Below are 71,790 nucleotides of genomic sequence, written 5' to 3'. Positions count from 1 at the left end.
CATAATTAACACAAATCTTATGTTTCCATAAGTATGCAACTATACAGCTTACCATTTAAAGGAATAATTTATAACAAAACATAAAACAGAATGTGTAACACAACATAAGGCATACAATGGAATTTTTAGAAACTGTCAGCTCGTGAACCATTAAACCAAGCTATCTTCATATTATTTTTAAATAATATGACGACAAGGCTTAGAATGAAAAAGATCCATATCCGAAGAGCCATGTGTAAATCAAGTAAATATCTTTGTTGATCTAATGAAAAAATAATTCAGTCTATAGAATGAGATACTATGTGGAACAGCCAAAGTTGCAAGCGATCTGGATATTTTAAGCGATATTTTTTAAAGATTTTTGAGATAAGATACGGGGTATTAATTTGTGGCAAATATCATGTGGTTTATTTGAAATAAATTACTAACCATCCCTAGTACGACCGAAACCAGAAGCGATGGCTCTCTCTCCAACGAAGTCCAGATTCAGCTGTGATCCAGACGGCAGAGCGATGACGTTGATGTTGTCTGTAAGTTGACATCGCACGGATTAGGGCGACTTCGGTTATTTTTAAGCTGCAACTACTCACTTTATATATTCATTTTTACTTAGCTGGAACATTTTATTACAGCTTAAAATTATTAGACTTAGCCCTCGTTCGGATGACAAGCGCTTTACGCCCATGACGCATGTATTTTGTCAGTATTTTGTTTGACGCGGCGATCTACGCTTGTTATCAGAAGATGCTCTTACGGCCTATTTTACAATGCTCAGGTAAATGTTACCGCCAATTTACGTAGGACTGTTAATGCCGAATGCAGTCTTATGTATCATTCAAGAACTTGACTTACGTAATTAGTCGTCTTATATTCAACAATAAGCCTTTACTCAGACATTGTGAAACAACTTATAAGTTATATAATTAAGTAAATATTTACTTGTGAAGCTAACGTCGCTGGGCAGTCTGATCATGGCAATGTCATTCCTCACAATAAAGGGATTCCAGCTTCCGTGCATTACGATGTCCCTAGTTTCGAGTCTGACACCACCGCTGAACAAACGGTTAGATCCAAGAACAACCAAAAATCCCGATGCCTGGTTAATACCGTCCCACCAGCAGTGAGCGGCAGTTAAGACTTTGCGGCTTGAGAGCAGGGAGCCACCGCAAGCGCCTATGCCTTGAGGCAGAGTGATGAGAAGCCCAGCCTAAAAATAAAATAATTTATTTTGCATGGGGTATTAGAAATTTTACTTCAATTAATGTCTATCAACGTCGGTTACTTAATAATGAAGTGTTAAATTAAATATGTACAATAAAATGGAATAAGTTTGATAATATGGAAGTTTTGTGTTGCACACATACAATATTCGAAGTAGCAAAGGACCTGTTTTATTATTTATGCAATGTGCACAATACACACAATGTAACGGTGATAGCCTATTTAGGATGGAACGGACTATTGGGACGTATCTAGAAATCATAACGAAAAATCTACTTAACGAACCATTTTTATGGTATGTGTACCAAGCCGCAGCAGGCGAGCGTGTTGGGCTAAGGCCATATTATACCCTCTCAGTAGTAAAGTAGGCATAATATAGGGATTATAAGAAAGGATTATATGATTATTCTAGAAATATATATACTATACGAACCTGGTACGGGAACTGGCCAACGGAAGAAGGTGAACCACCGACAATTCTGGATTGAGCAATTTCTTTCTCTTCGATCCGGCGAATTTCTTCTGCGCGAGGAATTCCATATTTTGTCAGGTATCCATAAGCAGTGATATCCTCCAGTTGCTCTTCGAAGTTGAAACTCCTGCCGTAGGCAAGAGATGCGCAAGCCAGGAGGGTCACTACTGCCAGTTTCATTTTGCCGGTTACGAACACTGTTTGATGAAGTAATTGGGCGATTTCGAAATTTATACTATGGTAAGGAGATAAATGTTGCAGATTATACTGATAATAGAAATTAATCCGCGTTTTAGGGTAGGCTACGTAATAACTCTGTTTTTTATTTTTTATTATTTAACAAAAGGCATGGCACAAAACACAATCGTTATAAAGAATACTTAAGCACTAAATTAAGACTAGATTGTAAGATTGCCTTAAACTTATGTCCTTATTGAAATTATACTATGGAAACGACTCTACAAAAAACAATTAACAATATAAACAGCTGCTTATACTTAAGTGAGTTATATATAATATCAGCCCTGTATTATATACTTGCCCACTGCTGAGCACGGGCCTCCTCTACTACTTAGAGGGTTTAGGCCTTGGTCCACCACGCTGGCCTAGTGCGGATTGGTAGACTTCACACACCTTCGAAATTCCTATAGAGGAACTTCTCAGATGTGCAGGTTTCCTCACGATGTTTTCCTTCACCGTTAAAGCGAACGATAAATTCACAAAGAATACACACATGATTTTTTAGAAAAGTCAGAGGTGTGTGCCCTAGGGGTTTGAACCTGCGGACATTCGTCTCGGCAGACCGTTCCATACCCAACTAGGCTATCGTCGCTTTTTTTAAGTGAGTTATATAAACAAAAATTGTACGGAAACTAAATTGTACTACCTATAAACTGCTTAATTTTCGAATACTATTTAAAAACATGCTCGGCCTGCTGTTCATAATGTCAATGTTACCATGTTTAACATAGAGTTCATTATATAATCTACTCGTCCTGATAATGGGGTTATAATAGGACGTATTGTTTAAGATCACGCGTAATCTAAATTGGTTAATTCATAACAAAAATTGGAAGTTTTATGTACATTTTGTCCAGTTTGCAACATGAACACTACACTTAATTATTAGTAAATTGATTTCCATATTTACTATTAGTACGTGGTGATTCTCTGATTTTTATGCAATTTGGGGATATTAGAAAAAAATAATAGATTTTGAAATTTTTGATGGGAAATGAAAATATGAATAATTACAATCAGACCTAATTCTGTGATGTGACTGTGATCTTGCATGCCTAGACCTGGATATTGTTTATAGGCGCTCGCATCTGTGACAAGTATTCATCCGGTTGGTAATTCTTTATAAAGAGTTAAAATGGCAGTTGAGAGCTGCTTCGGTATTGGCGAAGAGCGCACTGTGACATTAGTAACAGCTGAACCTCGGTATGAAGACATTTTCTTTAGCGATTTATGAATATTCGTTTCAAGTTTGGGTATTTTAAGATACAATAATACTCCTTAGTAGATCTAGATAGGTATTAATATCCGTATAATTTCATTTGCACCATGTTTTGCAACGCAAGCTAGATCTTAATGAAGTACGGTGAAGACTAGATTAATTGGACTAATTGTTGTCCTAAACAATTCGGATATTTCATTATTATTATCTTAGAAGTAAGAATCATAAAAATTAATTTGATGTAACTCGGTCACAAATCAACAGCACGTTAATATATTTTTTACAAATAAGAACCTCGGAATTATAATTTTGACTAATATAATATTATAGTACAGTCATAAAAGTGACTTTAAATCGCTTAAGTTCAATCAAAATATTCTTGTTTTTATCTAAAATAAAGTAGAGCCTTATAAAGTTTATTTTAGTGAAGAAAATACGATTGCTGACGTCGAGTTAAAAGTTTGAAGGTGATTTGAAATTTGAAATTTGTTTCGTTTTATTTATTTGTTCCGTACGTAGGGATTTAAATATCTCTTTTAAGGCCTTTATTTGGAAAATATTTATTGTTATAAAACTTTAGTCTTGATATTTTAAAAGATTTATAGACGTCACGGGTCACCATGAAGGTCTACGACGGTCAAAACACCTTCGAAATTTCTAGCACGTTTTATGAAAATTCTCGACAAAATCCGTGAAAGTTTGTACTCTGGTAAAAAGTTTTATTTATATTAATAATATTCGATTAGGTATTTCTTAATTTAAGAAATTAATTCATAGATAATGAATTAAGCTACGTATTTTCCCAAAACGTGATTTGGAATTAATCTGGTTTATATCAATGACGTGTGTCTGTATAATATTGTGTATTATGAAAAGACATTGAACAGTATAATTGTTAATTAGTTATAGACCGGATGTCGCTATCAAATTAGTGGTCCAAAAATTATTACCAATTGGTAATAAGTCATTATTTTATTTGAAACTAAATGACCCGGTGAATATTCCATTTATTTGTTCATTATTATATTTGACTGTGGAGCGCAATTCTGCCATATCAATATGAATGTTATCATTATTTGTCTCTTGCTAGTCGACAGTACAGTTTGCACGTGTGGTAGCTCGTCGCACAATTGATTGACTTCGACGACCTTAGTGTGGTCGTCTTCTCCGTGGCATTTTAAAACAATATCAGTAAATAAAATTCTCGCGCACTGACAAATAGATAATAGATTTTAATTATAGTCTTAATATTTCTTTATTTTTTTCCCTTTTTTCGACAGCCAACTGACACTTTTATACTTTTTTTATTTCTGAAATATTTTGTGTTTCAACAATATAAACCAAAGAGATCAGATCTCATACTACAGCTATGCAACCGATAAATTTCTGAACGCACCTACAAATATTTGACAACCAGGTGATATTTTTTAATTTTTAAAAATAAAAGTCATCATATGTTTCACAGCTAGGATCGTTTTGTATTTGTAAATTAAATTGTTGATTTTAGTATTTTCCATTATATATTATTTATGTTTCTCACTGTTTAAACCTTCCCTGGACTCTCACAAATTATTCCAAACCAAAATTAGCCAAATCGGTCCAGCCGTTCTCGAGTTTTATCGAGACTAGCGAACAGAAATTGATTTTTATATAGGGTAAAACAACTGCCAAGACGAATGTCCGCAGGTTCAAATCCTAAGGGCACACACCTGTGACTATTCTAAAAATTATGTGTGTATTCTTTGTGAATTTATCGTTCCTTTAACGGCGAAGGAAAACATTGTGAGGAAACCTGCACATCTGAGAAGTTCTTTATAGGAATTTCGAAGGTGTGTGAAGTCTACCAATCCGCACTAGGCCAGCGTGGTGGACTAAGGCCTAATCCCTCTCAGTAGTAGAGGAGGCCCGTGCTCAGCAGTGGGGAAGTATATAATATAGGGCTGATATTATTATTATAGGGTAAAAGCCGAATAGTTGCCTTGAACGGATACATGCCTCACTTTCGCATTCACTATGAAACGCTTGTTGATAGTGTTACAGATTCATCATAATGTCCTTTTTCAGAATTTCATTTTTCGGACTAGATAAATTGACTAATTATTAGACTAGTTCATAGGTGTCTTCACCCATTACAGCAATTAAAGTTGGTAATCTCATGTCTTCTTTTACATTATTGACTTTGAAATACAGGGTCATTTTGACATTGTGTTCCTAAACGAAACCACGTACTCGTCTCCACCATTGCTGACATTGTACCAAAAATTATCCATAAATAACTAATATTTTCACGAAAAATCCTGGTTTTAGTTTTCTGATTTTTTAATCATTTTGAAGCTTTATGCAAATATGGCGTGTGCGGGAGTATATTTCTGACTGTAAGTATCATCTTGCCACTGCAACGAATTCTCTTAGAGTAGTAGTAGTGGCTTTAGGGCACGTAAAATTAAAATTAATTTTTATTAATATTTATTGTGTTCGAAACTTACACTTTTTTATTTTACGTCTATGACCCAAGTAACTTATTGTAAAGTGTTATTTCCAAGTAGATAAGTTGGTTGACATCGCGTTACTAAATGAAACCGCGCATTTTTAAATGACCCTATATATTTCCAGCTGGTCTATATACGTTGACCACGTAAGATTTGGTACGTCGAATTTGGATACCTATCCATTCAACATTTTAACACGTTATACTCTTCTTACGAGATAACTTGCATACAATGTGTTCTCAATTTTCTTCGTCGCCACTGTAGAATTCGAAAGAAACGTAAGAAACGTAGAAATAATATTCAAAATTTGTTTCCTTGAATCCGTTTATCTACAAAGTGACATTAACCTTAAAAAAAAACATTATCTAAAGAAAAACTTACCAGCTAGTACACTACAGTGTAGGTAGTCTTTCTGTTAACTTGTAATATTAGGTCTCTTGTATGCGTGGGTCCGTCTGGGTAGGTGACACCGTATTATCGGCAGTGTCTATTTTTACTCCCAAGCAACAACATGCAGGTACTGTTCTGTGGCTTGTCGTAGCTCAATGAGACCGGCGTAATTACTGAGCATTATGAGAACATTTTATGTCTCAGGTATAATGAGCGCAATGGAGTGCTACACTAGTATTGTTATTTTACGTTCTGGATGCTGTTGCGAGCTACTGTTTATGGACGGTCATATCGGGTGAATATACTACAAGGCGAATGGGATTCTCGTTACGCCATTCAAATATAATAAAAAAAGTTTGATAAACCAATATGGTAACTATTATTAAGTACCTACTAAAACAGCTACGGAAGAACCCTATGTTGGATGGCTAGATTCCACCAGCGAGCCAAATTTTCAGGCTATAATATAATTCGTATATTCGAACTAGCCAAGTCAGATTCTGGGCTTCAATATATTATCTTAAGTTATAAGAAAAAATGATATTTTAAGTTGTTATAAAATATTTTGTGTTGTTACAAATAAATTCCAGGACTGACTTATGAACTTGGCACGCGCTTAGATCTTATTTCTTTTGTCGTTGAAGTCACTACCAACTGATATAATATCGGAATATTGAACTTGGTTCTAATTTCACATTTACATATCTTTTTAATGAGATAAATGATACCATTTATTTGATTATTATGTAATTCATTTTATTTGGTTACATCAATTCAGATTTAAAGGTTTCTCCTAATCCACGCGTCGTAGTATGTGACTCTGGTAAAGGCGGCAGGGTGGCCTCTTTGGCAACCATCACGATAACCGAAAGATGTCACACCAATCTAAAGGAAGAATATGCATTGAATTATGTGTAATAATTGATTGTTTATAAATAAAGTAAAGAAAACAGAATATATAGAGTGAGATTATTACATCTCATGACCACATTATAACTACCGTCTAAACTGTTTTTTTATTTTAAATTATTATTGTTTTATTTTAAAGACTTATTAAAAATCTTAATACTCAGGACATATTAAGTATGTAAATATAAAATTGCTTTTTCTGTATGTTACCCCATTCGACACTGTACCACTAATTGACACCAACTTTGAGATAATTTTGTGACGCGTTACATAAAGTATAATTTATTTCATTTAAAGCAAATTCGGATGTAAAGAAGTCCCACGTAAATGTTCCTGCATTACCTTACAAGTGAATTAAAACATCAAACTTGCCAGATGCCAGTGCATAACTTTGTTTTAAATTTCGCTCGTATAAAGTGGGTTAGGTTGTTTGACCAAAAAAAAATATATCATATACACTAGCAATGAAAAATAATATTATAAGTATAATAACATGCTCTTCTTTAACAAATTTAGCACGTGAAATTCATAATCTTGTACTCCAAAACAGCAGATTTTTTTTTCCAGAGAAAACAAAGTTAAGGCTTTACAGATTTCAGTGAAAACTTTCAAAAAACACCGAAATAAAAAAACCTGAGTATCTTATTATAAGCATAAATAATGGGTGCGGTCGCATTTTAAACAAATATAAAAAAAAATAAGATTACCGTCTGAAAAGTGGGTGTTCAATAAAGTTTGCTCTAAGGCATAAAGAAGTAGTACGTAGCCCAAGTCTACGGTAAGGCGTAATCTAGTGAAAATGTTTGATAGAATTGAAAGTCAAATGGCAGAATATAAGTTGTAATTTGGCATGTTAATCCAGATCCACCTTATCTCAGATTAACATAATAATTATGAAATTACTTTTTATCTTCGTAAGTTAAACAATGGGGCTTTCATTCATGCATAAGTTTTAAATGTGGGCGGAGTTGCGAAGCACTAATCGTAATAACTGATTAAAAACTTTCTTAGAAACCTACGGCAGATAATTACAAAAAAAAAAATTGAATATCTACAATATATTTTAATGAAATGAGCAGTTATGATAAAATATTTCAGTATTTGTGATATATTCCCTAAAGCACTTAACTCAATAAAATTTGACTTACCAAGAGTGGCCTGTTGTTCCTGGTGGCAGCAAGAGGACCGCCAGAGGCGCCATGGCGTGTGCTGCGGCCATTGGCGTCGCTGGTGCAGATATTGGATGATTGGATAAGACGGAACGTTCTTGAGCACACGTTGTTAGTGATCACATCTAGAGTGACGTGGTTGAGGCTTCCGTCGATGTTAACATCTGTAAAAAGTACTTACGACATTATACTTCAATGTTGAAATGAAATAAAATAAAATTGAATGAAATATTTTATTAGAACCTGTAAAATGTCAAACATTTAGTTTTAGATTCCGTCAATATTAACTCTACTGCCAGTTCGGAAAACTATTCTCATCAGAGAAGAACGGGCTGGAAACTCTAGATGTCTGTTGGTCGTATAATTTAAATTGTTTCTTGATGCTACATTTTCAATTACAATCTTCATTCAAGGTAAACATGAATATTAACTTCTTTTTCTTTGTAGTGTATAATATTATGTGTTTTATTTGAAATAAATTACTAACCATCCCTAGTACGACCGGAACCAGAAGCGATGGATCTCTCTCCAGCGAAGTTCAGATTCAGCTGTGATCCAGACGGCAGAGCGATGACGTTGATGTTGTCTGTAAGTTCACATCGCACGGATTAGGGCGACTTCGGTTATTTTTAAGCTGCAACTACTCACTTTATATATTCATTTTTACTTAGCTGGAACATTTTATTACAGCTTAAAATTATTAGACTTAGACCTCGTTCGGATGACAATCGCTTTACGCCCATGACGCATGTATTTTGTAAGTATTTTGTTTGACGCGGCGTTCTACGCTTGTTATCAGAACATGCTCTTACGGCCTATTTTACAATACTCAGGTAAATGTTACCGCCAATTTACGTAGGACTGTTAATGCCGAATGCATTCTTATGTTTACTATCATTCAAGAACTTGACTTTCGTAATTAGTCGTCTTATATTATATTCAACAATAAGCCTTTACTCAGATATTGTGAAACAACTTATAAGTTATATAATTAAGTATAAGTATTTACTATTGAAGCCAACGTTGCTGGGCAGTCTGATCATGGCAATGTCATTCCTAACAAGATTGGGATTCCAGCTTCCGTGCATTACGATGTCCCTGGTTTCGAGTCTGACTCCACCGCTGAACAAACGGTTAGATCCAAGAACAACCAAAAATCTCGATGCCTGGTTAATACCGTCCCACCAGCAGTGAGTGGCAGTTAAGAGTCGCCGGTTATTGAGTAGAGAGTCACCGCAAACAGCTTTATGTGCAGGTAAATGAATGACGAGACAGACCCGTTTGAAAATGATATCAAAGCAAATAAGAGAAGTTTTCAAAGACCTCTGGTGCCTAACGAAATTAAAACTGGTCACTGCAAGTTCTAGTAATCTGTTATTTCTAATTAGGGATGACTTCGAGCAGTTTAGTTATGAATCTCGATAAAAATATTCGGAAGAGCAAAAAGAGTATTTTGCATATACAAAGAACTTTAGAAACTAACTTGGTATGGGAACTGGCCGAGGTTAGACGCAGATCCTCCAACGATTCTAAAACCACCAGCTAATTCAGCTTTTTCGGCTTGACGAATACTTTCTGGGCGCGGGATGCCAACTTTCTCCAAGTATCCAAAAGCAGTGATATCAAGTAAATCCTCGTAGTCTAAACTCCTGCTAGAAACAATAGTGGCCGAAACCAGAATTGTTTTCACTGCAAGTTTCATGTTGACTGTCTTAATGCTAGGTGTGAAGAAAGAGACGATCGTTTGTAATAATTATACCCTATAAGTATAATGCAAGATAACGTAAAGATAGTATGATATAATACGTCACTTTTTACTCCTTTTCCTCAATTTTTCTTCGAGTAAATCTTATAATTCAGTTCTATATGGATATAATTTTTTTTTTTTTTGTTAGAACAGAGAGTGTAATGACAGAAGTTCTAATTGTTTTGTAAAGGTGCTTATTCTAGGGAATACATGAGCTTTGAAAAAGGATGTCTTGAATATTATTTATATTTTGGAATGTGACAGATAGATATAAAAAACAAGAAAATATCATTTCTGCTGCATTTAGTTTTTCCATCTGTAACATAGTCAGGTTTGGGAAACTTTATTTTACGAACATAAATGCTCATAAACAGCAATGCTGCATTTATTGCTGTGATTCAAGTGTTTAATTATGTAAGTCAATAAATTTTAACATGTGCAGTAACTTCATTTTAGTAGTTACTTTTACAGTTATGTTGGAAGAACTATTTAAATAGCCTTTTAGTAACGGTTGCCTTCTTTAGGAGATCGCAGTTCTAATTATGAAATGAAATTAGAACACTTTATTGTAATATAATATAAGTAACACCAAAATGTATACGATTATGATTTTTAAAGAATAGTTTAAGAATAGGTGTTCTTATAGTTAAAAAGCGATCTCTTTCAGACAACCCACTCTTAGATACTAAATATAACTCTCTGAAGAAAGGGACACATACTTAAGATTTTTCAAGAATAAAAATAAAAACATGTATTGTGTTACAATATTTAATAATATATCTATTTTTACTTACTCACACGTCGTTGTACACCGCCATCTATTTTTACACTTGTTTCTGTCCATCCAAAGGTTGTCTGGAAAAAATGGATTTTAGCGAAAAGACCGCCCATTGTGTAACCATGTCTTGTATTTATTTTCTTTTGTTTTTCTTTATGTTTTATTGGTTGTGCAATAATGAATTATATTATTATTTTTTTAAGTAAAAAGTTACACCCCACAATATACCTATATACAAAATAAATATTATTATTAGGTCCTTCCATATGAAATTGGCGTTTTGTCGTACTGGCCACATTGATCTGAAATATCTCGTCTTCAATTTTTTCTCCAAATTCAAATTTATAAATGCAGTTAAACCGGTAGGTTACCGGTTAGGTTAGTTACATTTGAGTTTCGAAAACAGTAATTTATTTGTTATTTTCTGATTAGTTTTTTCTTTGGCGTCTTTCATATCACACAATGGAAATGTGTAATATCGTTATATTTACGAATATAAGATCCAACAAGGCACCAGTACTGCTGAAACGGCTTGAAGGATTAACCATTTGTATGGCGCTAGTGTCGCAAAAAAAACATGTTACGTTTTTGGTTCCAACGTTTGCGTTCTGGAAATTTCGACCTTCAAAACAAGCCCCGTGGACAGCCGGAAACCAGAGTGGGTATTAAGGATTTAAAGGATAATGTGGAAGCATATCCAATGCAAATCACTTCAGAGCTAGCTGCAGGCTTTGGTGTGAGTGATAAAACTGTTTTAATTCACTCGAAGCAAAACGTGAAGATAAATAAACATAAACAAACAAACACAAACAGTACCCATTGAAAGGTGGGTACCTCATGAATTGAGTGAATCAAACCAGCAAACACGCATCGAATGCTGCATTACATTTCTTAATCGCATTAATGAAGGAATTTTAAATCGAATCATTCCTGTGACGAAAAGTGAATCCTGTAAGATAATCGGACGCACTCGTTAGTTTTACTAACTAACGTAATATCAGAGTTTTCATAATTCAATCGAATATAAAACTTGATAATAATAAGATAATTACTAAACAAAAACCAGGGCGCGTCAGCTTTATTTTTCATTTGTATGTTCTAGTCTTTAAATAATATTGATTGATTTAATATAATATAATATTAGGCCTGTATTATATACTTGCCCACTGCTGAGGACGGGCCTCCTCTACTACTGAGAAGGATTAAGCCTTAGTCCACCACGCTGGCCTAGTGCGGGTTGATAGATTTCACACACCTTCGAAATTCCTACAGAGAACTTCTCAGATGTGCAGGTTTCCTTACGATGTTTTCCTTCACCGTTAAAGCGAACGATAAATTCACAAACAATACACACATGAATTTAGAAAAGTCAGAGGTGTGTGCCTTTGAGATTTGAACCTGCGGACATTCGTCTTGACAGTTCGTTCCACACCCAACTAGGCTATCGCCGCACGATTGATTGATTTGATTTGTAATTAATATTACAAATCAAATAAATCAATTAAAGTAATGTAATTATTGTACAGGGAAAGATATTGATCAATGTACATTTTATTTGATAAACAAATCCCTTCGTAGATAGCAGAGGGCAAAGAGCATAGGAGAGGGTATGCTGTCATAGTTTTTTTCGAAAAGTCAATTGAAGCCTGTCCCCTCTCCCGAGTGGTCTATAAAAATATCTAGCTGCTGAACAATTGAGTACAGTTTTAAAGTCGCCTAGATTTAATCATTATGCACAGAGGTCGGATCTATTGGATAACCGCAGTATAAAGGTTTACGATATCCTAGGTGTTGCTCGCACTTACGTCCGCATGTAAAGCCTTTTCCGCTACTAAAGTTTCTGACAAACTTAGCAAATCATAGTGCCAGCGCCATCTTGTAAAGACAAAAAGATTTAAAATATTTCCTACAAAATCAAATTACGGAGATACAAAGTAGCTTATAATAATTATATCTTAATCGAGAAAATAGTTTAATAATATGCAAAATATTGTTCAACTCCGTGCAGAGGTTTTGTCTAGTTTTGCGAAATGCGGTATGTTTCTGGTGCCAGTAGCTAACAGCGTCTTTGCAACGCTGTAACAGGAAAAATTCTTAAAATTATAAGATTTTTCATATAGTATTCGAAAAGTGGGTTTTCCAAATATATTAATTCGTCTTATTTTATCTATATCCATTAATTAAATATTATCAGTTGGATCGTCTTATTTATCTCCTAAATACGTATTATGATAATCCTAACATATAATGAAATCGATGAATATTCGTGTCCGTTCATAAAATATATTTGGAAAAAATATCTGAGAGATGCGAGGAATAAATAAAAAAAAATGCGAACACAATATTATGTATTCTACTTATTTGCTCAAAATATCTTCGTAGGAATATCACGTAAAATCATTCTTAGTGTGCTTTGTTATCTGTTAAAAAGGTGTCATTAAAACCACGAATGCAATTGGGTGTTTTTCTAGATTTATTTTAATTTCAAAGTAAGTCGTAAGGCTGTCAACGATATTTTCGTAAGGAGTCACTTAATATTGACAGCTGTCAAAGGAATTATGTGGTTTGATCAATTGCATGATAATGATAAATGAGCAAATCTAGATTGGTCAAGCGGGTTGACTACGTATACTTAACAATTAATGCAAGTAATATCTACTGCGGCGACGCATTTTGATGAAAATATTCTTGAATCAATATGCCAACTCAAATCTAAACATTATTATGGGAAATAAGGTTACAGAGAACAATAGATATATATTTAAATTTTATATTTATTTATTTTATTTTACACTTTGTACACATGGTATACAGGCGGACTTAATGCCATGGGCATTTTCTCCCAGTCAACTTTGAGGTGGTGTAGACAGGACGGAGGCAGGTGTATAATAAAAGAAAGTGAAAAACACATAAAAAGAGTAATAAAAAACAAATAACAACACACTCGCATATATAAATATATAGATATCTAAAAAAAATACATATATAAAAATAAATAAATATATAAATACACTAATAAGTCAATGAGAGGATTCTGCTACTTCTGCCAGCAACAATCGACGAACTCTCATTTTAAAAGTCAGCCGTGTTGAGGACGACCTTATTTCGAGCGGGAGTGCGTTCCAAAGAAGGATAGATTGAATAGTGAAGGAAGAGTGATCAAAATCAAACTATGCGGTTTTACTTCAGGAGAAGATTGGTAGACGAACGCAAATTCCTATCATGCCCATTGCAAAGATAAATAAAATTGGAAGATAAGTAAGAGGTATAGGAGACTTAAGAAGAGAAAAGAGAGTAGTAAGCGCGCGTAACGAGCGGCGCTGACGGATGGGGAGCCAATTTAACTGCGAACGGAAAGAAGAAAAGTGATCGTAATTGCGAAGTTTAAAAACGAATCGAATGCAGTTATTAAGAAGGCGGTCGAGTTTATTGAGCAGGTCTGCATTCAGATCAAAATAGCATACATCGCCATAGTCGATTATTGGGAGGATTAAGGTTTGCAAAAGCATAGTCTTGGTTTTGGATGGCAAGAGATTCTTCAGACGATAAAGAGAACGAAGCGTGCGGATAACTCTCTGACTAACAGAGGTAACGTGGGACCGCCAGCTCAGGGTGGCATCAATGTGTAGTCCGAGGGCCTTCACACTGGAGCACCAAGGAATGATTACCATCAAATTCAATAGGAGGAATATAAGAGAAGTTTAATCTCCCGATCATTCTAGGGCTGCCTATTATTATAGCCTGACATTTCGTGGGATTCACAGAAAAACCGAAACTATCTGACCAACTTTTGACAAATGCCAGGTCCCCGTTCACCCTCAGTATAGCAGCAGACACACAATCAACGCTCATATCAATCACTATAAACCTCACAGCACAATGAAGGTTTTGAGTTAAAAGTTTAATGAAGATAGAAAATAGCAATGGGGAAAGTATACCGCCTTGAGGGACTCCAGCGTCGTTGTTGCGCCAATTTGACGAGGAGTCATTTAAACGCACCGGCTGCTGCCGCCCCTGAAGATAGGATAAGAACCAAACCAGTGCACCGGGAGAGAACAGAGAATTGCTAGGAGGATGTCGTGACTAACGGTATTGAAAGTATTAGAAAAGTCAACCAAAGCCAGTACAGTGACTTTGCCGTTCTCCATGCCCGCTCCAATATCATCAGTCACTTTGAGGAGCGCGGTAACGGTGCTGTGGCCAGGGCTAAAGCCAGATTGAATTGGGCGCAGCAAGTTGTTTAAGTGCACAAATCTAGATAATTGCTTGTGAGCACAAGCCTCTAGCACCTTAGCGAGGAAAGGGAGAATGGAAATAGGACGGAAGTGATTAATTATAATTATATTCCTGCCCTTCACTCGAAAGGCCTACGTAACAATCAACTAATACATAAATTGCATAAAAGACACGGATGTAAATTAAAGACGAAGGTTTCTAATAGAATAAATATAAAATAGATTAAATTATGCTTTTTATTATACATTCAAATGTCATCAATTACCAACTTTATTTTTATTTAATTTAAATAAAACATATTTTTTTTATTCATTAACCGTAAGATACTCCACAGCTTTGACATAATCAACTTTGTTTGAGACTTTGGAGTATGACACCCAAAAAAAATAACGCAATGAATTGTGAAAATTAACTAAAAACATGTTAATTAGTAAGTCATATGAACATGAATGGGTTTCTGGGATTCAAGATTTATTCAAATTCAAAATGTAATTATAGTGCAATTAATAATCAATTGCCATTAACCTAACCATAATATTTTTCTTCCTAATGGTTTATTTAAGCTTTTCAAAAGATGGTTTGGCATCCTTATCTGTCCTTAATAGTTGACATGCAAGGATCATTGTCATTGTTCTGAGCTAGGATCTTATCATTTAAGAGAAATATGTTTAACGTATCACGTTAAACTCATCATATCTCTATTAAGGTATAATGGAAATATAATATTATTCTATGGCATTACATTAATTCTTGTAATAGGTACCTTAGAAAATATGATAAACAAAGAAAGCACACCATTTTTACATAAAATAATAAACGTATTTCGAACCAATATTTATTAAAATGTCTTCTTTGATTATAAACTTGTTGTCATGCTTTTTCTTTTAGATTTACAAATTTCTTCTGATCCAGTCATTGAAAGAGGTGATCCTGGCGTAGACAGCGGGGAAGCCTACCTGGCAACCATCACGGTGACCGAAGGATGTCGCACCGATCTATTATGTGAAGAATATGAATTAAGTGATGTAATATTTTTAAATTTACGTTATTATATTAAAATATTAATGACTGCGCAACATTCACTAGTACAACGTCACCAAAGTCTAAATGGATATGAAAGTGAAATTGCTTTGCCCCTTTGTTTTCTTTCAATAATTGATAGAGAAATATTGCAACTCAGAGAATTCTTTTATTATACGATTTGATTTCTTAATCCACTGAGCAGCTACATGTAAAATAGCTTGCGAAATAATTTCGCAGTAACCATTGCCTCTATGACTCCTTTAAGCTAGGATCGTCAGAGGCACCCATTTTATGACAGCTAGCAGTGAAATTAGCTAAGTTTCTATGAGCACTTATCCGTTTTTAACTCACGACGCAATTATAGAAATAGAAAGTTCGGGAGAAGAAAATCTTTTAACTATGTAAAATAGTTTGCTAAATAACTTCTGCTGATATTATAAGACATGGCACATACCAATAGCGGCCTGTTATTTCTGGTGACGACGAGGGGACCACCAGAGTCTCCCCTGCAGGTGCTGCGGCCACCGGCGCCGCTGGTGCAGATGTTGGTGGAGTGCACGAAGGGACCAATGTCCCGAGTGTCCGAGCACACGGCGTTACTGATTACATCAAGGGTAACATGGCGCAGAGCCTGGTTGATTGTGATATCGTGAATGGCAGCTGGAAAGTTATGACATTAAAATATAATATGTGAACATTTTTAGGGTGTTGATTACAAATGCTTGATGATTACAAATATTTTTTTTTATTTCCTTGTATGACTAGGCGAGCTTGCAGTTTGCCTAATGGTAAGCTAAACGACCGCCCATAAACAGTAGAAACACATCCAACACCATGAATTACAAAGTAGGTATTGTTTGGTATTCCACTGCGCTCGCCATCGTAATACATGAGATGTTAAGTCTTATTATGTCCAGTAGTAACATTGGCTACACTGTCCTGCAACTACTTAGCGAGGCTGACCCTCTTTCTCATTTGTCGATTTGTGTGAATAAAAGCAATTGAAGGTAATTAAAAAACAATACGTTTTTAATTTGACAAAATTTTCCCTAAAGTTTTGGTTTCAGTAATTATTTCATAATATATGAAAGAATATTAATATAGCTCACCATCGCCAATACGACCATAACCAGAAGCTATGGCCCTCTCTCCAGCGAAGTGCTCGTTAAGTTGACCTCCAGAAGGCAGGGCAATGGTTTGAATGTTGTCTGAAAATGAATAAGACATTATGATTTGTGATACTACCTGTTTTATTCATACTGAATTGTGATTTAATATGAAAAATATGTCTTTATCGTTTACTTCGGTTGCGTAGGTACGAATGCTGGGTAAGGCAATGCGATATTAGGTTTTTTAACTCAGTATCAGCCTGGAGTCTGGAATTTTACCCGATATTGTGATAGACTCGATTACCTCATGATAGTTGGATGGAATAAACCTGGCGAAATGTGGGTCTCCTGGTTGCGTCTTTGCATACCCTTTGGAGAATAAATGCGTCTGTGTGTATTAGTTAAATTATTACCACATTCATTCGAATCTGTCGAAGAGTCTGATTGTTTTCTGGTAGCAACTTTTTTTATAAATAAATGGTTTTAAATACCTATTTAAGTGCTATACGCTACTTAGAAATGATATTGTATAGGAAATATTTATCCCGGAAAATCTTTTTCAGCGGGCTAAGCTGCAGGCAAAAGCTAGACTAAAATAAAGTTAACCTTTTAAGTTTGATTAAGTTAAGAAAAAACGGTTGAAACACCAACCAACCACAAACGTAGATGATAAATTTTGAACATGTTCATCTACTTTTGGCTGACTGTACATTTGTATAAAATACGCATATTTCTATTACGAAATTATTGATATATAAAAATCACAGAATCTTTTCAGATATATTTAGTTTATAACTCGAACATCAGCGTAAGTTTGGCGATCCTACCGAGTAGTTTCAGTTCCAAAAGGTCGCACCCAATTCTGATTGCGCGGGGATGAAACCACCTAGCGATAAGTCTGCCGCTAGAATATGTCATTCCCATACATATTTTTGTTTCTATTAGCTTAAAGGAATGTAGAAAGGCGTATTAGCTACGGCCCCTGTTATAAGCTTTTGTTAGCATATAAAAATAAGAAATTCTTACTGTTAAGTCCAACGTTCACGGAGAGGCGAACCACAGCAACATCATTTCTGACAATACGTGGCTGCCAATTTTCGTGCATAACGATATCCCTTGTGTTTATTCTCAATCCACCGGAAAAAACTCGGATAGATCCAAGAACGACAGTGAACCTCTGGGCCTGGTTCTCGCCATCCCACCAACAGTGAGCGGCGGTCAGGACTCTACGGTTGGTGAGTAGGGAACCTCCGCAAATAGCTTGTCCTCTAGGTAGGTGGATAACAATACCGGCCTAAAATCAATATAAGAAAATGAGACATCAAAATTCAAATGATGTATGTGGTCGTATTACGGCTTCGTGTTATGGAGAAAAAGATATGATACAAGATACACTATAATTATGAGAGAAGCATACCGAATTTCGGTAAAGCGAACGTGCGTTTTTTTTGTTGTGTTAAGCGTTTAAGTGAAAACACAAATTGAAGTGTTTATTATTATTTTTATTATAGTGTGTTCGCGAAGTTACTTGTACTGCGTAATTTGGACTTTCGATCAACTTCGATCAGTATTTTGTCTTTCGATCAACTTCGCAAGTAGTATAGTGGAGGTCATCATATTAACATGTGGAAATCGGGTGCAACATGCACCTTTTTATGCTAATCTATCCGGTTGTCTATAAGGACAAAAAGTCTCTATATCATTGAAAGTTTGAGTTCTTTTAATGTTAAAAATCAATAAAATATTTTTTCTCTGCTTGGGTGGAAATCAAATTGTGTAAGGGCCTATATACATATATATTAGGGAACTTAGGATTAATTTTATAATTTAGGTTGTATCTTAAATTAATATGCCAATTACAAGATACCGCAGGTGGAATACTTGGTTGCATATACCTGGTATGGGATTTGTCCAAGGCTAGCTGCAGATCCTCCAGCGATTCTAGAGCCGCCAGCTAACTCGGCTTCTTCGGCTTCACGAACTTCATTCGCACGAGGTATTCCGTATTTTTCAAGGTATCCATAAGCGGTAACGGCTTCAAGACCATCCTCGTAGTCAATGCTTCTGCCGGTGGCGACGGCGGCTAAAGCCAAAAGAGCTAACACTGCCAGTTTCATGTTCACCGTTTATGAATTCTAATGTGGTCCTTGCAACTGTTCATTAGAATATTTATACCGTACCATCCGAAGGGTGATAATCAATATAAGCCGATAACCCTGCAAGAACTTGATAACGGGTCTGGGTTTTTCAAATGATAGGGATTTATTATAATCCATGTTAATTGGATTTAGTTTATAATTGACAAGCTTCTGCTCGTGGCTTCTCCCCTGAGAAAGAATTTTCCGGGATAAAAGTCCCGTTATTTCTTTTCCCGGGATAGAAAGTAGTTTATCCTTTGCAGGGTCTTAAACTACCTCCATATCAAATTTCATAGAAATATATTGGCTAGTTTTTGAGTTTATCTCGTTTAGATAGGCAGAAACATGCGGCGGCGGACTTTGTTTTATAAAATATTTCTTAGAACATTTTAAGAAGAATAATTCAAAAGAAGAAAAATGATTGATGTGTATCTTTAATCGTTTACGCAGCACACGCAACGTAAAATCTCAAAGAAGTATTTTTTTTTTCTTATTTTCTTATATAGGTAATACATGATTAGGATTTCACAATGATATTTTTTATAGTCTATGATTTGAAAAGTTTTTATATTATATTCTTGAAGAAATTGTAATTTTGCATACCATCTTTTGGTTAAATATGGTTCTTCTGAAGAATATCTTGTTCAGTCATCGTAATTTACCCATATTTGTAGGAAAAAAAATATCCCCGTTTTGCAACATTTTTCATTGATGCTCCGCTCCTATCGCTAATAGTGTGATGTCATATAGCCTTTAGCGTTCTTGATAAATGGGCTACCCGACACTAAAAGAATTTTTCAATTCGACTCAGAAGTTCCTCAGATAAGCGCGTTCAGACAAACAAACAAACTCTTCAGCTTTATATAATAGTATAGATTATATTTGAATTCTTAAAATCGGTTATAATTATATCGATGTAAAGGTAGGATTTAAATTTCCCAATTTTTTTTGTAATTTCAACACGTCAGCTGGTGATGATTATAAATACTGTCGATCACAGGCGTCATCTTTATTTTCAGGTGGCTTCCTTATTGATATCATAGTGTTAAGTTCCAGAAATTTAAAATCCCACTAAGTTGAGATATTTTTTAGAATTACAGCTAAAATGCCAAAGTTATTTATTTATTAGTAAAGCCTTACCAACTGAAAGAACATACAAGAATTTGCCATTATGTGGATAATAAATTAAACATTTTAATACATGTTACAGATATTATATTACAGGTAAGTTCAACATTATTTTAATTATTCAATATTAATTATATAAACGTGAAAAATTCAGTAACTACATTCACGTAGCAATTCATAATTGTATCATTATAAAAAATAATTTATTAAGTTTATAGGTAAAATTATAATATATATCATGTACTAATATAGCCTTAACTTAATGTGAATAATAATTTAATTTAAACATTTAGGTGTATGCTTCTGGCTACAGGCAAGTTCAACATTGATTTAATTATTAAAAAACAATTTTTAATAATTAAATGTTGTATAAAATAATGTGATTTGCGTTTTTATACGGCTCACAGAAAATGGTTGTAGCCTTTGGGTTTAGATCTTCTGTATAAAAACTAAATCCATTTTTATCCTAATAATATCGATTGTCATAGAAGCTGTAAGTAAATTTGATAAACCTATTAAATATTCGACAAACGTTTTCTCACGGTTAGGTCTTGAGTCAATATAAATGCCACAGCAGATATCTCATTTTTTTTCTAAATACTTATTTCACTATAGTGTCTTAATATCTATGATGATATTTATATATATAATAATATCAGCCCTATATTATATGTTGTTCCACTGCTGCGCGTAGGCCTCCTTTACTATTGAGAGGAATTAGGTCTTAGTCCACCACGCTGGCCTAGTGCAGATTGGTAGACTTAACACACCCTCAAAATTACTCTAAAGAACTTCTTACTTCTCAAGTATACGGGTTTTCTTACCCTTACGATGTTTTTATTCATCGTTAAAGCAAGCGATAATTCACAAATAATAAACACATTATTTAAGAAAAATCAGAAATGTGTGCTCTTGGGACATGCACCTGCAAATATTCGTCTCGGCAGTTTTCGTTTTACGCCCGACTAGGGTTAAAATCTGCTAGAACATTAGTCAAGAGTTTTTGTGAGTTAGTGTTACCTGTATTCCTAACTCAAATATTTTCGACAACGTTAATTTTTGTTTAGAAATTTTGAACATCGCCCAGTGAGCGTATTGGGTACTATTATATGACAGCATTAATGTTCCGTGCGTGTAAGCTTTGAATCGTAAATTCATAGAACAGTGATAGTGCCAATGTATGTATGGCCGCTCGAATGTCTTTTTAAACGTATAATATCGTCTAACGACTGTAGAAATATAATTACACGCTAACTGACTCGATATGAGTTCTTACCGCAAATATTAATAATTAGCTTTTACATACGCCTTCGCCCGATTAAAAGAGCTTTTCTAGAATACATCTTACGTATACGCGAATGTTAGACATTGAAATAAAACTATTTTTCAAATTTTATCGCGATCCCCCCGTGACCATGAAGGCTACAAAGTTTTGGAAACGTTGGCAGAATTTTATACTTATTAAAAAACCCTGATAAAATCCGAAAATTTTTGTATTTCAATTTACTTAGATTTTCCATAGAACATTGAATCGACCCATAAAGGTCCATGCAGGCAAATATGTCTTTATTTCTACCTATATTGGGTACATTATTATCTTTATAATTGAAATTATTATAGGTACTTAGTATGTCGTTTTTTACATTTATGTTTGTGATTTTGAAATGGTAATTTACAGCCACGAGTCAACCCACGTTTTAATCGGATTATGATGATTAAGTTGATAGTAATTCCAGTTCCAAAATTTTAAAACTTTAGGTCGAAATGAGATATTATTTTATTATCATTATTTTCAAAATTCATTTCTCTCATTTGCCAGCGCAAGGAAATCGACAATGGCGAGAAAGAAAATGCAATGAGTAACTAATTATTCAAATCACATTTTGCCAACAGGTTTATTATTTATAATCGGCTACACTCATTCAATTTTAATGCTGTATTTAAACAATTCATAGTATTATTTATGATTAACCTCATAATGATAATACACTTAAAATAGAATACCTAATTATTAAGGTGTATCCGCATATATACTTCTTCGAAATGCACCTAATGTCAGGTGTGCTCGGAGAGTGAGCTCGGCTTCACTTTCCCCCACCTTCCCCTTCTACACATTACTTGTAAACTCAAGCGACATTACGCGTAAACATATGTAAACCCTGTTATAAATTATTTGGAAAAAAGATGCATTGTGAGGACGGTGCAATATGAGTGGGTTCAACCGACCGAGGTGTAAATATCTAAAAATCAATTAAATGTGTAGTGTAGCAGTGGCGAAACGTGAAAGTTTTGAAAATGTAACCTGACACAACATATAGGTATTTATATGCATGGATGAAGTCTGCAAATCTTTTTGATGATAATATATGTTCTACATAAAGGAAAGCCGACAGGAACCGGATTATATGGACCCTTCACTACTGGAGTGTAGTCTAATAACAATGTCTCGCGGCAAACCGGCGAGATGTAGCGGGCGAGAAGTCAAAACTTGATAGTGCTTTCTTTGTAGTGAGTGAGTTTATCTGAGTTCTAGGCAGCCCCTTCATGATTCATGTTTTATTTCTGCTTCTGTAAGTGCAGGTTTAATAACGATAAGATTAGATGATAACAAGTGCCATATTTCTTCTTTTACTGGACATTGTAAATCTAAAAATCTCTCTGAATATTACGTAGTAAATAGATAGTACATACTGTTTTTTTATAAACGCATCATTTGAGAACGTCTGGATTGGTTTAGCTCATTGTTATTAATTGGTCGTGAGGCAAGGCAGAGCATGTGCCCTCGGGATTTGAACCTGCAGACATTCGTCTCGGCAGTCCGTTCCACACCCAACTTGGCTATTTTCACTTTGCTTTGTCTTGCGCCTGCATTCACGGTGAAGAAAAATATTGTGAGCAAACCTGCATATCTGAGAAGTTCTTCATAGTATTTTGAGGGTGTGTGAAGTCAACCAATCCGCTCTTGCTCAGCGTGGACTAAGGTCTAATCAATATATAATGCAGAGGTGATATTATTATTATTATTATTAAATTGATTATAAAGCTAGCCAGACATCGTCACTTATTGCAGTACAATGCAAATTACCGACATTAAAACAACATTTTTATTTAATGCGGTAAATAATATAATGTCCACCAGAAGTCCTATGATGATAAATATGTGATTTTATTCGAAAAAAATAATTTCCCCACACTAAGCTCAGTAATGAAGAAAACACTTAGCCCTCAGTACTATCAAACTAAAGTGATTCAAACTACGTTATTTCTTTATTTATTAACAACAATAAAATCTATTTTGCAATCTTTGTTAAATTATTTGTCATACACTATTATAAGCTAGTGTGCGTGACAGTTGCATCATACCACGAATAATTCTACTTAGCCTTGTGTGCGTGCATAATGATACCAGTTGTAAGATGGTTCTCATTAAAATGCGAAGAAAATTACTTTCATATAATACAAAAAAATAATTGTCTCATAAAAAAAATATTTAATTTAAATTTTGCAGGAAGTTGACTATAAATAATGTAAGTTACCGTTGATAAGGGACATTATTAACTGTTTTATATTGATCTATGTAGTATCTGCACACTTTAAACACACAAAGGTACACATGCCATATTTGAACGAAACTATATAATGATAAAAAGTCAGAAAGTTATTTATTTTGGTAATTCTAGAGGTATCGTGCACGGCAATAATTATTAAATAGATTTTCTATTCTGTTTTTTTATTGCTTTAATGACGTGACGAGCTTGCCGATCGCCTTATGGTAAGCGATACGACCGCCCATTAACAGTAGAAACACCATCCAATGATCCAAGACCTTGAATTACAAAGTATTTTTTGGTATTCCCCTGCGCTCATCATCCTGAGACGTGAGACGTTAAGTCTCATTATGTCCAGTAGCTATACTGGCTACAATGTCCCTCAAACCGGAACACAACAGTGACTACACATTGCTGCCTGGCGGCTGAAATAAACATTGCGGTCGTACCTACCCAGGCGGACTTTCACATATTAGAGACCTACCACCATTATGTGTTGTCATTTCATGCAATATATTGTAGCATCTTAATGTCTTTCATAAATGGCATTGCGACTAAATACTCAATTAAAGCACATTCTCCTGAAATTACATATTTAAGTTTGAAAAAGTCTGTACCCTGGTTTATCCCCTCGAAGTTTTTAGTTAAACATGCAAAGATTTTATGTTTTCTTTGTAGCAATTGCCCAGTTAAAATATATTAAGCAGAAATGTATATAAGTATAAGAAGTTACAGTATACAAATGAGACGTTAAATTGCTGTCCTTGGTTAGTAGCGCGACGCTACAGTGCAGTGTAATCGTTATTCAATGTCAATATGTTTTTCCACTGATAAGTCGTAAAATTTATATAATTTATTTTAGATCTTATTACTTGAATTAAATAATAGTGTAGTTGACAAGCGACATATTATTAATTTAAAGTTAACGTATGTCAGTGAAAAAAAAATTGTTACTGCTGAAAACGTCTCTCACGTATTTTCCCTGGCACGAAAAGTGTCAGGGGAGATAATCACTAACCAGGAGGATATTATGGGTTATTCAATGTTTGTATAAAGTAATTCAGATATTGACTATATCTTGATAATTTATACTTTTTAATTTAGGTATAGTTAATGTTCCCAAATTCAATTGAAAATAAAATAATTAAAAACCATTACTGCGCAATGTGCAATTATGTGTAATATTATAGAGTATTATACAGATAATATACAGTCTGCAGTGAATTCGTTTGAGTTTATACTGACTTGTGTCTGAATTTTCTTTTTTTTTTATTTTAATTGTTTATAATGCGATTTCACACCCAAATATAGGTGTACAATAGATAAAAGTTAATTTTAACAACTGTTTTATTATATCAAAGATCCTCTCTTGGTCAAAAAGTGTATACCATACACTTTACTCGGCTTAATACATTTCCCCTGGCTTTCTAAAAAGTAACTAAGTAAAGTGATTTGCCTGTACATATATGTGTACATTATAGGAAGATATAATTTATCTTTCGCCATTACCTATATTCTTGTGATAGTGTGTGATAAGAACGTATTAGAAAACTAATAGAGCATATTGTTTTTTTACTTTACATAAAATAATAAAATCAGAATAAGATTTTCAGAATAAATATTTAATAAATTTTTGTTTCTGGTTATAAACTTCGTGTCATACTTTTTCTTTCAGATTTACATATTTCTTCTGATCCAGTCATTGAAAGAGGTGATCCTGGCGTAGACAGCGGGGAAGCCTACCTGGCAACCATCACGGTGACCGAAGGATGTCGCGCCGATCTATTACGTGAGAAATATAAATTGTATGATGTGATCAAGTAAACTTCGTTATTAAGTATATTAAAATATAAATAACTGCGCCACATTCACCAATACAATTTTACTCAAGTCTAAATGGATACGACAGTTAAATACCATATAAATTGTACAAAAATCCTGCTTTAGGAAACAAAGCAATGACTGACAGAGAAATATTAGAACTTAAATAATTAATTTATTTTAAGATTTGACTTCTTCATCCACTGAGCAGTTATAACTAGAATAGCTTACGAAACCATTTTGCCCTAACCCCAGGCACTATGGCTCTTGTAACTGAGGATCAATGGCACCCATTTTATGACATCGAGCAGTAAAACTTGCTGAGATTCTAGGACCACTCATTCGTTTTTAACTCACGAAGAAATTATTTAAATAGAAAGACAGGGAGAAGAAGATCTTTCTACTATGTAAAATAGTTAGCTAAATTAGTCTGCTGTTATTATAAGACATGGCACGTACCAATAGCGGCCTGTTGTTTCTGGTGACGACAAGGGGACCACCAGAGTCTCCCTGGCAGGTGCTGCGGCCACCGGCGCCGCTGGTGCAGACGTTAGTGGAGTGCACGAAGGGACCAATGCCCTGGGTGCGCGAGCACACGTTGTTAGCGATCACATCAAGGGTAACGTGGTGGAGAGCCTGGCTGGTGGAGATAGACTGACCTGTAATGTTACATAATATTAAAATATAATATATGATAAATAGTATGGTGATGATTACCTACAAATTAAAGTTCTGGAGGTCCTTCTCACTAAGAAAATAATATTTTTGTCCAAGAAACATAATAATATGCTGACAAAATAAAAATTGAACACAGAAATAGAATATATAATAAACGAACATCGATCACGACTGGACACAATATTATGTCTTCCGTCGTGTACGGGGTACCGATAAATGTTTTATTTATACTGATAGATGTCATTAACTACTTTCTGAAGTAGATCTTCTAGCTCGATGTTCATTGGCATGAAAAAGGTAACTGAAAAACTCATAGAAAAATATTTTTTCAAATCTTTGATTTTGTTTGAAACTGTTGAATTTCGCGTTTAGGTTTTAGTCATTATTTTCACTAAATATTAAGGAATATTAATATAGATTACCGTCTCTAGTACGACCAAAACCAGAAGCTATGGCTCTCTGGCCAGCGAAGTTCTCGTTCAGTTGACCACCAGAAGGCAGGGCAATGGTTTGAATGTTGTCTGTAAATTAATAAAACAATATTATGTTCGCGATTATTTTTTCATCATTTGGGGGTAGCAACCTGAAGCTTGCCGTTTAGCGTATAACCGTGAGTAATCTCTAGATCATAACTGCGGTTAGATAATTTTGTTGTTTAGAGTTGCTAATAGATTCTGATATCAGGTGGTCTTTTGAATGCTTCATTATGAAACAGTGGTTAATGATTTATTAATTCAAGAGTTGAGCATTCCTTTTCTTTTGTAGAATCTCAAATTTGCATGAATGTTTCCCATTACATAAATAAATAATACTAAAGACACTAAAAAGTTATAATTTTAGAACTCTGCATATTACATTATAAGATGTACCTATTAAATGTCTCGTGATCGTTATGCTAATGCGTTCATTCACAAGACTAAATAGCCAATATTTAGCATATTATACGGTTCGATTAGAAGTATATTGGTACATATCATCGTTAGAATCTTACCACATTCTATCGAATCTATCGAAGTGCCTGAATATTTTGTGGTAGCAACTTTTTTATATTAAAATGGTATTAAAGTCCTATTCGTAAAAGATCGAAAATAGATACAATTTACTCAGTGCTAAATGATTTTGTAAGGGAAATTTTAAGTTGTTGAATGAATAAGTTGTATGCCCAGAGGTTTGTTACAAATAATATTAAACTAAAAACCAAGATATATTGTAACAGGACCATTGAATTTAAATTCATCAATGTTCATTTTAACTATTATGGTTTTGTAACACCAAAAAAAGCTGGTGATTTCAACAGATTTTTCCTATACTACGCATATGTGTACAATATATGCATATTTGTATTACGTAATTATAGTTATATAAAATCCATAGAATCTTTTCAGGTTTATTTAATTTACTCGAATATCAGAATGAGTTAGCCAACGCTACTGAGCCGTGTCAGTTCCGGAAGGTCACCCATTTTGATGTCACGCGGATTAAACCAGTTACTGGTTTTTGTAAGCATATAATAATAAGAAATTCTTACTGTTAAGTCCAACGTTCTGTGGGAGTCGAATCATAGCGACATCGTTTCTGACAATACGCGGCTGCCAACTTCCGTGCATGACAATATCCCTTGTGTTTATTCTCACTCCACCGGAGAAAACTCGGATAGATCCAAGAACGACAGTAAAGCTCTGGGCCTGGTTCTCGCCATCCCACCAGCAGTGAGCGGCGGTCAGGACTCTACGGTTGGTGAGGAGGGAACCTCCGCAAATAGCTTGTCCTCTAGGTAGGTGGATAACAATACCGGCCTAAAATCAATAGAAGAAAATATGACATAAAACGTAAAACGATGTTGCACGTTTTCTCGTCTTATGTTATGGAGATACAGATTTGATACAAGATATAGTATAATTTTAAGACTTCTACCAGTACTTTGCCGAAGCAATTTTGCAAGAAGTATAGTGGAGGTTTTAGATTATACCTTTTATGCTAATCGATCCGTTTGTCCATTCGCGATACTTTTAGCGTTATAAATCAGTAAAATCTCTTTTCTTCGCTTATGTGCAAATCAATTGTGTAAAAGCGATAAACTATTCTCTTTATTTAGGGCAGGTATTATTAATTTTGCTAATTAAGTTGCAATTTAAATTGTTATGCCAATTACAAGATACCAAAGGTGGAATATTTAGATACACAAACCTGGTATGGGAATTGTCCAAGGCTAGCTGCAGATCCTCCAACGATTCTGGAGCCACCAGCTAATTCGGCTTCTTCGGCTTCACGAATTTCGTTCGCACGAGGAATTCCGTATTTTTCAAGGTATCCAAAAGCGGTGACGTCTTCAAGACCATCCTCGTAGTCAATGCTTCTGCCGGTGGCGACGGCAGCTAAAGCCAATAGAGCTAACACTGCCAGTTTCATGTTGCCCGTTTACGAATTCCGATGTGGTCCCCACAATAGTCCATTTGAATATTTATACCTTATCGTTTGGGGGACGCAAATCAGTTTAAGCCGATAACCTTAACGAGATAACGGGTCTGAGTTTTTCATTTGATAGAGATTAATCTTAATCCATGTTAAATGGATTTACTTTATAATTGATTATATTTTCACTCTTAAAATCGGCTACAATTAGATGTTAAGATGTGAAGGAGTAAATCTTTCGACTGTATTATTTTAATTTCATCATGTCAGCTGGTAATGTTTATATACTTTTAATTACTGCCTATTTTTATTGTACATATATTCCTTATTTACGTCCTTGGGAGAACTTTAATGATGTGGTTCACCCATGCAGTTAATGGATTGCCTACTTTTATTCCCATTTTTTAAAGGTTACACAGACATGCCATAGCTATCACGTTGTTTTTTTTTATTCTAAATTATGACTTGATTGAGTGCGTGTAAATTTAGTTTTTTTTTGTATTGAGCCTCCATTTGTTAATCTGATGCCAGTTGTCTTATTCAGCTACTTCGGTCTTTTGGGAGAACACTTTGGGCGTTTGCAACCATTTACTGAATGATCACGCTCAGGGCAACTCACTAACTCATTACAAACCTCTGCTTAGGACGACCATTAGGAGAGGATGGAGACACCAACGATTAAGGCATGATATTGAAACTATCTATCCATTGCTGTATCAGACGGCATGCGGGACGCAAGTCTTAGAAAGATCGGGAGGGCCATATGCAAAGAGATCCTGATGATCGGGATTTTGGCATCCTTGTGGAAAACTTTGATTACAAAAAAGTATTTGCATTCGTTAAAGCTGTGTTGAGCGTCTGGGAGGGATCACAGGATGGTTTAGGGGTATTTACGAGATTATGTGTGTATTGTGTATCAATTAGGTTGCTTTAATAGTGAACGTAAGCATCGAGATGATAAAATTTGAATTGTAAAGGTATGTGAAGTCTACCACTCCGCAATAGAGCAGCGTGGTGGACTTAGGCCTAACCCATCTTAGTAGCAGAGGAGGCCCGTGCCCAGCTGGGACAGTATATAATACAGCTCGCTACCTATCACATCATAAGACGGAGTACACACCTAGGAAAGGAGGTGCACCAGTTGCGCCTCTGCTTACCCCTTTGGGATAGAAGGCGTCAGGATATACACACACAAGTATGGTGTCTTATAACGTAAACAATTAGGATTCATGGGTAGGTATAGGCTCATCCTCGAAGGAGGTGCAAAGTCAACCACATTTTATATTCGTCTACATCGTATGTTTAAGGCGATACCCCAAGGTCCATTTTCATACATTTTGTTTCGGCTTTAATCTGGGTAACTAAACAAGTATTGGCAAGTAAAGAATTTAAATTCACGTCTAATTAGTGATTAGTTCTCGCAGTTGAAGAAAAATGTAAAAATAATTAATAATCATGGATATTTCTGCCTTTAAAATTTCGTCATATTAAATTTTAAAGGCCGAAATATCCATGATTATTAATTATTTTTACGTTTTTCTTTCAACTGCGAGAACTAATCACTAACTAGACGTGAATTTAAATTCTTTACTTGCCAATACTTGTTTAGTTACCCAGATTAAAGCCGAAACAAAATGTATGAAAATGGACCTTGAGGTATCGCCTTAATGTGATAGTATGCTAGTTGGAGAAGTTAAAATAGCAGACATTATCATTTGACGACAAGTTTCAAGATCAAGTTGATACTTGATAGGAATTAATTGTATGATTCTGTTGCAAGATTCGAACTGCACATACTTATATACATACATACAAGCATTGCAAGTTAAATAGAAGCTTGTAAAATACCAGTAGCTGCAATGTTGCCACTATATTTAGGGCTGCCATACAGATTGGTGATAGCTGCATATTGGCAAGTTTAAGATGATCTTGCGACCATTTCGCTGTGGAGTTTATGGTACTTTAGCCCTACACCACGTGTCACGTCCACAAGTGATGATGCCATGAGTAAACAAATCGCGATTTTTGCAAGGTAAATGTCTTAGGTATGAATAGGAAAGTATGGCGGGATACAATTATAATTGCATTATAAATGGTTGGGTTTATTATAATAATTAGGGTATAATATTTGTTTAATATTTCCAAATTTAAGTGTACATTGTGTTTGTATCAAAACATCGATTATATCGTTAATGAGTATAGTATATACTATATAATATTATAATGTATTTAAATTGAGATATAAATAAAATGTTTTATGTATTGTTTAGTACTTGGTACCTACCTACCTACCTATTTACAACAATATATATATCGAACGTTTCGAAAACTTTGCAGCCTTCATGGCCACGGGGGGTCATGAAGGCTGCACAGACTTCGAAACGTTGGGAGGAAAGGTAAAATATTAAAACCGCGATAAAATCCGAAAAATAGTTTAATTTTAATGTCTAACATACGCGTAAACATAAGAAATCATTAAATATAAAAATATAAATAAAATAATAAGACCTAGTTGCCTCTATATAATAGTTAATATAGAATATGTCACATAGAACCAACGTGCTCGGCGCCCTACTCCTATGGAGTTCGGTAGCGTCGCGTCACCGTCACGCTCCGTCCACTGTTTGACAAAACTTTATACATTCTGTCAATAATTTCAATCGTCGATAAGCTGAAATATTAAATTGTTTTTTAAGGTTTTTACTGATTTTCGGTAGTAATTAAAGATAATTTTATTTAAATATTTAATTAAACTATTTGGTCATCACAAAACCTGCGTGCTGTTTGTTGGGTTAAGGAAAAACTTTGCTGGCGATTGTACTTCTATTAAGCCATATTATCATAATTACTTATCTAGCAAACTAAGACTTATTAATATAATAATATAATTAATTGTTGGTATATCTCGGTTGATGAATTTAATTTTGTAATCATCTTTTAGATAACTTTAATTCATACACACCTGGGGATTATAAATAATTTGGTAGATATTTTTATATGCTAAAATATAAAAATACCTACCTACTTACTCATATGTATAACGCACCCATTTTAGATTTATAAAAGTGGCATAGTTTCGTTTGTTATATAACCGTTTTTTTCTTTAGTTGCATCGGTCCCTTTATATTTTTTAAACTCACGCCAGAATGGCTAGCTAATTCGTCACTTTATTTTGTTATTTTACTTAGAGATAACAAAGTTGTTTGTTGTTTTATTTGCAAATCTCAGATAGTCTACCCTGGTGATCACATATGTAAGGATGTACATTGTACACAGCAGCTATAGAGCGCAATACACGTTCTCAGAAGAAAGTTCAATCATATCACCTGTAATTCCTCCTGCCTGAACTGACAGAGATCGTTTTTCCATGAAATTGTGCGCTCTGAAATAGGGTACCGGACTCATTTTTGTTCTTTACTATTATCAAATATTTACATAATATAAATTATAACACAGAAGGAATTATTAAAATCCGGTAAGAAATCAACAAGTTATAAGAAATTTAATTTCGGTGGAAGGGGTAATTAACAAGAAACAGAAAAGAGACGAAATACCCACATGTGACGTCATCGGGAATTACGATGCGTGCGAAAGAAAGAGATGAAGCGATATCCCCACATCGCGCCCACTTCTGCACACTACAATGTTTTAAATATGAATTACTCGCTCATTTTTTAACCAATTTTTATGCAGTTTTCGCAGGTGTGCTTCTTTTTCGTATTATTAACCATTACATATAGAATAATGTACAAAATCAAGCATAGGCCGGTCCCCTATTTATTGCCTCCCATAGTGTTTCTTCGGCGTTACATCTTGTACATTAAAATTAAACATTACTAAATATTAATTAAAATTTATATATTTTCTACTATAATTATTATAGTACATTATATAACATATATAATTTATTATAATTATTATATTATTAAGCGGCGATAGCCTAGTTGGTTGTGGAACAGACTGCCGAGACGAATGTCCGCAGGTTCAAATCCCAAGGGCACACACCTCTGACTTTTCTAAAAAATTATGCGTGTATTCTTTGTGAATTATCGTTTGCTTTAATGGTGAAGGAAAACATCTTGAGGAAAACTGCATACTTTAGAAATTATCTAATAGGAATTTTCGAGGGTGGCCAGCGTGGTGGACTAAGGCCTATTTCCTCTCATTAGTAGAGGCCCGTGCCCAGCAGTGGGACTGTATATAATACAGGGCTGATATTATTATTATATTATAATCAATTCGACTATTCGAATTCTATTCTAAATCTATTCGAAATATTTTATGTAAAATATATTGTCAAGGGTTTATTGAGACGTTTTCATTGTTAAAATGTTTTTATTAAATCTTATTTCAAGCCAATTTATAATTTATAGACGGGCTACATTAGGACACTTAAACTTCTTTCTTGTTATGGCTGAAAGAAGTGATAGTCCATATGATTCAGTTGATGATACAATCAATGAGTACGCACGACCTAACGCTGTTGCATTGATTTGCGAACTCAAAAAATCTAGCTTTATATTTTTAGGGGTAAAAAATAGCGTACAGCACTCAGGTATAGTAGTTTCTAAGATTGCGTTCAAAGAATCAATCAAAAAACTCTAGCTTTATATTATATTAAATTGTTGTAATATGCTGATGCCGCAAAGTACTTATTTGACTTAGTGAGGTAAGTCGTGTAACTTAACTATATAAACCCTATAAAATCTCGGTCAGAAATTCTGTCTTTAATCTGTTTCAGGACCATTTCACATTTGTCGAGAGTGAGATCTGACGGTGCCCTGAGCAAAACGGTGCGCTAACCGTTTGATTTTTCGAAATTTTTGATACCAAAATTTTTAATACTTTATTTAATTATTTAAGGACCTCCAACGAAAGGTACACCACACATATTAAAAACAATGTTGTAGCATTTTCACAATTAATAGGGTGACATACTTCTTCAATAATAGGAGACCATCGCGTGCAGATATGAAAAAAACAACTTCAATGTGTTATCTTTAGTTTGGTTGTGTAATTTCTGTTTTAATGTGAATATTGATTCAATAATTTCACAATGAAAATGGGAATAAAACTGCTGGTTCCGTATATTTTCTCCTAAAATACACACTATTTGAATTTGCAACCAATAACATTAGATAGACAATTTAATAAGGAATATTTTAATAGATCAAAATTGTAAAAAAAAAACATAATATTGATTTTTAGACAAATTATTCGTAACTCTGCGTATTTCCACCTGTAGCTAATGCGCCATAAATTTATGGGTCGAATTTTCTCGGCCGTTTGCTTGAGGGAACGCCTTGAGAATATTTAAAATTATGTTTTACAAACCTATGGCTTGTAAATTTAGGAGCTTGGATTTTCAATATAAATTTGTATAAAAAGTAACACTTATGTTATCATTAATTGATTATCAATATTACTAGTTGATATAAGGTACGTTAAACGAGAAATCGATTTGCAAAGATAATGAAAAAGTCATTCCTTTCAAATAAATTGTTTGACTGCATTTTTTGTTTCAATGTCGAAATTCTCAAGTATCTGAATATTTGTTTTTATTCTCTATAACGAAACGAGGAAGCCGTTTGATTGATGATTGATACGACTCCCTTAAAATAATAGCAATATGAAGTCAGCAATATCGACACTACGAAAAACTAGTCCTTCAGAAATGTTCTATGTTTAGCACTGTATAAGCGGCGATAGCTTAGTTGGGTGTGGAACGGACTGCCAAGACGAATGTCGGCAGGTGCAAATCCTATGGGCACCTCTGACTTCTAAAATCATGTGCGTATTATTTGTGAATTTATCGTTCGCTTTAACGGTGAAGGAAAACATCGTGAGGAAACCTGCACATCTGAGAAGTTCTCTTTAGGAATTTCAAAGGTGTGTGAAGTCTACCAATCCGCACTAGGCCAGCGTGGTGGACTAAGGCCTAATCCCTCTCAGTAGTAGAGGAGGCCCGTGCTCAGCAGTGGGCAAGTATATAATACAGGGCTGATATTATTATTATTATTATAGCACTGTAGGCGGTTTCTTTGACCAAGAACGAACCAAGTTAGAATATCGTCATCGGGAAAGGTAAGATTGCATTGCGGCTGCTTCAATTTCCTCACACGTCCCATAATGACGTCTTCGTTCATAAATTAAAATATAAAAGAAGTGATATCCGAGTTTTTCTCAGCAGTATCAGGCCGGAGTTTGGAATTTGTGCCCGATATGGCGATAGGCTCGCCCTCTATTAGGTAATGCGACGGAAGACACATGGCAAAAAGTCGATGCCCCGCTTGCTCCTCTCCCTACCCCTTCGGGTTAAAAAAGCGTGAATGTGTGTGTGTGTGTGTGTGTGTGTGTGTGTGTTTATGTGTGTGTGTGGGGGGGGGGAGGGAACAATCAAGGCGAAAATACAGTATCTTGGTTTTCTAAAGACTAACCCTTTGGGGATAAAGACGTGATGTGAGTGTGTGGGCCTAAATAAATTTGTAAAAAAAATACTCGAATTTGCACATTATGTTGAACCGTGAGTCTTGTCGGCCCGCGAATATATTATTTAGTCACTTATAGTACGGAGCCATGTAAACGGAGTATTCATGGAACGCATCGCAAGTTCTAAGAAGGAAACTAAGCGTATAATTTTATATTTCTTAATATTATTAACATGGGACTGTTTTATTATAGAAGCGCGGACCACAACAATTTGGATTCCCTAAACTGATCACTACTGTCGGGTAAGATGAGTCTTTTACCGCTGTTATTAACATACTATATTCAACAATAACGTTGACGTGTCATGTAGATATTTAGTTTGCTAAAACTGGGCATGGCTCGCAGAATTGTCATTACTCAATACATTACCTCAATGACTTTTTCAGTATTCAGTAAGTTATCACGTCAATGATGGGACGTAGGCTGGCATAATTATGTCGACTGGCGAGGAATAGCCATCTCTCGTCAGAAGATACTCTACCTGACTTCAACTCGACTTGCCATCACATGCACTGCGGCTATATTTCCATGACCATATAAAAATGAATACCCAGATATGCCATAAATATCTCGAGATTTCATATTGCGCTTTCATAGTACAGGTGGCGTAGGATCGAGTGAGTTATCTAATATAAGTGATTACTGCCATCCTTAAACGTTTACAACAGTAGAGGAATCAATGTGTTGCCGGTATACAAATAGGAAAGAAAATATGTATTTATTATAAGTTAACTATACTAAAAGAAAGGTTTAACATTTTTTCAACTTGTAGTCAAAACAATGATGTGTATTTATTTCTGGTATAAGGTATGAATCTGATGTTGATTAAAATAATAAATGGTAAGAAAAACCGACTAACTTCATTAAAATAAAACATACATTAGTCGTAAATAATTATATTTTGTGTTGTTTTTGCAACAGAGACATCGAGAGTTTACAGGTGCTGTTCGATGAAAGGCATGAAAGAAGTCACACGGGCGTAAGACGATGGCAAGTTCATTTGGCATCCAAAGGCTGAACCGAATGATGTCACACCGATCTGAAAAAAAAGTTTATTGTGAAATAAAAGAAATCATAAAACTGATTATATCACTTACGTTGCAAAGCTAATCCGTAGAATAATTCACAATAAGTACTTACATAAAGATACACAAATATTTGCAATTGTTTTTATAGATTTGGATTGAATAATTTTTCGTGATAAAGGTAAATGGATTTATTCTATAGAATATAGGAAACTTTCCCTACAGTGATACGCAATAAGAAGAAAGTCTTATGTAGTACATAATTATAATCAGCTGGGTGCCAAGCTATTGAATGTCCTAATCTAGGTAAAAATAATATTAGCTAATCATTATATAAATGTAATTTCTTCCGTTGCTGAAATTAAAGCAACTTTTCATTTCAGCGTCATTTGACAACTGTGTTAAAAAGTAATCCGTAATTTTCCAATGGGGTTTACGAGATTCATTTAAAATATTATCAATTTTGACAAAAGGTAATACCTACATCTAGATGCTATATTATTTAGGTACCTAGAGATTCAAGGCGAAGTAAAATCATAATAATCTTACCAAGATACGTCTGTTGTTCCTTGTGACAACAAGAGGACCACCAGAGTCACCACCGCAAGTACCGACACCACCAATACCACTGGTGCAGATGTTGGAAGGTTGAATGATCAAGGGGAAGGCAGTAGAGCAAATGCCGTTGGTGATTACATTCAAGCTCACGTGGCTCAAAAACTGAGACGGTAAAATGTTACCATCTGAAAAAATAGACGGTTTAAAATGTACACAATCATACAACTTACTAAGATATTTTCATATAAAAACTCAACATAAGTACATATTCATATTTTTAACCCATATAGCATCGGAATGTTTGCCGGAAAACATGACAGCTACATGACATTAAGGTGTGTCACGGGAATATAACCTTAAATACTACATAATAAGGTTATTTTTCCGTGACCCGCGTAATGTCATGTAGCTGTTATGTTTGCCGGCAAACATTCCGATGCTTTAACGCTATGCAAATATGTGTTACTAATATTTTTGCACACCAGAAACGTCATAATATGAAAAGGAATATTTTTATCTAGTTTCTAAACTTTATAACCATTGTAAAACTTTGTGAGAACGATTGAAACCTTCCAGGAGCTCATAGTTGATAACCCAGTACTAGAGTATGAGATTTTTTTAATGATAATAGCATATATTTTTGAACGTAGGGGCAATTTTTCAATACTTTAGAAAACGGTTTTCATCAAATCAATTTAATCTGCCTGGATATTGATTTGGTCATGTTGTATTCTACGAACAACTTTGATCTGATGGTTGAAAATTCATCCTTCAAGTCAGAAGTACGTCTGTCGTTGAACTACTTTTATTATAATCGTAGTTTTAACACTCACTGTCGGAAGTCAGTCCAAATCCAGAAGCGATAGCAGATGAACCCACAAAGTCTTCATTAAGCTCAGGTCCAGAAGGCAGGGCAACGGGGCCGATGGTGTCTGGAAAGGTAATATTAAAATATAAGGTTATAATTGTATTTTTTTGATTTGCCGTCAGGTGAGATCTCACACTCTCTTACGCCCTTTTCAACTATTACGCACTATTTAAGCATATTTCAGACACGATTTGGTTTCGTTTTTACGACTAAGCCTGCGTAACGTAAAATTTTCTGAGGGATCAAATCCCCAGTAAATCCCATACCCGACTTGGGAGTTCAACCCAGATTCTAGAGGTCCACAATTTGGATATGCTAACATAAATTATAGTGATACTCAATACCTATGGCGATGAATTCGGTAATTAAATGTTAAAAATAAATTTCCTTGCACTTAAGTGCATGTACGACGCAGGGTAAAAACACATTAAGAGAGTGAAATTGAAGGAAAATTAAAATATAACGGACAAATTTTAAAGTGAGTGTCAAAAATTTATTATTGTTTACATAGTATATAATAAAAAATATTGACTCACTTGAGAAGCTAACAGAAGAAGGTAGATAGATCATAGCAATGTCGTTGCGGGCCAGCCTTGGGATCCAGTTAGGGTGCATAGCAATAACGCTGGTCTCCAGTCTGGTACCGCCAGTGAAAAGAGTGACGGAGCCAAGGACTACAGTAATCCGCCATCCCTGGTTTATACCGTCCCACCAGCAGTGAGCAGCGGTTACTACTCTGTTAGGGCTGAGAAGCGAGCCACCACATACACCCCTGGCCGTGAGTCCAATGATGTCAATAATAAGTCCCGCCTGAAATTATAGAGGAATTTAATATGTATACTACAATTTGTAAAGCTATGAACGATATACTCATTCATTTAAAAAATAAGACGAAGACGAAGAGGATGTAAATGTTAAATGAATTAAATGCTAATAATGCTTATAGTTTTGCCGTTTTACTTATCCAGACGGCCGAAAAGGTATAGAAAATAATCTTGTTTTCCAATAATGGGATTTTTTATAAGAGCGCACAATACACAATGTGAAAAAGTAATCTCGGGGACTACATTATCAAACTAACATACTCAACATTATCATGTAGTAAAAAAATGACAATTAAAATTATAAAACAAAAACTTCGAATTACAATATTTTTATACTGACCTGGTATTCATATTGTCCGAGGGCAGCTGGGACACCTCCTACAATCCTTGATTGGACTTCAGCTGTCTCCTCAGCTTTACGTCTACTTTCAGCCGCTGGGATACCATATTTCTGCAGATAACCATACGCAGTGTTGCCATCGAACGTGTCGTCTGCGCAGGCCAAAGCCGCGAGGAATAAAATTGCAACCCAGGACTTCATTCCGGTGGATCCCTAGACTAGAAACTATCACAAATGGTCTGGAACATTAATTTATAAGGTCAAGATAAGTGATTAATTTCTGACGTATTGCCCAATTTTTGATAACGATTGAAGACAAGGTGAGCGTGGTGATTTTAATCATGGTTGTGTAAGATCCGGCGGGATTAATAATTAGGTAGGTATTAGTCTCAGCCTTTGAATACCGTACACAGATATCGTTTGAAAGAATTGGCTATGATTTACAGAATCCATTAATTATTTCATGAAGTCATCAATAATACGAAACGATTATTTCTACCTTCAATACAGAAGCATAGTAACTTGGTGCTAATTCAAAAATTATTTCTGAAAATGGGGCGCTCGTTATTATTATATAATTTTCTTATTATTATTATAGGAAAATTTGCACTATCACTGAGTCCTTTTATGAAAACCTAACTTAGAAACCGATTATACTTTACGCATTAAATATGCTCACACATACACGCATTTAATGGAATCTCTAAGCAATTTTATAAGCGACATATTCTGATGGATAATTGTTTATTTGGTTATATTGAAACACCACAAGAATGGCTGTACAATTCGTGCTCCGGCACTGATTCAAATGAGTATTTTACTAAGTTTATAAAGATGTTGAAGGTTCGAATATTCAACGAAGCAATATTAGGTTATACATGCAATCATGAATCTATAATCCATATAAATAAAATGAATCACCGAAATTTTTGTACGCACATAACTTCCAAACGACTGTACCAAATTACATAATTTCTTTTAAGTGTTCGTTATTGTCAGGAGAAGGTAAGTATGAAAAAAGTTATAGCAACTATTTAGAAATCTAAGACAAGTGAGTGAGTGAATAAGACAGAAGAAAAAATATGGCGATACGAAGTTTGGCAGGTCAGCTAGAAATATATAAAGCTGAAGGGTTTGTTTGTTTGTACGCTTTATTCTTAAAACTACTAAATTTATGTTTAATTTTTTTTCATTAATAAGAAGCTACATTACTTCTGAGTGCTATAGTTTATCCCGGTAAAACTTTTACACGCGGGCGGAGACTTAGTATTTCAGTTAACTATATAAGAGTTTAATGCTTGAATAGTATCATTTGACCCTAATTATAAATATAATATAGATACATACCTAAAAAGTAATTCGTAAGATTTTTGGAGCTTGGTTATTTGATTGGTTACTTCTTTATTTGTGAGGCTAAAAAGAAAAATCAATAATAGGATAAATTTTCCTTGATGCAGAAAACCGAGTCACGAGAAGAAGGAATGGAATAAAATAACTTGTCTCGTGCTAATGTTTTTATTTGAATGTACAAAAAATACGATAAGTTGGAATGAATTGACGTTGAATTCATTCTTTATTGTTTCATAATGACATTAATGTAGACTATCAATTTAATTAAATTATTCGACTCTCTTTTGTGACTATAACAATAATAATGTGTATATGGATTATGTAATCTGAAATAAATTATATTATTACATATTATTATTATAATACTTACATTTTGTTACAAACACAATTTAAAAAGTGATTAAAACTGGATCCAATTATTTTTCTGATATACTTACCAGCCTTACACCAACTAACGAATGTTTGTTATTTCCCTTATCAATTAAAGGCACTCCTTCAACCAAAATGACGCACTTACCGTATTTTGTTCAATTTTAGAAGCTATCTATTCGAAATTTGTAATAAAAAAATATATATAATTTAATAAGCAAGGTAACGTGGTCAGTCAGGCGAAAGAAAAAGGGCGCGAAACTAAATATGCTGGCGCGCGGACCACTGCGTTGGCGATATACTTTTGCTTGCATTTTGCTTGGGATCGGATGGACGTTGGCAATCGTTGCATTTCAGTAGCTATATTTTTATGATCTTGCTTATTTGTAAGCTAATTTGTTTAAAATTGTCTTATTGTAAATTAGTTAAGTTTTTGTTTTATGTACTAAATGCTATGTTAATTCTTAGTGGTGATTTTCAAACAAATAAATGTTAAAATGGTAAATGTATCATATTTCTACGATATGTTAACTTTACGTTGTTTGATTGAAACTTATCATAATATGGTAATGTTTGATGAGTTTTATAATGAAATACCACTTAGTTTTTTGAATCTGTGCATCTTACCCTCTTCATCTCAAAAGTACATATAATTTGAATTTGCTACCAATATTTCGGTAGTGTAAAATTTACTAAAATATGTAAAACAGATTTTTAAAGCAATTATTCATAAATCTTTGCATATTTCTGCCCGTGAGGCCATTGTCCCACCACAGACTAGTCGACGCACTATCGATTATTTCGGAAGGAAAGAAAAAAATAATGCTCAAAACCATTTACTCGGTGAGGTGCCTTAAGTAAGGATTAACATTTCCTTTATACGCAGATAAATTATTTATCAGTAAGAGGTATTATTTTAATTAAACATTGTTTTTCATTATTCTTAATCGATAACAAATTAAAAACCACTTATCTTTTATTACTCACCACATTGAGATGTTGACCGGCGATCGTTTTCTTTCGTACAAAAAGTCGTAGCTCATAAAATATTCTCTATTACTTGCTAACACTTACCAAGAATTTATATGTTTTGTGGGTGTTTTTTGCACCGATATCGCCCAATATGGCAAAAGGCTCGACCCATCATATCATGGGACGGACTTTACTTAGTGATAATGGATGCACTAGTGTTGCCTCTTTATCAGCACTTCCTGGATAAAAGGTAAGATGGGTAGATGTGTATGCAAAAATATTCTCTATGTCTAAGTGGTATAATATAACTGTATATTTTATACTAGTATTATGATAACAAAACGCCAAAGCCGAAATTGACCACGCATCTTTCTCATCTTATAATTGTTTATTCCGATATAACAATTATCTAATTGTAGCTAGTGTAACGATTGGACATAATGAGACTTAACATCTCATGTCTCAGGATGGCGAGGGCGAGTGTTGGATGGTGTTTCTTTTGTTTATGCTCGTCTCGTCTTTGAAAGAAAGAAAAACTCGTATCTTACATTTTGCTTTTTATGTATATTTATACTTATACTATAGAAGCGAAAGTTCGTGAAAAATATGTTTGAATGTTTGTTAGAAGTAATCGCAGCTACATCTGAGCGGATTTGGATGAAATTTGACTCACATGGAGACCATATTTTAATTTAACACATAGGCTTCTTTTCTACTTTGCTCTCATGGTAAATTATAGACTTTTTAATTTCTAACCCTAATTTTTAAATAGGGTTGCGGTGGTGTCTTACAGTGGATGCTATGAATCGGTCCAGTATTTTAGGGGCGAACGTGGCCTAAAAGGATTTTACCGCAGAAACCCATAGCAACATCTATTAATATTATAATAAATTTGGAAATACTCCTTTATTACCAAGTTCTTTCGTAGGTACCTTTGGCGCATACTATTAGGAAGAATTATAACTTTGTATTTTTGGGATAAAAAGAAAGACAAAGAAATAATAATCATGTAAGGTAAAAATGTTAAAAAAAAAACATTTTTTTTATTTAATGTTAATATTATATTCCTTTTTCCACTACCCAACATTTAATGCATGTGTTGTTTGATGAAGGCAATAAAGGAAGTGACACGTGCGTAGGAAGACGGCAATATGGACTCGCAACCCAGAGCTGAACCGAATGACGTCACGCCGATCTGAAATCAAGAGAAAATTTATTAACTCCAAGTTTTCACACCATATAAACATCACAACAATTATAATTAAATATAAATTTATTTTTATATATTTATTTGTATTATTTAACTCTTTCAGAACTTATAACTAACAAATCCAGAATGTTAAATGTCTGTAATCGGATAACCTTATAATAGCTTTTAGTCTATTATTGATGTAGTAAGTATTTAACATCACATTGAATAGACATTGTAATAAATAATTACTAGGTAATATTGCGTAATTTAGTTCATAAGCTTAGATATTTTTCATTATTATTTTGTTGATTATTTTATTAGATTTGACGTAGAAATGCGCATGATGAGGAAGTAAGTAAGTAAAAGATAATAACTAAGTGATATGCCCATAATTATATAACATGATGTTTTTATTATAGTAGATAATATGAATACACACATACGCTCACGCCTTTAATCCCCGATCGGGTAGGCAGATGGAACTAGTGCATTCATTTTCTAATGTGTGTATTCCGTCCCATGATGTGACGGGGGCGAGGTCATCGCAATATCGGGTACAAATTATAGATTCTGGTCTGATGCTGACTAGAAAATTTTATATTACGACCTGACCCGGGGATCAAACCCGAGACCTCAGCACTGTAGTCGGATGAAAATACAACTACGTCACCGACGCAGTCATAGAATGAATAATGAACATAATTTTGCGCAAATACAGATACCGATGGTAATCAATACCTATTATTTAACAATGATTCATATACTTTTACTGTAAACTTGCCCTGTTAGTTTAATTAGGTGATATTAATCTGACACAAGGGATTTGTACGATAAAATTGATGATAAATACGGCTTTTGAGAATAAAAGTGTCCCTTACCAAGATCCGTCTGCCGTTTCTGTTGGCGACAAGCGGGCCACCAGAATCGCCATGACAAGTACCGATTCCACCAAGACCGCTGGTGCAGATATTAGTGGGCTGCACGATAAGGGGGAACGCGGCGGAGCAGATGTTGTTGGAGATCACGTTCACGGAAACTTGGCTAAGGCTCTGGCTAGGTAAGATATCGCCACCTGAAAATAGCAAGTGCAAAATTCTTTAGACTTTACAAACAAATTAGTTCTTTTTTCAATTTACAAAATATATTTTTATAGATGCATTTTTGTGTGGCGTACATTTTATATTGTCATTGTATGTATTACTTCTTGTTTTTAATGGATTATGTTCTTCGTATATTTTATCTGCTATTAATTGAACAATAATAATTACTTTATTTTTTAAAGCTATGTAAGTAAGTTTGTCGTAAAATATATATTTGTTAATAAACCAACCATCAGAAGTAAGTCCAAATCCAGATGCGACAGCGCGGACACCAACAAATTCTTCTTGAAGCTCTGGTCCGTCAGGCAGTGCAATAGGGCCGATATACCCTGGAAAGAAAAAATACATATAATTTTTTTGTTATGCAATTAAGGTAGCCTTTGGCCTGGCAATACAGAACTATTAAAAATTTATAAATTTCAAATATAAACAACAATAAATATATTATTAACATTGAGTTAGAAGCAATGGGTATTTTAATGGGTCATCATACCATAATATATATTACCAAAACTTACTTGAATAAGTAACAGAGTTAGGAATGTAGATCATAGCGATGTCATTGCGCGCTAGTCTTGGAGTCCAGTTAGGGTGCATAACCACGACACTGGTGTCAATTCTGGTGCCACCAGAGAAAAGGCGTACGGAACCAAGAACAACAGTGATCTTCCAGGCCTGGTGACGGCCGTCAAACCAGCAGTGGGCGGCGGTCACCAGTCTGTTAGGGCTGACGAGAGAAGCACCACAAACACCTGTGCCGTCTAATCCAATCAAGGAAATGAGGAGACCTGCCTGAAAAGAAATAAACATTGACTTAATTTTATGTTCAAAGAATGAATTGATTATACTACAAGAAAAAGCTAGAAGATTAGTTAGTTAAAGAAATATTAATATTAGAATGCTAAAACTTATTTCTTAGTATCTCCTGCGTCATATTAAAAACTCGTATACAAAAAATCGTTTTTTTAATCACCGATTTAGGCTGGGCATTTTAATGTTAATCATTACTAAGCATTTTATCAAGTAGGTAAAAACTTTTATCACTCTTTAAAGCAGTAACTAATCCAGTTTCTAACTAACCTGGTACTCCAATTGTCCGGGTACAGCATCTACGCCACCAATAATCCTTGATTCCTTTGAGGCTTTTTCTTCAGCTGCGCGAATCTTTTCAGCTCTGGGGATGCCATATCTCTCAAGGTATCCATACGCTGTATTACCATCCAAAGGAAGATCCTCAGCGAAGGCAACGCTCGCGAGGAATAAAATTGCTACAAATACCTTCATTCTCCTGACTAGTTGAGCAAGTAATAATATATTTAAAACTTCACCCAATATTTATACTCATACAAAACTAGATAATCTGTGGTAATTAATTTCACATGCATATTATATCTATATAATTTTGTAACAGAGTCGTCCGTTTTCTGCATTCTAGTATATTGAATATATTTTTGTCGTATATGCATGCCATTAGACATATTAAATCATTATTTAAAAAGGTTTTTGTTTATTTTATTATTTCCTTGCTGTGTGTAAGAGGGGTTCATTATGGTACCACGATATTCTACGTTTTATTTGATTTTGGGTGATAGATTTTATTTTTTTATGTATTATAATATTTTGTAGAAGAGACAATCTCTAAAATGGATACCGTAGATAATCTTTGAAAGACAAAATACAGTAGCTCGCAAGCAAAAAGTAAGACATGTTTTTCTACATCTCGGGATATTAGTGTTAATTATAATTCTTCGGATAAACACAGTCACGGGGAAAAGCTAATTATCATAATCATATTGTGACGTACTAACGTAATATGTAATTAAAAGATTAATTAATTGATGACTTTTATCACTTGGACCAGTGTTATATTGTTTTGTTAACGTCATTATTATCAGACAAATCAGTGTTTTCAATTATTACTGCATAGGTCACGATAAAAAACACTCCAATCAAACTTCGTGGTTCATATCTTTCTTCAATCGTTTTACTAAAATCGTTTAATTTCTAAAATAAAAGTTTAAGCTTAGTCTATATTTAGGAACTGTAACTTGAAAGAGTACCCCTAGCATTAAAAATTAATGCTATATGCAATGTATAAATTATACATTATCATATAGAAGTCATGTTGAGTCACTAAATGTTCAAGTGATTCTCGATTATCGTTTGATAATAAGTCAAGAAAGAGATTTGTTCTATTGCTTCCCATACAGTTTGATTTTACTCACTATGGTAACACGATTTATTATTTAAAGTATACACACACGCAATGCCTACGCGTGATTTCCTAACACGTAAATTAGTAAAAGTATACTTTAACAAAATTATAACGTTAAAGATACCATACAGCATAAATTCATGCTGGGAATGCGGTTTATTTATACAAAAGTTATTTTTTTTTTAAGATTTATTCATTACTACGCAACGAGAACATCGCTTGTCTGGTAGGTTTTATTTTTTTTTTACTTAAAACAAAAACAAGGTGCAGGACTTTAAATTACAAAGGAATAGGTGGAACTGTAGTGCCCTCGTCATCCTAAAACATAAGATGTTAAGTTTACTAATCCTCAGTTGTTACACTGTTATTAAAATGTCTGTCAAACCTAAGCACATTATTGCTTGGACAATTTGGTATCTCAATAAGTGTCTATATTTGTTTTCTTTTTAATACTCTATAACTTTATAATAATATCAGCCCTGTATTATATACATACTGTCTCTCTGCTGGGTCACGGTCTCTTCTACAGAGACGGATTAGGCTTAAGTCCACCACGCTCGCCTAGTGCGGATTGGCAGACTATGATGATATGATTTTCCGGAATGCAGGTTTCCTAACGATGTTTCATTTCACGGTTAAAGCAAGCTATAATTTACAAAAAATACCCACATAAGTTTAGAAACGTCAGAGGTGCGTGCCATTGGGAAACTTACGGACATTCGTTACAGCAGTACGTTCCACTTCTAACTAGACTATCGACGCTATGGCTATGATACATTCAAGGATCAAATAGACGTTTTTAAAGAACATAGTTCTTATTAATAACACATTTACGGAATTCAATCATCATTTGATGTTTGATTGGTTTTAAAAATAATTATAGATTAACATGTTTAGGTATAACACCAACAAATAACATAAACATATTTGTTAATTTTTAAGTACTTTATTGTATATTAGTGTTATATTTTCATAAACGGACATGCTGAAGTCGAGATCGCGTATTTAAGTTGGGAGTCTTCTCATTCACCACAATGCAGGTTGCCCCAAACCGGGACAGTTGGTTTTAACTTTAGGAGGGCTGGCTGGTTTATTTTAACATCTCAAAGATGTTGGTTGATGAAACTGATGAATGAGCTGACACGAGTGTAGGCAGAAGGAAAATTAATCTCGCATCCCAGAACGGAGCCAAATGACACCACACCAATCTGAAAAATATTTTAAATAATGTAAATCTTGGTATTGTCCGTTCAGTCCAATAATGCTTATCCCACATGTGAAAAAATACACCATTAACAAGTCTCAAATTCAACTGTGATAATAATAATAGTAATGAGAAAAAAACCTTTAACATAAAGAGAATGAACATAGGTAGGCTTGGTTGTGCCTCTGGCATTTAGTCCATTGGCGGAGGAGATTGCTTACCATCAGGGAAACCGCTTGCTCATTTACCTACTAAGGCAATAAAAAAAAATTTGGTTAATTTTATAGACTACCAAATATCTAACCAAACATTCGCGCGAAGGCCTTATATAAATATTTTCAAATATTTTAATATTTTTAATACAATAAATATTGGTTTATGTTGACAAAATATATTACCACCTTAGTTATCAGAGATTGGATATCGTAGACAATACTAGACTCGCTCACAGCATATTATTACCTAACCCTTCAATGATAAGGTTTATGTTTGTATCCATCAAAATACATAATATTTTGGCAAGCCTGGAAAAAATTACTTACCAATACGGGTCTTTTGTTGCTAATGGTAACTAATGGGCCACCTGAATCACCATGGCAAGCTCCAGAACCTCGATAGCTGCCAGTGCATATGTTACTTGACTGTACGAGTATTGGATAGTAGACCGAACACAGTTCGTTCGATATCACGGTTAAATTAACGTAGCTTAGAGATTGATTTAAACGTATCATACTACCTGAAAACGTCAAATAAATGTATTATAGAAAATGTAATACTAAAAGGGAATAAAAAACTATGTAAATATATATTTTTAACAACCCTGTCACTCAGACTAGACAGATAGAAAACTTTAGTGCCTTTAAAACAGAACGGCATAATTGTGTCGACTGACTGCATTGATCTCTCGTGAATCACACTCTATCTGGACCCTTCTTCACTTACCATCAGATGCGGGGGTCAGTTTGCTGTGCTTGAATAAAAAAATGTGTTCTAGTTTACTAACCGTCAGAAGTCATTCCGAAGCCAGAGGCCATGGCGATGGAGCCCATGAAGTCTTCACGAAGCTCTGACCCAGAAGGCAGAGCAACAGGGCCAATGTTACCTACAACAAATACGTAATTAGTAAATTATACGTTCATATCTGGTTAGACGTACTAAAAATACAAGTTTCATCATCTTCAAAGGCCGAGTCTGTTCTTTGCTGAACATGGACTTCTCACTACCATTTTTAAAGCGATCTGTATGGAGCCTGTTTCCAGCGACTTCCTGTAACTTATGTTAAATGATGTACTTCTTGTTTACAAATTCAATGACGTCACGTGGCGATATGTCTACCATAAACAGTAATGATATTGCACTGTACTCTACAGACTTCTAAAGAAGAAAGAAAGAAAATACGTTTATTGCGGTAACTCACACTAAACACAAATTATAAGTAATTATACCTAATTATAGTAATTCAAAATAAAAGGAAAAAATATAAACCTATTTAAATGTAATGATACTTTGCGATTTTATATTTCATCATCATCATCAGCCGCAGGATGTCCACTGCTGAACATGGGCCTCCCCCAACGATTTCCAGATCGCCCTATTAGAAGCAGCCCGCATCTAGCTAACTCCATAATCCTCCGTCTGACGCCGCGCTTGCTAGTTTGGCTCCATATATTTATAATAATAAAATAATTTAAATTTTTACTTACTTGAAAAAGTTACCTTTCGAGGCAGATAAATAACAGCGATATCATTACGAAGGTATCGTGGAATCCAGTTCGGATGCGTAGTGACATTGCCGGTAGCAATCCTAGTGCCACCAGAGAATAAAGTGACAGTTCCAAGCACTACGACATAAAGCCGGGCTTGGTTGACACCATCATACCAGCAGTGGGCAGCAGTGACGAGTCGGTTGGCACTTAAAAGCGAAGCGCCACAGACGCCGGTGCCATTAGAACCAACCATTGAAATAAGCAGGCCAGCCTGAAATTTACATATAAATAATATATATATTTTTGAAGCTATATCGTAGCACACAAAACAAATATTAATTACGTTTATTAATATATTGAAATAGGAAGTGATGTGAGTTTTTGATTTAAAACACATGAGTTATTGTCAATTTTTATGTAAATCTTATTATGGTCTGAGATTTAACGCTGTTAATTATTATAGCCGTGAATGTACTAATTGGATGTCAGGCTACCCGTTTACTAAATATTAATGAAAGTTAAATATCATGAAACTTCATAAAACGATTTTGTTTTTATAAGTTTTTTTTTTTTACTAATGTAAACTGACCTGATATTTAAATTGTCCGGTTGGAGCGAGACTACCACCAACAATCCTCGAGGTCGCCACGTTTTCTTCAGCTTTCCGAATCCTTTCCGCTGCTGGGACGCCATATCTTTGCAGGTACCCATACGCAGTATTTTCATAAACGCTATTTGCGCAAGTGAAGCCCACGAGGAGCAGAATTACTGCAAAAGGCGTCATTTCGACGGATTCGTAAACTAGAGAAAATTGCAAACGTTTTGACATATTTATACTGTATCAAGTGGCACTTATTCTAGTATGACGTGTTAGGGAATTTACAGTGTACTTCATAACATAAATTATAAGCATTTTTAGTAGAACATAGGTATCATATAAATACGGGCAAATAAAAAGACATTTTAAAGATGATTCCAGAATGAAGATATACAAGGTAAAAAAAAGTAAACTTCAAAAACATAATATGGATAAAATCATACTGAAACTAAAGTGTATACTGTACAGTCATGCATTCTTTAAAGAATTTTTGATAGTTTAGTTTATCAACATGTGATTTACTTTATCACCGTTTTTATTTTATTCTTCAATTGACATAGGTTAATAGTAATAATAGAACTTTTTATTGCACAATCAATAAAACATACAGAAAAACGTAGAAGAAAACATATATAAGACACGGTTACACAATGGACGGTCTTATCGCTAAAAGCGTTTTCTTCCAGACAACCTTTGGATGGACACAAACAAATGTAAATATAGATGGCGGCGTACAATAAACAAGTAAGAAAATAAATTTCACTGCATTAGCAAAATCGTGTTGTTTCCGTATATTTGTTCATGTATTTATCTAGCTAAACTAGCAATTTTAATTAGGCACCGACTCCAAAATTTGTATCCAGTATATACCTGTTATGTGAAATTATTTTTTGGTTTTGAGTGGTTTTTGAAGGCGGTTTAATTTTTTTTACTAACACAAAAAAGCAAAAAATTAAATCATTTTAACGAAAATGACCGCAGTGTCCGTGTTCGATGCGTAATGATCTGCTCCTTAGACGAGTAGTGGGTGATCCGCAAGTCATCTGTAATACTATCACCTACTAGTGGTAAATATGGAAACCAATTTATTAACAAGTGTAGTGTTCATGTTACAAACAGAACAAATATAAAAAAAACTTCCACATTCATGTTATGAATTAACCAATTTAGATTCATTACATTGCCTCCCCTTAAACACGGATTAATTTCTATTATCAGTATAATCTACAACATTTATATCGTTACCGTAGTATAAATATTCGAAATCTACCGATATTTCAACAAACAGTGTTGGCAACCGGCAAAATGAAACTGGCAGTAGTGACCCTCCTGGCTTGCGCTTCTCTTGCCTACGGCAGGAGTTTCAACTTCGAAGAGCAACTGGAGGATATCACTGCTTATGGATACCTGACAAAATACGGAATCCCTCGCGCAGAAGAAATCCGCCGGGCGGAAGAGGAAGAAATTGCTCAATCCAGAATTGTCGGTGGTTCGGCTTCTTCCGTCGGCCAGTTCCCGTACCAGGTCCTTATAATGTATATATTTCTAGTATAATAATATAATCCCTGTATTAAAAACTATCCCACTACTGGGATGTCTCCTTTACTACTGAGAGGGTATAAGGTCTTAGTCCAACGCTCGCCTACTGCGGCTTGATACACTTCACAGACCTACCATAAAAATTCTTAGTTAAGTAGATTTCCCATGATGATGAAAACAAAAAATACATACATAACTTCATGGTTACCTTGGTTATGTATTTGCAACGTGAATACGTCCCAGCAGTTCGTTCCATCCCAAATAGGCTAAATTACATTTTGTGTATCGTATACATTGAATAAATAATAAAACAGGTGCTTTGCCATTTCGAATATTGTACACGTGCAACACAAAAATAGCATATTATCAGGCTTTTTGTATCTATGTTGATAGGCATTAATCAACCTCTCTTTATATAAACGAAATTTAAGTAAACTTTCTAAAACCCCAATAAAAATAAATTATTTTATTTTAGGCTGGTCTTCTCATCTCTCTGCCTGGAGGCACAGGCGCTTGCGGTGGCTCCCTGCTCTCAAGTAACAGAGTCTTGACTGCCGCTCACTGCTGGTGGGACGGTATTAACCAGGCATCGAGTTTTGTGGTTGTTCTTGGATCTAACCACTTGTTCAGCGGTGGTGTCAGGCTCGAAACCAGGGACATCGTAATGCACGGAAGCTGGAATCCCAGTCGTGTCAGGAATGACATTGCTATGATTAGACTGCCCAGCAACGTTGCTCTCACACGTAAATACTTACTGAATTAAATAAGTTACAAGTTGTTTCACAATGTCTGAGGAAAGGTTATTGTCGAATATAATAAATAAGGTGACTTAATATAAAAGTCAAGTTCTCGAATAATAGTAAACTACATTCGGCATTCACAGTCCTGCGTAAAATGGTGGTATCATTTACCAGAACTTTTTGAAACAGGCCCTAAGAACATCTTCTGATAACAAGCATATAAAGCCACGTCAAACAAATACTTACAAAATACATGTAATTGTAAACGTGCGTTTTGTAAAAGGCGTCTTTATTTTTATAGTCTAGTCTTTATATTAGTTGCAGCTCCAAAATAACCGAAATATCCCTAATCCGTGTGATGTCACTAACAGACAACATCAACGTCATCGCTCTGCCATCTGGATCACAGCTGAATCAGAACTTCGCTGGAGAGAGAGCCGTCGCTTCTGGTTTCGGTCGTACTAGGGATGGTTAGTAATTTATTTCAAATAAACCACATAATATTATACACTGTACAGAAGGACAATAATATTCATTTTTTTACTTGCACACTTAAAATCGCTCGTGGACCCATCTGGGTATATTTTCAATTATACTTTTGATACAAGGTAGATATCTACCTTGTATCTAAAGTATAAATGAAAATTTATCGTTACTTAATAATGGCCAGGAATGTCGATCTGAGAAACAAAATTGTTTCACTAATGGGAGGTTCCATTGTTCTTATATAACAAGTAACATTTTATTTTTATTTTGAACTTTTACCTCGTAAATACTTTCATGTCAACGGAGCCATGATCTTGCTTCAGTCGTAGCATCAAGAAACAATTGAACTGAAATTATTCTATTAACAGAGATCCAAAGTTTCTCGCCTGTTCTCCTCTGATGAGAACTGCTTTCCGAACTGGTGGTAGAGTTCGCGAGTTATTGACGGAATCGAAATCTAAATGATTACCATTTTATAGGTTTGAATAAAATATTTCACTTCATTTCATTTTAACATTGAATTATAATGTCGTGACTACGTTTCTTACAGGTGTTAACATCGATGGTAGCCTTAACCACGTCACCCTAGACGTGATCAGGAACAACGTGTGCTCCAGAACTTTCCGCCTTATCCAATCATCCAACATCTGCACCAGCGGCGCTAACGGCCGCAGCACATGCCATGGCGATTCTGGCGGTCCTCTTGCTGCAACCAGAAACAACATGCCACTCTTGGTAAGTTAAATTTATTTAGTCAAGTGCTTTAGGGATTGTGTCACAAATACTGAAATCTTTTATCATAATATTTATTGCTCATTTTATAAAAAATATTTTGTAGATATTCTAATTTTTAGTAATAATTATCTGCCGTAGGTTTTAAATCCAAATCCAATTTTTAATCAGTTATTGATTATGATTGGTGCTTCGCAGCTCCGCCCGCATTTAAGACTTATCCAAAAATGAAATCCCGACTGTTAAACATTCGAAAATAAAAATAAATTATATTATTTTTAAGTTAATCTGAGATAAGGTGGATTTGGATTAGCATGCCAAATTCCAATTTCTGTTGTGCCGTTTGGCTTTTAATTCTAGCAAACATTTTTATTATATTACGCCTTACCGTAAACTTGAGTTAGATACTAATTCTTTGTGCCTTAGACCAAAACTTTATTAAACCCCCACTTTCTGAATATTTTTTTTTATTTTTGTTTCGATTGCGACGGCACCAATTATTTATACTTATAATAACCAAAGTGCATTTTTGAGACTTTTTTTATTTCGCTATTTTTTTTTAAGTTTTTGCTGATATCTGTGAAGCCTTAACTTTGTTCTCTGAAATAAACTATCTTCTGCTGTTTTAGACTACCAGGGTATGAATTTCGCGCGAGAAGGTTGTTAGAAAAGCGCATGTTATACTCATATTATTTTTATTGCTAGTGTATATAATATTATTTTAGATCAATCATCCAAAACCACTACATACAGTGGGAACTTTGTAACAAAATTATGCGTCCGTACTTTCACCAGGTTAATTTTTAATGATATGGAATGACTGAAATTGGCTAAGCGTCTAAACTTATTTGATTATATGACGGAAAATCTGACAACTTTCGTGTTTTAATTCGATTGTAAGGTATTGCATAAATATTTACGTGGGACTTCTTTACATCTTAATTTGCTTTAAATGAAATAAAAGATCATTATGTAACACTTCTCAATGTAACACCAAACCTGGTGTCAGTTACTGCTACATTGTCAAATAGGGTTACAGAGAACAGTTTTATATTTACATACCTAATACGTCTTGAGTATCAAGATTTTCAAAAGATTTAGACGGTATTCATAATGTTGACATGATAACAATTAATATTAAACATAATTCAATGCATGTTCTTCCTTTAGATTGGTGTGACATCTTTCGGTCATCGTGATGGTTGCCAGAGAGGCCACCCTGCCGCCTATGCCAGAGTAACATCCTTCGACGCCTGGATTAGGAGAAACCTTTAAATCCGGATTGATGTAACCCAATAAAATTGTTATCGTTGATGTCTCATCCTTTCCCTGTGATCATCCTGAGCCGAGGTTCTTGACCTTCAATGGGTCTGCCTTCCTTCACCTCACCCTCAGCATGGTTACTTTATTTTTCAAGGGTTTCGAACGCCTAATTAAGCACTCACCCGAAAGCCCAGTGTGTCTGTATAAGTCGGCTATGCCAGGCTAATGTATAGTCATGTCAAAAAAAACAATAAAATGTACATCACAATAATCAAAGAAATTGTATCATTTATCTCATCAAAAACATAAATTCGAAATGAGAGACAAGTTTAATATTATGATATATGCCTTTGTTGTTGACTTCAATGACACAAGAAGTGAGATCTAATGGTCTAATCTCTATCTAATAAATGGATGCCAAGCTTAATGGTCAATCCTGGAATATATTTATAACAACATAAAATATTTTATATCAACTTAAAATATCCTTTCTTCTTATAATTTCGGATAATATTAAGTGGTATAAGCCTTAAGTCTAACTTGGCTAGTTGAATTAAACGAATTATATTATAGCCTTCGCAAGCTCTAAAGCTGTACAGTTCTTATTTTATTCTTGCGAAAATTTGTCTCGCTGGTGGAAACTAGCCATCGAACATGGGGCTCTTCCATGACTGTTTAAGTAGGTACTTAATAATAATTACAATATTGATTTATCAAACTTTTTTTATTACATTTCAATGTCGTAACGAGAATCCCGGTCGTCTGATAAGTAGTATACTCACTAATATGACCACCCATAAACAGTAGTTAGCAACAGTACCCAGAATATGGAATAACGAAGAACGGCGTGGCACTCCATTGCGCTCATCAATCTGAGATAAAATGTTGGCTCATAATGCTCAGTAATTACTAGCGGCGAAGCATCCATGCAACCCGATTCTCACCGGCTTTCCTTTTAGGTTTTCGGTGATACTAAACAATATATTTAATAAGTAAATTATAAATTAGAACATATTAGACTATGGACAATTGCAATAGCTCAACTTATTAATTGATGGTAACTTAACAATGATATCTATTGGCCATTAGCCCGTTGTTTGTGAATTTAATCGATATCGATTATTTATTTTAAGCAACGTTTAAGTCACGTTAGATGGCGCACCTTGTATTTAGTTTACCAGAAATTCCGTTACCAAAATGAAATTGCGACACCACAGGCGCAAGGTAGCCCGCTGTCAAGCGGCTTAATGTCGTAGTTCAGATGTCGTAGTATGTTTTTATTATCGTTGTCGGTACTTTCTATGACTTACTATGCCAGTGTTCATCGGAATTGTCCAGAAGATTGGGCAAAGGGAACTCGATGTTCGGCTTCACGTTAACCGATTTTGTATTGTCACTTTTTACGTTAATCAAACGTCATAATTTATTACTCCACCAAGCAGCGGTGTTGTTGAATAGGGAATATGCATGTAATTTAAATTGACTTGATTTTTTTATGCCTGATACTTTATAGTCCTTTTTTAGGGTTTCGCGCCTGAAAAGGAAAAAACGGAACCCTTATAGGATCACTTTGTTGTCCGTCCGTCCGTCCGTTTGTCAAATGTCTAAGTCTACGTCCGTAGCCGCCCCTGCGCGGTGCCGCCTGATGCGGCCCATTTCCTATGGGGAGGAGCGGGGGAGGGGGGGGGAGTGCTCAGAAGCCCCCGCGCTCCGAATGACGCCCTCGGCGTTAACGGCAGCATGAGGCCTATCTTCCACGCTGCCGTCCATCCCGGAGGTCACCACAATGTGCGAAATGTGCACAGCGTACACTAAGGGCGGACGGCTCCCTGCCGCCATCCTTCACCTTTTACGACAGGCAGCGGATACCGTGGTGAAATTCTCCAAACGCCCCCAATCCACAGGTCAGTCGTCCACCCGGCGCTTCCTACGTCTCCTCTGGCAGCTGGAGGGATCCTCCGTCGCCCGATCTCTCTCGGCACCCTCATTGCTTTATTAAATAGTTTTTATTAGAATAATGGATTAGACAGTTGACTGACTTGGAACCTCACCCGTTCACGAGTATATCGCATGAGCCAGCCACTGTCACCACCATAAATTATTAGTAATAAAAATGTTATATTTCAATCCCAGGAGTTTATAAATTGGTTTTAATCCATAGCATTTTTATGTACATAATATAATATAAAAATAATTCTACCAAAAAATTTATCCTCCTTCAAAAAGCACTCAAAACATAACAGGTATATACTGGATACCAATTTTGGATTCGGTGCCTAATTAAAATTGCTAGTAAAGCTAGATTAAAAAATATACGAAAAAAAAGTGCTGGCAGCGTACAAAGTCAGCAAGTCAGAACGTCGCCGATGATGAACACACTGCCGCAGCAAACCAAACCACTGAAGCGATTTTGAAAAAAAATCTATGGGACCAATCTGGGGGTACATTCTTTCGAATAAAATAAAATCTAAATCGGTCCATAAATGAGCGAGTTCTGAGGTAACAAACATACAAAAAAAAAACATTTAAGTCGAATTGATAACCTCCTCCTTTTTTTGAAGTCGGTTAAAAATGAAGCAGAATAGAGAAACAGAAACTGAGATTCAAATTTATATAACTTTGCTCACCAGATTAATTCCAAGATACACACCTTATTCAATAGTAAACAAACACTAAGATATTACATTACATTTTTAGTAAAGTTGTTATCAGCCAATATTCCGATCTATGGTCTGATAAATATCAGAGATGAGATAAACGCCAAGTTATCTTTAATGGAATTCCACGTCGCGGCAAATGTACTATACCTTTTTAAGACTAAACGATTATTAAATACTAGGTGTTGTTCGCGATTTAGTCGGCGTGAAATGCCTTTCCTGGTACAAAACATTCTAAACCACTTATCACGCCAGCGCCATTTGTTTAGAAATTCAATTATTTCCTATGGGACCTAATTACCGAAATAAAATGAAGCCTAAGTATTAGGAAATGATTTATCCGTGAACCAAATTTCATCCAATCATGTCCATTTGTTTCTACGTTTTCTTTCAACAAAGATTCCAATGCCTAAACACCCAAACAAGACAATAAGAAGAGATGATATGACATTAGATGAGGTAGTATTTTTGTTGGTAATTTATTTATTAAAAGGAACGATTCACAAAACATACATCGATACCTGATTAATACAAGGTTTCAAACAAAAAGCTAAATGTTGTTTCAATTACGAGTCGTCACCGCATGCACATAATAAAAAAGTAATGAAAGGAAAAGAAGGTATAACTTAGATCAATTATCATAAATATACGTTACGTATATAATATATCTTACGAAAAACTGAATCAGAGTTGTCTCTTCCCTGATACTTACTCTTATTAGTTTGTATGTAGAGGTCATTATAATAGAACTAAAAGGGGTCATTTGTGGAAATATTTTTTTTACAACTGACTCATAATAATATTATAGTATCTAAATCAATGCACGAAGGTATTTAGGTGCAACAAATTGATAAGCTTCATAATCCATAATCAATTTTAAGATATTTCAAATTTAATCAGGCACGTACCTTGATTAGGGACGCAAACTTTTTTTTAACATGGAATAAAGTATATTACTATTATTATGGATGTAGAAGAAAAATAAATATTATTTTTAGAATGTTATTAGTTAGTTTCGTTCTTAAAAGAAAGATTACTGATTTGATGGTGCGTATAATGTGTTTACTGTGCTTACCTTCGTTTATAGCTTTAGAAACGGTAAACTTTAAAGTCAAATTTCACATTATTTTTTTGTCGAACACTAAACGGTTTTAAAATAAATCAGAATAACATTTTTTAAGTATCATAATTGGCAACCCTAGCCTTGATATCATATAAGAATACTTAAGCGTTTGATGATTCATTATATGTATTGATAAAGTCACATTGGAAATAGCAATTTAAATATTCACCACTTGTTTAAAAGAGCTCATTAAAATAATAACATAACACGCGATACAATTATGCCAACGAGCGGATTCGTAAATATTCATAAATAAATTTCCTATATCTACTAGAAGTAGGTATTCATGAACCCCAAATAAATAAGGTACAACATTTTACAGTCTCATTCTTAGGAACTACAAGGGCCCTTCAGTTCTACATTATTATGTCGTATTCCTATTCGATCTTGTAAGTACTTGGCGGCATCTTAGGCTAGTTCTACAGTGATGCTTTTTGTGGTCAGTTAGATTGTTGGAGACCCTAAAAATCCATTACTTTCCTTTTCTCTATTCTTTTTCTCTCATCGTCGGCATCGCACGCATTATTAATCTGACGATGGGACTCAGGCTATGGTAACTTACCATCAGATGACCTATTTGCGCATATACCTTGCTAGCTATAAAAAATACCCAGACCTCCAATAAATATTTGCAGAATACTCAAACAATTCTTTTCTCCCCGCTCTATGGTTTGCGGGGGATTGTCGTCCTCTGCGCTAGGGAGAATAGCACTTTGAAAATGCCCTTGTTTTTTAATTTGCTAGGGTCGTCGACCAATTTGACACTAATTTTTTTATCACATAAAACTTTGATTATGTTTTATCAAGGTTTTATAATTGTTAATATAATCAGTTTATACAGAAAAAATGAATGCAAATCTACCATACAAATGAAGCACCTACATTCGGGTTTTGTTTCAACACTACTGTTAGCGACATCTGTCGTCAACAACTATCAACGGCCGCTGCTAGAACTTTGTGAATGCTAACTGCCGCCGCGCCGTACTGATATGACAGCCAGATTCTATAACTCAGCATGAAATTGCCGATTGATTTTGATTTTTATAATTCCTTTGTAACTAATGCCAGCATTACAAGGCATAAAGACATTTTTATCAAAATAATAAAACGAATAAATTTACTGCAATGTTTAATTAAAACTAAATATTGTTAATTCACTGGCGTTTTCCTTCAGTTGCTATATTTGTTTTAGCTTTATAGATGACTGTTGAAAAAGTCCATGAACGAAGTGACTCTTGAAAACACTGAAGGCAAACCGGACTCACAGCCTACTGGAGACCGGAATTGAGAAACACCAATCTGTGAAAAAAGGAATTGAGCATAAGTGTTAAACATAAAACGTGTTTCAATATTAAAACTGTATCCGACAATCAACTTTCCGATGTTCAGAAATAACTAGCATTGGGCAGCGTAATGTCACTACACTACGCTGGACTTGCCAGTTGCTATTATTCTATTAGATGCTATTCACTAGCTGCTAGTTACAAAAAGTAAATAATAATATCTCCACAAATTACTCGGCCTGATGAATACTTTTGACATCTAATGTTCCAGGAGGAGCGCAGGGAGTTATATTCAGTTCTTTAAAACTCTAAATTTGGCTATTGGATGGATAATAAATATATAGCAAGGATATGATTCAATATATACAGACTATAATGATGGGCCCTCGTAAAATAGTGTTACAAAAGAACGAGTGCTCAGTAGGACAAAGCCCAAACCATTATCGGTCGATGAATGTCGTGGAAAAACCACTTTATCCACTGGTGTTAATATTTATTTTCATAGAAGTGTAACAAGAAAATTTTACCTATTGAAAGATAATTCGTCATTATGTGGCTATCACTTGTACACACTTCACGTGATAACATTAAGTAAATAAGTCTTATAATGAATTGCTAAGACGTCATTGCGAATTTCCAAAACACTGTCAGAGTTAAAATACATTACAGCCAAAATATATTATAATCCAAGAAGAATTAAGTTGTAATTTAGATCCGTTTGTTATCGAAATAAAATAAACTGTACGCTGTTGTGACAAGATCTATTAGTTTTTGTAGGAAAAGTTAATAAAATTTTGCCGTACCTTTACATAATACTCGTTGCTTACATTATTTAAGCTGCTTTCACCATTTTTTTATGTTTAGTGGAATTTCGTCTAAGATCTATATCTATCGTTTAGTCTATATTTCGGTATGCACAAATCAATTAAGAAACGTCACTGTTAATGATCTTGTAATTAGGTAATTATCAGCAACAGGATGTCCAATGCTGAACATAGGCCTCCCCCAAAGAAAATAAATTTTCAATAATGTGAGTAGCTATTATTTAGGTATAAATCTGCTATTATTTTATAAGTTCATCTACCACAATGGCGATGTTGCATCTTAATGAGCACCTAATCCAGTTGAAAGTTGTAGTTGGCCTATTGTAAAATTTACTCTGGCGCCATGAACGCCAAAGTGAAACTGTAGCTCGCAGATTGTCTACAACGTAATCTAAGCATCCTGGATATGCTAGTCGTTTACTCTTCTCATAAAAGATGGCGCTATTACAAATAACGTCCATATTGATGAGCATACAATTTTTTTTACAAGTTTTTTTCAGATAGTCTCAAAAAATCTATAAAGGAATCACGAAGAATTAAATATTTTACAGCAAAGGTTAAACTATAATCAAGTCAACAGGTTTTGTAATTGATCTGAACCTTTCAAAAACATCCACAATGATGGTAGGAATTTAGAAAATCGGAGTTCATTGTAGACCTTCAAGAAATATAAGACACAGTAGGGAATGTTGACTTACTAAATCTGTAAGTGTTCAAAATTATTTGTATCTCTTATTACCAAAATATGCCTGTTGTTTCTGGTTGTGATGAGTGGACCGCCAGAGTCTCCGCTACAAATGCCGACGGATCCTATGCCGCTCGTACATATGTTAGAAATTTGGATCAGCAAGGGATAAGCGATGTTGCACACGTTATTGCCTATTACGTTTAACCTCACGTGATTCAGTGTCAATCCAGCATTGAGAGAATCTCCTAAAAAGAAACATGTATTGTTGAAGATATAATTTTCAAAATTTTTGTATTTTTAAAAGTTTTTTTAATCATCACCGTCGTCATCAGCCTCACGAAGTCCACCACCGAACATTCCTATATAATATATCAGCCAGTAAAACATGATAATCAAACAATTAATTTATAGCTTACCGTCTCTCGTGATACCATAACCTAATGCAATAGCTTGTTGGCCGACAAAGTTCTCGAAAAGCTCATTTCCGGAAGGTAAGGCGATTGGTGCAATATTTCCTAGAAAATAATAATTATTATATTTTATATAGTTTCTCTACATTTTTATACCGTTTTATAATAATTATAATAAGCGATAATATCGTCATGTATGTCACAGGTCTTAAAGTACAGATTCGTTAAGCCTTCGACAATCTCTTTGATAGCTGTAATTAGCCTAATAGCAACTGTGCTATTTCAACCATTTTCCGTGACGTTGTGGTATTATTGTAGTCAAGCAACTACATTCATAATATAAACAAAACTATTTACTGCCAAGCTCTTCCACTACAATATACTGTAGGTAAATTAGCACGTCAATTATGAATTATACCTAATCATACTTACTAGATATTGGGACGTCAGAAGCCAAATATACTACAGCAACATCATTACGAGCAAGAACCGGACTCCAACTGGGGTGAGTGGCAACCGCGCTGGAACTCACTCTGGTTCCACCAGAAAAGATTGTGGTGGATGCAAGGACGATGGTGAGACGCCATGCTTGATTTTGACCGTCATTCCAACAGTGAGCAGCTGTGGCAACCCTATTTGGAGAGATAAGAGCTCCTCCGCAAACACTTACGGCGTTCAATCCAACAATATCACCGATGATACCCGCCTGGAAACATTTGAAATATACAATAAGTCGAAACTTATTTTTTTATATTTATAGTTTTAATAAGTTGTATATATTTTTGCTTTATTTAATTATGTAATTTATCATAACATGTTGTTATGAAAAATGTTACAAGCATTCGTTTATCTATAAAAATTGTGCGATATAAAATGCAGCATTATAACACTTGCAACACAAAAGTTTTCAACACATTCACTGTTTGTCCCATATTAAGTGTTAGCGATAAAGACCAAATTTTCAAAACGAAATTTTAATTCAGTATTCATGTTACCTTAAAAGGATACTGTCCGATAGCTGCGGGAACGCCACCAATAATTCTGCTTCCAAGACTTTGTTCCACGTCACGAATGCTTTCAGCTAGAGGAATGCCTATTTTTGTGTGATATCCGTATGCCGAATTATCCACCGACTCATGCGCATTTTCTGCGTAAGCAAAACTTGCTAATACGAGCAAAATCACACAGAACTGCATCTTGTAATATTTGGTTATAGACTACTAGAGTTATTCGTTTGATATAAGGATAATTGCAGAAAGATCAATTATGTTGATTACATAAAAAATCTGATAATATGCGGTAATCAAGCGTTGGAATTTCATGGTTGCTTCGTTTTTTTTATACAGACACTACATAGTGATCACACTGCCCCTGATGGTAAGTGGAGTGGGGTTCAATAGAATGTCGACTTATGAGAGACGAATACCCCTCGGCAGTCGGCACAATTATGCCGGCCTATTGGAGCCGGATATACTCAGGCTGATCCTGGAACGCGACACAGTTACATGGGCCACTATGGCGGGTTTTAACACCTTGTTTACGTTGTTTTCTATCCGGGCGGATATAAAATATATCTTACAACCAGCAAATAAAGTTTTAAGGAGGTCAATATCATAGAATTGACCTTTAAAAAAAAACGAATACTAAAAATAATAATTGTTATCCAACCAAGCAAATAGGGGTAAACTACTTCTTCTATGGCCGGTTCGCTATCTATATATAAAAATGAATCCCTATTTCCCTTGGTCACGCCATCATGCGTGAACGGCTGGACCGATTTTACAATTTTTTTTTTGTTGTTTTTGTTATTGTCAGGAGAAGGATCTTATGAAAGAAAAAATTAAGGAAATTGAGCGGAACGTTAGAAAATTTACGAAAAGTTAATTAAAGCGATTGACAGAATGCGCGCTGCAAATTCATAGTTGACAGGACATCGTCTGTCGGGCCAGCTAGTTTGGAATAAAATATACAGGATCATTTTGACATTGCGTTACTAAATGAAACCACATACTCGTCTTCACCTTTGTAGATATTGTGCGAAAAATCATCCATTAATAACGAATATTTCTCTTAGAGTCGTAGTAGTGGCTTTAGGGCGCGTAAAATTAAAATCACTTTTTATTAATATTTATTTTGTTCGAAACTTACACTTTTTTATTTTACATCTAAGGCTCAAGTAATTTATTGTATAGTATTATTTCCAAGTGGTTTCATTTAGTAACGCGATGTTAAAATGACCCTGTATCAGTGTATATGTTGAAAAATGCGAAAGTAGTGCCCTGATTGTTGGGCTAACTTCTGTTTTGCATTATATTTATAGTGTCGTAAGCCAATTCAAATTAAAGTTGATAATAAAATGGTAAGAGTTAAAATATTACAATGACAGCATAAAATTGACGGAAGTTTTTAAATGTTTTGGTTTATGTTTCATAGTTGATAGGGCGGTTTGCCCGCAATGCGCTCTTACAAACAATTTCAGTCTCTGCAAGCACAGGGGACTGTCACTCAAGCGCTCTCGCGGAACAAGCCAATGATATTAGCTGGCCACTTAAGCTAGACCCACACCACTCGTACCAAGACCCTCCTCGCCATATTCATTCAAAACGTTGTAGGAAGTACGGGAGGCCAATTTACTTTAGTCTTTCTGTTTAGTCTAAAGTCGAAACTCTTTAGTTATGCTGACATTGTATTTAGATTCAATTCACTTATGGGCATGTCAGTTTTGTTATCTTTCATTTTTGTCGGAATTCGGGGAAATAATTGTTTTACCATACTTTGTTTTTTTTTTTTTTTTTAAGAATTATAAAACTATAGTTAATGTTACATTAGGTACATTGATTTCTAGTAAATTATTATATGCCTAAAATCCTGAGATTCGAGAATTTGAATTTGTCAACACAATCTATTACTTTTGTTATGAGGTAGCGGTATCTCCGGACATATTTCATGCTTACTAGGAGATTCCAACTTTACTTTAATGTCTATGTCTTGTGGAACGAAATAAACATTTTATTTTAATTTTTTCATTTTAATTTAACCATACAAATTACATTGTTCTAAGTTGGGTTATACCATAAAATCAGTTGCTATCAATATAATTGACTCAAGTAATCAATTGTTGAGATCAATATTTCTCATGATAATGATAATGTACCTTGTCCGGTCACGTATTTGATTGTTTATCGAACACCAATGTTTACTTGACGATACCAGGAGCACCCTTTTTATAATATCTATTTTGGCAATATTATGTTTAATCTTGTTTGCATTTTTGTTACAATTTTGGGTAATATTATTATATATTTGCTTAGTTTCTTGTTAAGTACAATTTATGCTTAGCATCTAATTCTTTTCTTGGCATTCATAGAATATTGATTTGCTTTGAAGGAACGCAATAGCACATATTTAGCCAAAATTATAATATAAACTATGGTTTTGGTAGTCATGCTATAATGCTTGTAGAAGAGAATCATTATATTTTGGTGGTGATAATTGTTTGCTAGAGCAGTTAAACGGTGATATGTATATCGACGCTTGAAAGCCAATTATATCTAAGCGACAATCAGTACATTTTTGAGCAGTGGCCTTTAAAGTTTTGATTTGAATATGAAAATTCATAACAATTCAACTTTAAATTTTATAAAGATATAGTCTAATGTTATTAAAATTGTCCTAGACCCACAAAACCTAGATAAAATAACGCAGAAAAAAATGGCGATTAAAAATATTTATATAATTCATTTTCGGTATATTTGTCGCTTAGATATAATTGCCTTTCAAGGGTCGATGTTAATACGTCGAAAAAAGCTTTGTGCTCCTTTTAAAGTCAATTGCGCGCAAGAAGGTTTGTGAGATTTGGCAACATTAAAGATCATATATAGAAGGAGTACAGAAAAATAAAATTGAGATATAGATACAGTAATAAATATAAATAAATATGTCTTACAAGTATATTAAATTCAACGGTAGATTTTCCATCACGTGACGATAACTAGTTATTATTTATCTTTGTGTGCCTTGTACATTAAACATTCTTTTATATTTAGGTGAAGAACGAAAAAAAACTGCTTTCGGAATAATTTAAATTTAGTATCTGCATAAAACTGCACATTAGAGCAAAAGTAGAAAACGTAGCGAGTGCCGAATTGAGATTCGATTAGTCGGAGCGGACTCGAAACGGAGTGGTGGCGGGCTCAAACATTAATCGAATTTCGGTCTTCACCGGGCGGACGATCAAGTGCGTTAGTTCACATTACCAGGCCTCTCGACTCACTCGATACTTGCACTCAAGTGCTCGATATACGATATCGACTCGAGATGTCTGCCATGAGTGATTGCAGGATGTCAAGGGGCCGTAACAGTTGAGCGGTGCAATGCGATTCACCATGCATGGCAGGCCAGTAAGAACTCACTTCATTGTTGCCACGTGCAGTGGTTGGCTCGTATTTTCAAAGGACTAAACTATTTCCAGTCGTGCAGAGGAACGGTTATCTGAGGATTTGTTTTGGCTTACTTCTCAGTGATTAATGAATTTACCAAGTTTGTTATTGATATGGATTATCGGAGGAAATTGACTTTTTCAAGATTATAGTACATTATTTCATGCCTTAAAGATTTTTTCTTTTGCAATAAAATTTAATTCTAATTTTTTTCATGCATAAATAGACTTAAGATGTAAATAGTTAAAACGTTTTCTTTTAACTTTCTTTTGGGAGTCCATTTCTGGTAGGCCTTGTCCAAAGATTTCCACAATTATTAATTAACTAGCTTCCGCCCGCAGCTTCGCCCGCGTGGATTTCGGACTTCAAAAATGGAGCCGGTCGCGAACGCTAGGTGATTCGCTAGCCTCTAGTTGCCAAGCAAGCCGCCTGCCGGTGCGTTCGCGACCTTATATATATACAAAAATAATCCTTATAGCATGATTCAGTATTCATAATTTTGGTGTTTCTATACCGATTTCTATGATTCTTTTTTATGGAATATTTAATTAATAATGTTAACTTTTTTAATTAGGAATGACTGAGAGTGTTATAAACGTAAGAGTAGACAAATATAATGAGAAAGCTTCGAACTGCTAAGCTATCGGGAGTTACACATGTTATTGTGAGTCAACCATAAAAGATAGACATATGCTGTCGTGGGATATTTTTTACATAATTTTAAGGAGAACATTTCCGTCATACATGATTTCTGTATAGCTTTAACCATTAAGGTTGCACACGCGACGGAAGCTTAAAAAATGGAGTAACTTCTCCCGTTTTCCCAACATTTCCCTTCACTGTTCTGCTCCTATTAATTGTAGCGTGATGAAAAGAATACTATAACCAGCACAGGAGTATGACAAATAATTGTACCAAGTTTCGTTAAAATCCGTCGAGTAGTTTTTGTTTCTATAACAGTTATACAGACAGACAGACAGACAGACAGACAGACAAAAATTTTACTAATTGCATTTTTGGCATCAGTATCGATCCCTAATCACCCCCTGATAGTTATTTTGGAAATATATTTCATGTACAGAATTGACCTCTCTACAGATTTATTATAAGTATAGATAGAAGAAGAAGATAGATGAAATGTTGCTCGCGGCTTCATATTGGTGAAAACCATTTCCCGCTGCAAAAATCCCTAAAATACTGTCGCGATTTATAGCACCGTCTTTACGATGTCAACGCAATCTATTTAAATAATTATATTAATAATTTCATTATTTACCACAGGAGCTAAAAACAGAGATAAAAAGTAGCCTATGTGTTAATGGTGTATGTGCGTGCCAAATTTCAATCAATTTCGATCCGCTGTTTCTGTGTTTACTTCTAACAAACATCCAAACGTTCTAACATCCAAAAGTGTCACAAACTTTCCCATAAATATCAGTGAGCAGTATGATTTATTTTATTTAAACTGCAATGCAATTGTCAGTTTCATATTACCTAATTGTATAAAATCAAACGTTGACCTGAACTTAGCCACATCTAGTTATAGTCCACGTCTGCGCAGCCCCTTTAACAGAACACAGCGGTGCGTGCTGACGATGTAGCTGTAAAGATTATCGCAGCTCGTAAGCTCGGCTTAGCTACAATTTACACATAACTCCCTCATCGATCTACTCCTGATTGACAGGGCGTTGGGGGCAACACGCGTTAACTATTTTGCTGTTCAAATCGGTAATACAGCTATTTATCTTGTATGCTTTGGTTATATGAGGTATCTATTAGGATTGTTTAATATAGTTTTGTATACTTGTATTATCATTTAGAGAGCGTTCGAATCCTTTGTAAATTTTTACATAATATTGTGCCAATGTCATCCGACTTTAGTTCATATGCTTAAGGTAAATCTGCTTTCTGGATAATGTTATACCCGATTCCCTAGCAAAGTGTATTAGAAAAATCCACATAATATTTTTCTAAACACTGAAATCAAAGCCAAAATTTCTCCATCCTCCTATGCTACTAGAAAAAAAAAACGACACCATTAACTTAATTTTATGTACTAACAACATGTTTAAAAAATATGACCCTTATTGAAATATTATTACAAGAGTACGTCCAAAACAATCAGATCGCGAACTACAATAAACGTTACAAAAATAAATATAATTAAACATGAAATGTTCGAAACGTGACAGCGATGGGACATTAAAGCCACCAACGGACTAAATAACGTTAGAGCACCCTTGTTACAGCAATTACGGGCGGCGGGTGGGTTAAAATGTAGGCCCGTTTTAAAGTTTTCATCCGGATTTAGCGGCGCATCGCGCGACAGAGTTTAAAGCATCAATCAAGCCCGCACTGCCGGTTTCCGGCCATTGCTTTTTGATTTCATCCGTCTGTACTTTTATTGTTTTATTGAGGATGAGTTACTCGCCTTTTTTCGTGCTGCAGAAGGTGGCTTAATTGTGGATTAAGGAGATTAAAAATTATAAGCTATATCTGTACATTTTGCTAAAATATTTGTTGTTTATCAGTTGCATTAATTATGATGACGATAGATTATTATGAGATATGTTGAGGCAATAAATTTAAGATAAGAACGATATTTCATATTATCTCTCAGCCTTTTAATAAAATTTTAACCAAATAAAGTACTTCACGTATTTGACGCAGAACTGCAATAGCGCCATCTGTTAGTTTTGTACGAAGACATAAAGTAGCCCTCTCAACCGCAGTGTGTACAATAGACCAACCATTTGAAGAATGTGAGCATGATGTACTCTCCTCGTCGTAAGAGGCCATTGTACGTCATGAAATAGATGGCAGTACGACGTCTAGGTAAATCAGCTATAATTTATTATTTCCGTAGATCTTATTTCAGAAACCAGGTACAATAATTATGACAATAACAATGTAATTTAAAAGTCGTGGTAGTTTTATAATGTATTATTTTATTATTAAAATTACTGACTGACTGACGGACTGAGCAAAATAATTTCTACAACCAACTTGAAAAGTATTAAACTCCACCTTACATTAGTAGGATAAGGGCAGAAGGACAAAGAAGAAGACGGAAGGTAGGCTAATGAACGAGTAGATCAATCTAACATAAAATAATCATAGTAATATTTAACGAAATGAAAAAAATGCATTATAAAAATTACATGAGGCGGTCTGAGCCCAGTCGTAGTATAATCAACGATATATTTTATGCAAATTGAAAATGTTTACCTATCCCATTATGCGAACGTTGCTTAACTATACCATGGTACCAAATTGATGTCACACGACGTAAATACTTTAAATCGACAGAGAATAAATGAGTCAATCAGTTTGTGCATTAATTTCACCGTGAATTACCTCATACGATGTAATAAATATCAATTGTTTTTTACACGTATGCAAATTGATTATGTCGTATACTGATTGTTGTTTTCCACAAACTGACACGGCCGATGCATAATTCATTCAACAGCGTTATATTCGACGTGCGGAAGGTTTGATTATATTTAATACCTTCCATGAAAATGGACAATCTGCAGTTTTCATGTCATCGCGTTTTAAATTAATTGCCGCTTTTGCAATTTTCGCGCCTTTCACTGATTTCGATTGTAGTTAATACTTTCTAACCATTCATAAATCTAGCTTTGCATGAGGATTACTGGTGTTTGGCGGCGATCCGAACTGGACACTTAATCCGTTGTCACTCAATAATTTACCCTGAGGCCAGGAGTAGGAATTTAAAATAAATTAGGCTAATTATGGTCAATATTAGTAAGCGGCGATAGCCTAGTTGGGTGTGGAACGGTCTGCCAAGACGAATGTCCTCAGGTTCAAATCCCAAGGGCACACACCTCTGACATTTCTAAAAAAAAATCACGTGTGTATTCTTTGTGAATTTATCGTTCGCTTTAACGGTGAAGGAAAACATCGTGAGGAAACCTGCACATCCGAGAAGTTCTCTATAGGAATTTCGAAGGTGTGTGAAGTCTACCAATCCGCACTAGGCCAGCGTGGTGGACTAAGGCCTAATCCCTCTCAGTAGTAGAGGAGGCCCGTGCTCAGCAGTGGGCAAGTATATAATACAGGGCTGATATTATTATTATTATTATGGTCAATATGAAAAAAAAACTGCACAAAACTGATTTTCTCTTTATTAAATAAATTAAGACCATAGAGCCTGGTCTCAATTTCTACCTACCTCTGAAAATGGAATGCGTGACATCGTGCATATATGTATCTTTAAATGACATAACCAAATGCATATTCAAATATGACTGTATCTTTAAATGACATATAAAGGCATATTCAAATATGACTCGTTAGACATGTGGTGCAGGAACATTGATTTTCAACTCGCACGTTCCGACGAGCCTTTAGTGGGACATCACTGGGCCCACTTGTCCCGGCAACTTACTTTCGACTTGCCGGGATGGGACGGCAACTGAATTAAATAGTTTCCCCTTAAAACTGGGTTGTCGTAAACAATTTGCTCGACTTAGATGGACGGTGGCCAGACGGCGGTTACTGAATATTGCACTAGTTTAGAAATGTTAGTTCACGTGGTCATCTTGCTAACTTCAATTACTTAAGTTTGACGTAACGTGGCGTTTTATGTAGTTGTGATTTTAGTGCTTTGTGAATTGGTTTTGTAATTAGAACTTCTCTTTCGTGCGTGAATCTGGGTGGTTTGTTAGAATACAGTTGTAAGGTTTGGATCTTTTTCTTGGATGTTTGTTAAGACCTAATGAATAATAATTACATAATAGATTAGGATATGTGGGAATCAAAGCTTAAGTGAACGTATAAATAATTCATAAAATATTAGGTATAAAGATTTTAATTAACGTAATCTTCTTTAATCTTTGTAGCAGATTATGTTTCGTTCGCTAAGCAGGTGTAAATGCTGAAATTCCAATTTTTTGATAATGTTTCCTGCAAATATGACGTTTTTGCTATAAGTAATACGAGTTTAATATGTTTTAAAGAGTTTACTGATATATTTACAAACATTTTTAGAACAATTTTTTATGTGATTCAGCATAATGCAATATCAACCATGTAACGAGATAATAAGGTTAATTTATTCATAACATTCACAGCAATATCATTCATAAATTAAGAATAATGAAGTGGTTTCGACAGTGAAATTGTAAAGCGTAAAATTAACATAACACATTAAGATTAAATAAAACTTTGGATATTTGATTGAAACGTAATAAAATAACATAAATGTTTTAGGGTTAAAAATTGGTAAAACAAATATAATAGTAGTATAGGATAATGTTTTGTTTCTTGTTAGTTGAAACTTGAAGTTCGATATAATAATAATAGTCTGCAGGGGCGGCTTTGTGCCGAGCTGACGGTGAGTAACGAAATCGCATACTCTCATTCCGTGGCCAAACGAGATGCTCTGACCTTTGGGTTTGCCTTAACTCGCTGGCTAGGGGTGGAAATCGCAAGAGCTATGTACACTGAGTTCCTAGTTGAGGTACTCAATCATCAGAATAGCGAAGAAACCGGCCCCTATACAGTCAACTATGTGCGATGAAGAAATCGGTGCACACCTCCCGACACCGTTTAACCATCCCCACCCATATGGCGTTCTTGGCATACGCTACATATGCGATGCCATCTAGTGGTGGGCAAGGTACCATCTACCTTATGTATTAAGTCATTTTATTTGGCAAGAGTCCCGTTGTTTGATCAATAACCCAGCAATCAGTCCAGCTAGATCCTATCGTTGCACGTTGTGGGCACTGTCTATGGATATATTTCTTTAATAAGTACAGACAGAGAGAGTACTCGTAAGGTGTACACATCTCGATTGGAACAATGTATCGTAAAGACTAATTGGGTTTTGATTAAGTTAAACGTTTAACATTCGATAATCGAAAGTCTTTGATAATAAGCCATCTGGTCCACGAAAGGATGCGGCCGTCTAATCCCTCGGCCATTCTTCCTACAGATCAGATCTCAGGGAATAATGCTCTTATAGACACTCTGTAGTCCACGCATAGATAGAACAGTAACGCAGTTGCAATGAACTTCAATTTTAGATCTGCACCTGCG

The 71,790-nt window shown here is 34.8% G+C and overlaps 8 protein-coding genes across 8 annotated transcripts in view; 1 reads left to right on the top strand and 7 right to left on the bottom strand.

Moving 5' to 3' along the window:
• LOC119189028 (collagenase-like) overlaps positions 1–1,891 on the bottom strand; it is a 3,247-nt gene extending 1,356 nt beyond the window's left edge. Inside the window, exons 1-3 of the mRNA XM_037437642.1 lie at positions 1,655–1,891; positions 940–1,207; positions 430–528 (exon numbers count right to left, since the gene is read on the bottom strand). Of these exons, the coding sequence (XP_037293539.1) occupies positions 430–528; positions 940–1,207; positions 1,655–1,873 (586 nt within the window). The 5' untranslated portion in view covers positions 1,874–1,891. The remainder of the gene's footprint in view (positions 1–429; positions 529–939; positions 1,208–1,654) is intronic.
• A 4,920-nt stretch (positions 1,892–6,811) lies between these two features.
• Positions 6,812–9,811, bottom strand: LOC115443563 (collagenase-like). Its single transcript, XM_037437643.1, has 5 exons — positions 9,589–9,811; positions 9,119–9,382; positions 8,597–8,695; positions 8,089–8,273; positions 6,812–6,916 (listed from the first exon to the last, which is right to left on the bottom strand). The coding sequence occupies exons 1-5, from the start codon at positions 9,809–9,811 to the stop codon at positions 6,812–6,814; spliced, it is 876 nt and encodes a 291-aa protein (XP_037293540.1).
• Positions 9,812–15,691: 5,880 nt separating this feature from the next.
• On the bottom strand, positions 15,692–19,154 carry LOC115443567 (brachyurin-like). Its single transcript, XM_030169021.2, has 5 exons — positions 18,898–19,154; positions 18,029–18,296; positions 17,003–17,101; positions 16,348–16,553; positions 15,692–15,865 (listed from the first exon to the last, which is right to left on the bottom strand). Exons 1-5 carry the CDS (start codon positions 19,117–19,119, stop codon positions 15,761–15,763), a joined length of 900 nt encoding a protein of 299 aa, XP_030024881.2. The 5' UTR covers positions 19,120–19,154; the 3' UTR covers positions 15,692–15,760.
• Positions 19,155–25,417: 6,263 nt separating this feature from the next.
• Positions 25,418–39,070, bottom strand: LOC115443565 (serine protease nudel-like). The gene is made up of 10 exons (XM_037437679.1): positions 38,832–39,070; positions 38,204–38,477; positions 37,633–37,731; positions 36,791–36,984; positions 36,154–36,255; positions 28,503–28,733; positions 27,844–28,111; positions 26,738–26,836; positions 26,097–26,296; positions 25,418–25,598 (listed from the first exon to the last, which is right to left on the bottom strand). Exons 1-10 carry the CDS (start codon positions 39,030–39,032, stop codon positions 25,494–25,496), a joined length of 1,773 nt encoding a protein of 590 aa, XP_037293576.1. The 5' UTR covers positions 39,033–39,070; the 3' UTR covers positions 25,418–25,493.
• A 3,462-nt stretch (positions 39,071–42,532) lies between these two features.
• LOC115443566 (brachyurin-like) lies at positions 42,533–45,148 on the bottom strand. The gene is made up of 5 exons (XM_030169020.2): positions 44,895–45,148; positions 44,333–44,606; positions 44,045–44,143; positions 43,593–43,786; positions 42,533–42,717 (listed from the first exon to the last, which is right to left on the bottom strand). The coding sequence occupies exons 1-5, from the start codon at positions 45,096–45,098 to the stop codon at positions 42,610–42,612; spliced, it is 879 nt and encodes a 292-aa protein (XP_030024880.2). The 5' UTR covers positions 45,099–45,148; the 3' UTR covers positions 42,533–42,609.
• Positions 45,149–46,962: 1,814 nt separating this feature from the next.
• On the bottom strand, positions 46,963–49,755 carry LOC115443562 (chymotrypsin-1-like). The gene is made up of 5 exons (XM_037437639.1): positions 49,529–49,755; positions 48,937–49,210; positions 48,237–48,335; positions 47,776–47,969; positions 46,963–47,237 (listed from the first exon to the last, which is right to left on the bottom strand). The coding sequence occupies exons 1-5, from the start codon at positions 49,721–49,723 to the stop codon at positions 47,133–47,135; spliced, it is 867 nt and encodes a 288-aa protein (XP_037293536.1). The 5' UTR covers positions 49,724–49,755; the 3' UTR covers positions 46,963–47,132.
• A 1,042-nt stretch (positions 49,756–50,797) lies between these two features.
• On the top strand, positions 50,798–54,573 carry LOC115443559 (collagenase-like). Its single transcript, XM_030169012.2, has 5 exons — positions 50,798–51,061; positions 51,552–51,819; positions 52,188–52,286; positions 52,853–53,037; positions 54,205–54,573. Exons 1-5 carry the CDS (start codon positions 50,843–50,845, stop codon positions 54,307–54,309), a joined length of 876 nt encoding a protein of 291 aa, XP_030024872.2. The 5' UTR covers positions 50,798–50,842; the 3' UTR covers positions 54,310–54,573.
• A 4,616-nt stretch (positions 54,574–59,189) lies between these two features.
• On the bottom strand, positions 59,190–62,523 carry LOC115443561 (brachyurin). The gene is made up of 5 exons (XM_030169015.2): positions 62,278–62,523; positions 61,715–61,988; positions 61,289–61,387; positions 60,924–61,117; positions 59,190–59,376 (listed from the first exon to the last, which is right to left on the bottom strand). Exons 1-5 carry the CDS (start codon positions 62,476–62,478, stop codon positions 59,272–59,274), a joined length of 873 nt encoding a protein of 290 aa, XP_030024875.2. The 5' UTR covers positions 62,479–62,523; the 3' UTR covers positions 59,190–59,271.
• Positions 62,524–71,790: the final 9,267 nt, after the last annotated feature.

The sequence above is a fragment of the Manduca sexta genome, chromosome 11 (genome assembly GCF_014839805.1).
Source record: "Manduca sexta isolate Smith_Timp_Sample1 chromosome 11, JHU_Msex_v1.0, whole genome shotgun sequence".
In the NCBI taxonomy this organism is placed as follows: domain Eukaryota; kingdom Metazoa; phylum Arthropoda; class Insecta; order Lepidoptera; family Sphingidae; genus Manduca; species Manduca sexta.
Note: the sequence above shows the minus strand (reverse complement) of the source record. Positions and strands in the feature narration are given on the sequence as shown.

Coding starts and splice junctions, on each gene's coding strand:
- LOC115443563 (XM_037437643.1), bottom strand. CDS start 9,811: ATGAAACTTGCAGTGAAAACAATTCTGGTTTCGGCCACTATTGTTTCT. Junction 9,383..9,588: donor CCAGTTCCCATACCAAGTTA/GTTTCTAAAGTT, acceptor TCAAACGGGTCT/GTCTCGTCATTCATTTACCT. Junction 6,917..8,088: donor GGAACAACAGGCCACTCTTG/GTAAGTCAAATT, acceptor TTCTTCCTTTAG/ATTGGTGTGACATCTTTCGG.
- LOC115443567 (XM_030169021.2), bottom strand. CDS start 19,119: ATGAAACTGGCAGTGTTAGCTCTTTTGGCTTTAGCCGCCGTCGCCACC. Junction 16,554..17,002: donor TTATGGTCGTATTGGCGATG/GTGAGCTATATT, acceptor ATAACTTTCCAG/CTGCCATTCACGATATCACA. Junction 15,866..16,347: donor GAAATAACAGGCCGCTATTG/GTATGTGCCATG, acceptor TTCACATAATAG/ATCGGTGCGACATCCTTCGG.
- LOC115443565 (XM_037437679.1), bottom strand. CDS start 39,032: ATGAAGTCCTGGGTTGCAATTTTATTCCTCGCGGCTTTGGCCTGCGCA. Junction 38,478..38,831: donor TCGGACAATATGAATACCAG/GTCAGTATAAAA, acceptor CTATAATTTCAG/GCGGGACTTATTATTGACAT. Junction 26,837..27,843: donor ACAGAACGTTGGACTTAACA/GTAAGAATTTCT, acceptor ATTAATTTACAG/ACAACATTCAAACCATTGCC.
- LOC115443566 (XM_030169020.2), bottom strand. CDS start 45,098: ATGAAGGTATTTGTAGCAATTTTATTCCTCGCGAGCGTTGCCTTCGCT. Junction 44,607..44,894: donor CCGGACAATTGGAGTACCAG/GTTAGTTAGAAA, acceptor ATTTCTTTTCAG/GCAGGTCTCCTCATTTCCTT. Junction 44,144..44,332: donor TAACTCTGTTACTTATTCAA/GTAAGTTTTGGT, acceptor TTTTCTTTCCAG/GGTATATCGGCCCTATTGCA.
- LOC115443562 (XM_037437639.1), bottom strand. CDS start 49,723: ATGACGCCTTTTGCAGTAATTCTGCTCCTCGTGGGCTTCACTTGCGCA. Junction 48,336..48,936: donor TCGAAAGGTAACTTTTTCAA/GTAAGTAAAAAT, acceptor TATTTGTTGTAG/GTAACATTGGCCCTGTTGCT. Junction 47,970..48,236: donor CTTCGGAATGACTTCTGACG/GTTAGTAAACTA, acceptor TGACGTTTTCAG/GTAGTATGATACGTTTAAAT.
- LOC115443559 (XM_030169012.2), top strand. CDS start 50,843: ATGAAACTGGCAGTAGTGACCCTCCTGGCTTGCGCTTCTCTTGCCTAC. Junction 51,062..51,551: donor TCGGCCAGTTCCCGTACCAG/GTCCTTATAATG, acceptor ATTTTATTTTAG/GCTGGTCTTCTCATCTCTCT. Junction 52,287..52,852: donor TTTCGGTCGTACTAGGGATG/GTTAGTAATTTA, acceptor CGTTTCTTACAG/GTGTTAACATCGATGGTAGC.
- LOC115443561 (XM_030169015.2), bottom strand. CDS start 62,478: ATGCAGTTCTGTGTGATTTTGCTCGTATTAGCAAGTTTTGCTTACGCA. Junction 61,989..62,277: donor TCGGACAGTATCCTTTTAAG/GTAACATGAATA, acceptor AAATGTTTCCAG/GCGGGTATCATCGGTGATAT. Junction 59,377..60,923: donor GAAACAACAGGCATATTTTG/GTAATAAGAGAT, acceptor CTTTTTTCACAG/ATTGGTGTTTCTCAATTCCG.